This window comes from Pagrus major, chromosome 21, assembly GCF_040436345.1.
Source record: "Pagrus major chromosome 21, Pma_NU_1.0".
Taxonomy (NCBI): Eukaryota; Metazoa; Chordata; class Actinopteri; order Spariformes; family Sparidae; genus Pagrus; species Pagrus major.
In genome coordinates, this window is record NC_133235.1 from 5,876,998 (window position 1) to 5,943,650 (window position 66,653).

A 66,653-nucleotide genomic window follows, 5' to 3' on the forward strand; every position below is an offset into this window, starting at 1 on the left:
GGAGTCTTGATGATGAATTGAGGAGTCTCACGGCATGGGTAATGAATAGTCTGGTGGTATGACAGCGGATACTTCTGTAACTGTTGTCAGATGGCAGCAGGGTGAACAGACTGTGGCTGGGTGGGTGTTGTCCTATAGTATCTTTGGGCTCTGTGCAGACATCTCACTTCACTACACAAAGTAGAGCCTTTTTTGTGCTTTATTAACCAGGGTGGTGATGTGTGATGACCAAGATTGGTTCTCTGTGATGGTAATTCCAAGGAATCTAAAACCATTCACCTGCTCCACCTCAGCTCCACTGATGTAGATGGGGGAATTTCTAAAATCAACAATCAGCTCCTTGGTTTTGCTGATGTTGAGCAGTAGCTTGTTCTATGTGCATCACTCTGCAAGATTGTTACTGACAGTGGCCGGTCCATGACATTTTGCATCACCTGCCACATATCATTAGTGCTGTTGGGGTTGAGGTCCCTTTCTAGTCTCTGCTGATGTCTCCTCTTTGCCTCTTTGATGCCAGCTTTTAGTCTTGCCCAGGCAGTGTTATATGCTTCCTTGTCGCCTGACCGAAAGGCAACTTTTTTGGCGCTGGGTAGAGCCCTCACCTCTCCATTTATCCAGGCCTTCTGGTTGGAGAATGATCTAACTATCTTTATGATCATCACGTCATCAACACATTAGCTGATGTATATTCCTCAAGACTGATGTTGTTATCCTGAGTGGCAGCATCTCTGAAAATTTTCCAGTCTGTACACTTGAAACAGTCCTGTAGGGCTGCTGTAGCTTCATCTGTCCACACAACAGATTTTTCTGATGATTTGACCCTCTTTATAGACTGAGAGTATGTAGGCAGAAGAAGCAGAGAAATATGATGTGACAGGCCAAAGTGGGGACGTGTGAGGGCTGTGAGTGAGCCTCAGTCGTACCACATCCAATTCATTTTCCTGCAACAGGACATTAGCCAGAAGAAGGCTTGGTAGAGGAACAGCTCTTAGTTCAAGTTGGCTCAGCTCAGCTCTGATGCCGCATCTCATCCTGGGGGTGGTCGCAGTGCTTTCGGCGACATTTTGTTGCTGTTTTGGCTGGCTGCTCGGCAGATGCTACTGGCGGTGGTCCTCTCGCGGTAATATGCACTCAGTCCAAATCCCACATAACCTTTTCCGATGTTGATAAGTGCATCTCTAACATGGGTCAATTGTGCTTCAGAAGAAGAGGGCATGGAGGAGAACAAATAGAAAAAAATATATAAAAAATGTAGTAATGTAATCTCAGTATATACACTGATCAGGCATAACATTATGACCACTTACCTAATATTGTGAAGGTTCCCCTTGTGCAGCCAAAACAGCTCTGACCTGTCAAGACATGGACTTAAAGGTCCCATATTATACTGTTTTTCATCAATTTCACACAGCTGTCAGAGGTCCAACAACACTGTATTCGAAATGAATTGCCCCAAACCCATCCGTGGTCCTGAATTTCAGCTGTCTGAAAGTCGCTCAGGTGAGCTCTACTGAGAGCAGGCTGTTTCTGTGCCTGCACCTTTAAATGCTAATGAGCTCCGTCCTGCTACACGCCCCTCTCAGGGAGAGGATGCTGCTTACGGTAGCGGTAGCATGTGCTAATGTTTACGGTGGACGTATCGCTATGGCTCGCCGAGATGCTGTCGTTCAACCATACCAGTTTGACCCAGAATCGGACCCAGAAGGTCCACCATTACATGAGAGACTCCCCACTCCCCAACACAACCACCCGGCTCCCATCCCCCACTGACCTGCAACAGGTAACATCTAAAAACAGCTAGCGAAAGCTGTTTGTCTCCAACACAGTCTCCAAACTCTTGGACACTGTTCGCATAGTCTCTGTCTCCAGTCTGCACATGTTTCCAGACTTTTTACTGTGACAACCAAGCTCCCTCGTAATATTATTAACATTAAACTCGCTTCAAACGGGGACGGCCTTCCATTCCGAAACACCCCCACTCCGAAACACCGCTGTTCCGAATCCGACTTTCAAGTTCCAATTACTTCCCAATAGGGTTAGGGTTAGGGTCAGGGGTTCCCCAATAGCCTTTTCAGAATAGCGGGGTCTTTAGAAAAAATGGGAAACCCCGCCATTACGAAGAATGGAAGTCTATTTTCAGAACAGCGGGGTTTCGGAAAGGCGGGGTGTAACCGCTTCAAACACCATTGCATAGCGGACCGAAGCGGAGCTAACTAGTTAGCCAATTTCAAGCTGACTTCACCATACTCGAAGGCAACTGTAAATACTATCAACACGTGGCGACACTTATCTGTGGCTCGGGTGCAGTTGCTGGGTCCCGTATGGTTGGGACTGATCCTTTTACGAGGGTCAGTACAAAGCCAGCTTTGTACTGACCCTCGTTACTGAACCAGTCCGATGTGAAGTGGTTAGCACACACGAACAGTGTTGGGGTAGTTACTGAAAAAAAGTAATCCATTACACATTAGTAGTTACTTTTTTAAAAAGTAATGCCTTACTTTGTTACTCGCTACTTAAAGTAATTAGTAACACTACTAGTTACATTACTCCATGACATCACCTGAGATGCACCATACCTTAATTGCCAATTAACACTATAAAATTAAACAAGATGCCTAAATCAGCATGAATCTTTATTCTAAAAAGAGGACATGCACACAATCTCTTTTATGCTCTTTAATTCAAGAAACATTTCACAGAAAAATGTGTCAGAACAAGGCTACAGTACTAGCAGTATGCAAAATGTCTCAATAAAATTTATCATTTAAATTTTCATTGGAAACCTGTATCATCATAAATGTCTTTCTATTTAAAGGCCATTAGATATGCATCATCAAACTTAATTCTTACAATAACTCTTTACAATACAACATAACTTAGAAGTGGTTGTTTCAACCATTTAGTGCAATTATGAATTTGTTCAAAATAATATCTGTAAATAAAATAAGTCTCTGGCCCTCATGACAATATTAGATGATGATGAGAATTCAAAGGAAAACAACATTGAATATGAAATGTAATTTGAACTGTATTGAACAGGCCAAACTCACTGTATTTAACAGGCCAAACTCACTGTATTTAACAGGCCAAACTCACTGTATTTAACAGGCCAAACTCACTGTATTTAACAGGCTAAACTCACTGTATTTAACAGGCCAAACTCACTGTATTTAACAGGCTAAACTCACTGTATTTAACAAGCCAAACTCACTGTATTTAACAGGCCAAACTCACTGTATTTAACAGGCCAAACTCACTGTATTTAACAGGCCAAACTCACTGTATTTAACAGGCTAAACTCACTGTATTTAACAGGCCAAACTCACTGTATTTAACAGGCCAAACTCACTGTATTTAACAGGCCAAACTCACTGTATTTAACAGGCTAAACTCACTGTAGCTCACTAACCCTAACCCTCACTCAACAAACTATGGCTTTACAGCTAATTTTACAGCTAATTTTTCCATCTTACTGGACATTCCTATCAAAGAAGTGGTTATACCTCATGAGGAGGAGTCTTTCAAATCTTTTATCAGACAATCTGTTCCTCCTCGGGGTCAGCACAAGACTGCCCAAGCTAAAGAGCCTCTCAACCGGTGCACTAGAGGGTGTGGCTGTGTTGAATTTCATGGACATAGTCTTAATCATGGGGAAACGGTTCAGGATCTCCATCTGTGACCCTGACTTCAAATATTCAATGACCTCAGTGTCGGAGTTGTAGGGGCTAGATCCTCCTCATCAAAATCGAAAAAGTCATTCTCGCTTCTACTGGGGGCCTGGGTATGTGGAGTGTGAAAATCCTGCTCATTGCGGGGGAAAGCGCAGCATTTGGTGGTCAGCAGTGTCCTTAAAGCATCTCTCCTCCCCTCTTCTTTCAGCCACCGCACTTTAAACTTTGGCAGTGTCACAGCAGCAAGTAGAGCACCGTTGCTGTCAAACACCGATGCAAATTGAGTCTTGATGGCCTGCAGATGTAATTTTTTTTTAAAAAGAGAGAGTTTGGCTATGTACAGTGTAATTTTTGCTGTGTAGTATTTAATTTACTCAGTGGGAGTCATCATGTAAATTAATGAGTAACTGTTACATATCTCTGGTGTCACTATAAAAATAAATAAAACATAAAATAAAACAATGGATTTGGATTTCAGATTTACATGATAAAACAAACATACCTGTAATATCACATTAGACAGCCCCACTGTCATCCCAGAGAGCCCGTTTTGCAGTGCCAGTGTCTTTGACATCCAAATCTCCAGCGTTGGTAATAGACTCCCATAGTAGCAGTTATCTTCACCTTGCAGTATGTCCAAAGCCACAGTGAGTGGTTTCATGACTGTGCAGTATTCCTTAAGAAACTGATACTCCCGTTCAGTGAAGGCTTTAATTTCTAGTCGACTGCAGAGGGAGTTCAACTCTGGGATGGGAATGTCAGTGATGCGGGACAAGGCATAATGGAATGAGTTCCATCTCGTTGTTGTCGGCAACTTGAGTTTTCTTTTACATATATCCTCAACAAGCTCAGAGGCCACAGTAGAATGGCTGGTCTTAGTCCAGAGGGCAGAGCACTTCCCAGCTGCACTTCTGTACACTGATCCGGATTCAGGGTTCGCTGGCAGCCATTTGTCAACATCATTAGTAGAAATCAAGTTCAGTGCACACCTCAAGTGAGGGGGTAGGGAATACTGTCCCTCTGGGGTACCACTGGAGAGGACTTCTTCAACATCTGTGAACACCACATCTTCATCTCCACCGCCCTCCTCGTCTGAATCTGACGGTCCAGGCTCAAACATCTTGAACGCTTTAATAAAATTTGACCCATTGTCAGTTACAGTAGCGGTCACCTTGTGTGACAGACCAAACGTTGAGTGAACCTGTTCAATTTCACTGGCTATAACATCATACGTGTGTCGTCCTTTTATTCTTTTGCAGGCAACTACAGCTTTTCACGCTGGAAATTGCTTGGGTTAATCCAGTAGGCTGTCATACCTAAAAAGCTTCATCACGCTGAGAACACCATCCCCACAATAAACCATGGTGGTGGCAGCAGGGGAATAGTTATACGCACTCAGGTTTTCTGTTTTTCTGTTTGTTTCACAATAAAAAAATATTTTGCATCTTCAAGTCAGTTATACTAACTGACTGTTTCCCACTATGACAACTCTTCAAACTCCCTCAGCAGATTCTCTATACAAATTCAGGCTGGCAATGCAGTTTAGCTTCCAGCCTATGGTATATTTTGAATACTTCATCCTCAAAATTAAGACCAGCAATTCAGTTCAGTGTCAGCTTTTCAACAAACCTTGACGAATCCTACATTTTTCGTACACAATTGGTATTATTCAACCTTTGAAACTAGCAATGAAGTTTAGCATCAGCTTTTCAACATCCGGCATTCACACTGCAATTTCTTCAGAAGGTGCGTTCTTTAATTTCCAAATGAAGATCCATTTCCAAACATTAAACACAGAAAACAATCTAACATTTTTCGGACATTTATTGGAGCAATGACACTGTACAGATCTTCTGCTTCAGACCTTCCATGCTGGTTCGACAGGTACCTCAGCTGCTGCAAACACAAATACAACAGTTAATCCATTAATGACAAAAAACGATTATCAAAACATGCAATTACACACTTAATAAATCATACTGAGATGGTAAAACATTAAGGATAGGCTTAATCCTATCCCCCATAGTAACTATAATTTCAGATGGTTCCTACATTGGGGGGACATATGCTTGTGTTCAGAAAAGAATTCTAAAAATCCCACTGCTGAACAATCATATTAGTAATTACACTGAGCTGTCAGCTTGCTGAGAATGGGCTGAAGAGTCTCCTCCATGTCTTTCTGTTGAGCCATGAAGTCTGAGACTGTTGAGTTTTCAACACTCTGAATCCAGTCTGACTTGGCAGAACAAACACGTGTGTAGATGTTCTGTGCAGAAGAGACCAGAAACACATGGTAAAGAAATGCACTTGAGTCAATGTATCTTTCTCTGCATCAATATAAGAGAACTGAAAGCTTGTCTAATAGTCCAGATGATATGCGACAATTTGAGGTTCACTTTTTCATAAAAGCATGAAACTTGGCACAGGTGTACAGTTTGGGGCCCTGAACATTTTCAGATACAAAGTTTAATGCTTCTATGAAAAAGTGCAAGATTTTCTGACATACCACCTGAACTATCTAGTTCTGTTATCACAACGTACTTGAATTCACCATTAACTGTTAATCTGAACAATTTATGATGTTGTATATGATATCGTTGTAATCCCTGACCATCAAAACTTAGGGGTCACCTTTTCATATCTGAACATTTTCAGTAACTGAAGACTGAATTTTCATTTTTGGGTGAACTGTTCCTTTAATAAATCATCTTTAACTTGTGACAAAAAATTATTGAATCCTGATGTAAAGAAATATGTTACCCTTTCCTCCTTTGTGAAATTCCTCTCTGGGTCAGAAAGACATTCTTTAACAAAGGAAACATACGACATCAGGGACTGTTTAGCTTCTGCACAGAGATAAAACACACATACAGGTTAAAAAAACATATCAATTTTTACTTATCAAAGGTTGCCAAAGACAATGTCATAACATCACACCTGCCAGGAGGAGACAATCAGCGCAGTCTGTCTTGGAGTATCTCCTGGCCAGGTCTACAGGTCTCTCCCCTCTGAAGGTCTTGGTGTTTGGGTCAGCTCCCAGTTCAAGCAGAGTCTTCACGGTCTCCAGGTGGCCCCAACAAGCAGCGAGGTGCAGTGATGAATAACCTGTGGAATAAAGAACATTAAACTGAGGCCAGGTATACATGAAAATGTGACTTTGTTTGTTTGTTGCTCTTATTGAAAATACACAGGTTTAGACATATGAGCTAAGAACATGGACAACAAAGCTGAACAAATAAAGTTAAAGAATAGACAGGATTATTATGTACACAAGTATGAGAAAAAATATGTATACATATACATATATACATATACTGTATAAGTCAATTCTTTCTGTAGGTTGTAAACAATGAGTACTCATTGTACCAGTGCAAAGAAAAATAAATACTGAATGGATATATATGACGTTGATGATAATGTACAGTATATACATCTATACATGTCTAACAAAACTATATACAGCCTGCAGGATATATAAAAACAGTGACGGTGCATTTCAAACCTGAACATATCATCTAATTGAAGTAAGTGGATGTTTTGGTGTTGGAGGGTTACCAACCTGTTTGGCTGATTTACCCATTCATCACACTAAAAACCTGGAGGAAGAAACTGTTCTTGTGTCTGTTTGTTTTAGCATACTACCAGAGGAGAAGCCTACCAGAGGAGAAGTTCGAACATGTTGTGTCCAGGGTGTGATGGGTCTGCAATGATATTTACTGCCCGTTTCCTTTCTCTGGAAATGTGTAATTCCTCAATGAAGGAGAGATAGGGCTCAAGTGATTTTTTTAAATGCAGTCCTGATTGTTGTAGTTTGTATCTGTCCTATTTGGTGGTTGAACCAAACCAAACAATGATGCACATATAGCATGTTGAACTTCCTGAGCTGGCACAGGAGTTGATTGCTGGACGATTATTGGATCTGATTCAGCATTTTTCTAATTATTAGAATCAGTGTTGTTCACTAATTCAGCTGCTATATATATACTGTATATATATATATATATATATATGTATATATATATATATATATATATATATATATATATATATATATATATATATATATATATATATATATATACATATACATACATATATATGTATATATATATTAGGGATGCAACAATATTCAATATTTTATCGAACCGTTCAATACGCCCTGTTAAGTTCAATACACAAAGGCAAACAATACAATACAGTACAATACAATACTACAATAATGTTTGCTGTTTAACTTGATTGGATACTGCATATGTTTTTATGGAAGGCAATTAGGATAAGGATAATTTTTATAATAAGGTTTGTGGTTTGACTATATCTGCTTTTAATTATTTGTACATGCAATATTGCCGTTGCTACTGTGATGCATACCGAACTGTGGGAAAACTCTACCGTTGCATCCCTAATATGTATGTATATATATATATATATATATATATATATATATATATATATATATATACATATATATACATATATATACACTGTATGTATATACAGTATATATAAAAAACATTACATTATGTATTATTAATTAATTTACATTACTTTGGAGAAATCTGTTTTCACTTTGAAATTAAAGCTTTTTTGGGGGGAAGTTTTTTGTCAAAAAAGCCAAATTATATTGACCATTATTACATTTATAAAAACAGTAAAAGGGGTTCCAGTAAATTATTCAAATAAAGCAATCCATGTTTGAAAATGAGTAAGAAGACGTTAAAAACCCTTTCTAGTCCTACAACCTTTGTCTATACTTATCTTTAGGCTTTACTATTGAAAAAGAGAACTCAACTATCCACCACCAGCGTCCATGATACCCATCTCAGTAAATCAAAGAACAAAAACAAGAGTAAAACAAACAAAATAACTGCAAACATTGAAACAATCCAAGAGCAAAACTCTGCAAGTCCATCTCCTATCTTCTATTATTTTTAAAGAGCCTTTTAAATTTGATAAGTGTCCCACATGTTTGCATTTCTTTAGTCTTCCATAATTTAACTTTAGTTGTGATGCAGTAATATTTTGAATTAGTCCTTAGTGATTGTTTTTTGAACATACAGTTTCCCCTTAATTCATACTTACTTTTTTACAATTGAAACAACTCTTCGATTCTGTGAGGCTATTGGTGATTTATTACTCTGTACACTATTTGAACAGTTTTAAAGTCAACCATCTCTTTAAATGTGTGTAGACCTATTTAGTTGAATAAATATAGGGTTGGCTGGTTCTCTGTAAGTGTTTTTATTTAGGATGGAGATTGGATCCGTGTTTGTTTAATGAGTTTTCCCACACTTCCACACAGTAATTCCTATATGAGAGTATTAAAGAACAAATAAATGTAGTGGAGTTAAAAGTACAATATTTGCCTTTGGAGGGGAAGTAGGCTACTAAGTCGCAGACACAACAATAACCTCAAAATAGTACTCAAATACAGTACTTCGTTACATTCCATCAGGGCCGGTTCTAGACAGGCATATATGAGGGGGCAGTCAGAAATGTGAAGGGGGCATCATGTGTACACATCATGCTCCAGCACTTTTTTTTCTGTGCTTATAGTAACAGTGTTTCTTCATTGAATTGGGTTGTTAGCTATGTGTCCAACCCCAACCTGGAGAAGTGGATTGCACTTTGTCAGGCCTCTACCTTCAGACCTGTCCAACTTGGGTGTCCCACCTGAAGACTAAGCTCCTGCTGGTATAGCTCTTAAGGTCACTGAGGCACGCAAACCCCCTGACCACAATAAGGTGGCAATCCCTCAGGGGGGGAACTGAAAAATAAAAATAAAATAAATAAATAAAATAAAATATCCTTCATCCAGATTTTATCAACTAACAACATAACATTTAACTTAACTGGATGGCCTATTTCTCAAATAAATCTTAACCTAAAGTTGGACTTCACACACTATAGTCAATATTTACAAAACTGAAAGGTAGTCTTATGAATAATAAAAAAAAATTCTTCTCAAAGTAATTTATAAAACACAACAGATATAGAGCAGAACATTTTTTTAATTTTTTGTTGGCAACTTAACAGCTCAAAAACTCTCCTTTCTCTCCACTCCTCTTTTTTCTCTCCACTCCACTCTACAACAACAGTCTCCTGTTTCCCTTTGCAAAAACTCTCACAAATTCATCCATGTCCAAGTTGTTTGTTATGGACTTCTCATGGGCCAAGATCACCAGATTCCTCTTTCTCTTGTGTAACAGTGTGACGATAGGGGGTTAGAACCCGTGACAATGTGGAGAAGGAACTCTCACATGCTGCTGAAGACACACCAATTACCAGGGCTGTTACATACAATTTATGCAACTCAGGAAAGGCTTCCTTGTACTCATGCAGGTGTTTACACACAGTGGACAGGTCTGTTTCATTTGGCCCTTTCTTGAGCAACAACTGTTTTGCCACAAGGATTTCATTTTTCAGACTTGCATTGTCTGCCACTGTGCCAGCCAGCACAGCCAGAGGGTGCAACTGGGTTGAATCTAGAAATGCACTAGATTTGGGTGCAAGACTAGATATGGCTTTCATCAGGTCAACATTTCTCTGTGAAAATCTAGTTTCCATTTCTGAAATGGCCCTGTCAAGGATGTTGAGCAGAGACCTTTTCAGAGACTGATGGGGATTAAGGATAGGATCATCAGAGTCTGTATGGCCCACAGTTGAGAGCACAACACTTTGACCAAGGTGTTTGCTCATTGTTCTCCTTCTCTTTGGAGGATGTGAATCATCTCCAGCAGCCGCCTGAGATAACTCTGCCCAACACTCATCTTCACGCATGTTTTTTAGGGACTCCAGTGCTGCACCAACAACCTCAGAAGCACTGCACATATCCACAGACTGAGACTGTAGAATTGCATTTGCTGGTTTCAAGACACCAAGCACCCGCACTAGAAACTTTCCAGTCTCAAAGAAGTGATGCCTCTTAATTTGACATTGCAGGCCTGATGCCTCAGTGCACAGGTCAACTGCAGCATCATCGTCCTCTGTCATCTCAGATAGGATACTGAGAATATGGTCTTGATTTTCAACAATGCACCTTGTCACCTCATAGTGGCTTGTCCATCGGATTTCAAGCAGCCTTTTAAGATTAGGTGCATCATATTTCTTGGACACATGGTGGTGCTGAAAAAACTTCTAGAGTGAACTAGAGAGGTCAAAAAATCTTTTTGCACATGGTTCACTCTGCATGGCATGCACAACTACTAGGTGCAGTTGGTGGTTGTAGCAGTGGATATATGGGACATATCTAGCAAGCTTCTTTTGGAGCAGAGCTTGTACACCACCTCTTACCCCACTCATCACAGAAGCCCCATCATAACACTGGCTAAGTATGTTGTCAGCACTGTAGCCAGCATCAGAAAGGTGTGTCAATATCTCAGAGGTGATGTACTCTGCATCAAGTTGATGCAAGTCAAGCAACCCGATAAGATGCTCCTCTGGCATGGAATTGCTGACAAAGCGAATCATCACAGACAAATTTTCCACATTGCACCTGTCTCTGGTCCCATCACTTTTGAGGCAGAACCCCGCAGAATCTGCATTTTCATATTTTTTCCTGATCTCTCCAAGCACCATGTCTGCCAGTGTTTCAATAATTTCATTTTGGATATCCTTAGATGTGTATTTTGCATTCTTTGGGATACCCTTAGCAATGCTTGCTAGCTTCTCATCCTTCTCTAAGGTATACTCCATCAGTTTTAGAAAGAGACCTGAAGCAATGTCGTCGTCAGCTGCATCATGCCTCAAAGTTTCTGCAGTCCCACGGAGCCCCAACTCATTTACACAGAGAAACTTAACAGCACTGCCCACACTCTTGACATAGTAATGGTTTTTTTCAAGTTGTGTTTTACCAACCAACAGGGAGTCAACAGTTCCCCCTGTAGCCTCTCTGCTTTTGTGCTGAGTCCATACAGTTGAAGCATGCACATGGTTGTGGCTGGACACATGCCTCTGTAGCCCCTTGTCTCGATCAAGTGCTGCTTTCCAGTTGTTAAAACCAGTTAAGGTAAAAACAACATCCCTCTCATTAACAGTGCTGCCATATTTCCGACAGGGGAAACAGAAGCAGGCGTCTCGCACCACAGAATACTCTAGCCATGGTCGTGTGCGGTACCAGGCAGGATTGAATGATCTCAATGTTGAACCAAATGCACGCTTTGGGTAACTACCCAGTATTGGCTGAGATGGTGCATTGCCATTTACGTCACTGGGTAGCTGAGCAGGCTGCTTTGGGGCAGCACTTGTTGTGGGGATGGAGGGAGGTGCAGGAGAAGCAGTGCTTGCTGATGATAACGGTGGAGTTATGCTAGCTGCTGTCTCTGATGTACTAGCAGCAGCATCATTGCTACTACTACTAGTACATGCAGGAGCAGCTGCAGCACTACACTTTTTAAAAGCTCTGAAAAAGGGATGCATTACACAGCATTAACTTTCTCTTTGTGAGCTGCTGGAAGCTGGAGCAGAAAATAAGTAAGCTGTCTTTGTAAAAAACACGCTGTGATTGTATGAAACAAAACAGTGCAGAACTACAGCCTGGGGCGGGGCTTTACGTAGGGGTCTGTCAGACACAGGTCATTTGTCTTCAGTTTGTCACATGCGTAGAGCCGGCCTCGCATTCCATAACTGATTACTGACCTAATGGCCATCCTTCCCCGGGTAAAAAAAAACTTAGGTCAATGTTTTCCATGCAGACTTAAAGTTTTGGTTTTGCAATTATTTCGGTGTATTTTCAAACGTAATTACGTGACAGTTTTAGTTCACTGAGCCCACACAGCTGGCTCACCCCGGACTGTCTGCACGTCCACCTGGGCTCCGTGTCTGACCAGTTCTCGGAGGATGTCGCTCCTCTCCAACATGCAGGCAGTTAACAGGGCATTTCTCCCTGCCTCGTCCTTCAGTCCGAACAAATCTTTTTCCTCCTCTGAACCTTCACGTTCAAAATGCGAAATAATGCCTTCCAAGTCCCCACAGAGTACACAATCAAAGATTTCTTTCTGTATTGATGTCATCTTGCGTCCTGTCCGACACTGGAATTTACTGTTGCCACGGTTACAAGACTACGTGACTCACCTGTAGGGAGCAAGGCAGAAGTAATCCATCTATGCACTGTGAAGTCGATCAACCAGAAGGCAAAAGGCTGATGGGCTGACCCCATGACACACTTTGCATGACAGCCACCTCTTTTGCAATATCAAGTAGAAATGCATGAAGGTGAAAATAAGTCAAGTGAAAAGTCATAAGTCAAAATTATGAAATAGTCAGAATGATGTGCTAAACATCTTCATAAGTCATAATTATGAGATAAAAAACTAAATTATACGATTAAAAAATCCTTTATGTCATTTTATGACTTTTCATATCACACACTGTTGACTTTTATTCTCACAATTATGACTTTTAGCTCACATTTATGGCATTGTATCCATAATTTCATCATTGTATGTCATAACTATGACTCTAATTTCATTATTTTTGACTTTTTATCTCATAATTCTGACATACCTTGGAAATATATCTTATATATATTTTATCAAGGCTAATTTTTCATCAAACTTTGACAGAAATGGGCTCCCATATTTATTCACTGTGGCAAAAAAGAGAGCCTATTTATTTTTCATTTCACCTTTTTATTGAACTAACTAAAAAAAAAACTAATAAAAAAAAAACATCACAGTCCAAGCCACATTGTTTCTCAAAGCCAAAATCCAGAATAGAGAGGCTCAGTGAATGTGGTCTGGACCCTGTGGAGGTGAGTCGTGGTGCCAGAGAGGCTGTGAAAAGACAAAGCACCTGAACCATGATCCAGGTTAACACCTCACCTGGAGAAATAAGGACATCAACAACACAGCACATCCGGACAGATACCGGTAGTATATCTCATCACAGCAACAGAGTCAGTCATCAGAAACAACAAGCTGGCAGACACAGAGGCAGAACAGCTACGGGTGAAGGTATCAGCCGCTCTTGCTAATGCAAAAGCACCCCCCTCCAACCTCACCACTGAGGAAAGGAAGGCTCTGGCATCACTCAAACAAGACCGGAACATCACCATCTTACCGGCAGACAAAGGGAGATGCACTGTAGTGCTTAACAGTCACCAATGTGCTTGGTGATACTAACACCTATGAGACTGAGGCGAGATCATACCAGTAGCTACAAAAAGAAGGTTATAGAATATCTGCAAATACTGGAAAAGTACAAAGCTATTAACAGGCCATGATATTGCCGACTGTACCCCAGGGAAGCCATCCCATGTATCTATGGACTCCCCAAGATACACAAGGAAGGAGCACCACTCAGACCCATCATCAGCAGCATCAACTCAGTTACCTATAGCATATCCAAGCGCCTAGCCAGTATCCTAGCTCCTTTGGGAGGTTACACTCAACACTACATCAAAAACTCACAGGATTTCGACAACAAGGTGAGAGAAATAACACTGGACCCAGACAAAACAATGGTTTAATATCACTATTTACATGCATTCCCACTCAAGAAGCGGTAAAGATGGTGAAGAAACGTCTGCTACAGGATAGCACTTGCAGAACAAACTTCACTCCAGACCACATTTGTGTCTTACTTGACGTCTGTCTGATGACCACCTACTTCCAGTACAGTGAAGGTTTCTACAGATAGAAACAGAGCCCCAATAGTGGCCAACCTCTACATGGGAGAAGTTGAGAGCAGAGCCTTGATTACCTTCACAGGAACTGCTCCTAGTCACTGGTTCAGGTATGTGGACGACACCTGGGTCAAAATCAGAGCAAAGGAAGTGGAAGCCTTCACAGAATATATAAATGCTGTGGACAATAACATCAAGTTCACATGGGAAGATATCAGAGGAGACGTCTGCCCTTCTTGGACTGTGCAGTAGACAATGAAGAAGACAGAAGCCTCAACATTGAGGTGAACAGAAAACCTACACACACAGATCAGTACTTACTGTTTAACTCTCATCACCCACTGGAGCACAAGCTGGGGGTCATCAGAACCCTAAACCATCGGGCTGAGACCGTGCCCACTAGATCAGAGGGGAAGCAGAAGGAACAGAAGCACATCAGGGGAGCACTTAAAACCTGTGGCTACCCAAACTGGACCTTTGTCGAAACCTCTAAAAGATCCGGAGCAGACAAAGAGGAGAGGGAAAAAAGGAACAACATCGTCATTGTCGTGGGAAAGTCTGAGAAACTCAGAAGGATGAGGCAGAAACTTGTACATTCTAAGGACAAAACACCCAGGCATAAACAGAGTAATGTAGTTTATGCTGTTCAATGCAGCCAGGACTGCACAGATCTGTACATGGGGAGACAAAACAACCTCTCCATAAACGAATGGAACAACACAGGAGGGCCAACTCCTCAGGCCAAGACTCTGCTGTCCACTGACATCTGAAGGAGAAAAATCATTCCTTTGAGGACAACAATGTAAACATCTTGTCCATAGAAGACAGATGGTTTGAAAGAGGAGTAAAAGAAGCCATCGATGTCAAACTGGAACGACCGTCTTTGAACAGAGGAGGTGGCCTAAGACATTGCTTATCACCCACCTACAATGCAGTACTGAGTTCCCTCCCCAGACAGCTTAACAACCATTCACTCCTGGGCTCACTTAGCCCTAGCAACCCACATGAAGGCCGGTTGGGTCAACGACCCACAAGTGGCCCTAACGACTCTGAAACTCAGAGCTCACACGTGTCCTTAACGACTGTAACGACACAGCATTTAGAATGACCTGGATGACTGAGAACCTTCATCAACATCACATTCTAAAGGACTGAGGGTCTGAGATGGAAGTAGAAGTATAGTGATGGGAATGTATAACCAGCGCTGTTCCATCAAAACCAAATCTGCATTCATGTATGGTCTACTCTGCTAAAAATCTTGTACGCAACAGGTATGTGAACGCTCCTGCCCCACTTCACCTCATGGCCTTTATGATTATCCATGGAGTAGAGAGAGTGATGATCAGTGCTGGGACCTCACCACATGAAGGCCTAACAATAGAGAGGCCTGCCTGAAAAACCAAAGCCTAACATGCGGCCTCCATGCACTGACAAAGCCTGAAAACAAAGGAAAAGTGTGGCAAACCCCAGTGGTCCAGAAAGTCACACCTGAAGGCCTGCACGCCTGATACACACTGCAGACCTACGTAATGCGTTGCTGGAAGCACTAGCTTTCACGCAGCACCCAAACGTTCAAATTTTGCTTTCACCTAGACCACAGTCTTCAACCTTGCTGGATGAACCAAAGACTGCTTCATGTTCACCAAACATGTTTTGCATCCAGAGGAGACGCTGTGCAACCGAGCCTATCCAATCATAGTAAAACATTGTGATTGCTGTTTACCTTTTTCTTTGTGCTCATCACAATCACACAATCACATCAGGACATTACATTTTATGACACTGTGGTGGCATCAGCGCTCCTTTATGCAGTGGTCTGCTGGGGAGGTAGCAGCATGGACAGGGACAGGAAGAGACTAAACAAACTGGTTAGGAGGGCCAGCTCTGTCTTGGACTGTCCGCTGGATTCCATAGAGGTGGTGGGTGAGAGGAGGATGTCAGCCAAGCTGACGTCAATCATAGACAACACCTCTCACCCCCTGCACCAGACTGTGGAAGCCTTGAGCAGCTCTTTCAGCAGCAGACTCTACACCCACTGTGTAAGAAGGAGCGCTACCGTAGATCATTCATCCCCACAGCCATCAGACTGTTTAACTCAAGCACAAATCTTCTCAAGAATATATATATTGGATAAGGGAGGAAGAACACAAGACCGCCCGCAGAGTGGGGATATATTATTATTATCTTTATTATTAAACTATCACTTTAGTTTTCAATATATGATCATTTTATAGTTAATTTTACATATAGCATTATGAAATTAACTGTTGATAGTGTTGATGGCAATGTAATGATAATAATATTATAGCAGTTAATGGTATAATTAAAGCTATTTAAAGTGTCATATTATTATTATTATTACAGCTACTTTCTCTATTATTATTATTATTATTATTATTATTATTATTATTATTATTATTATCATTATTATTATTACAGTGGTAGTATAGCAGTAGGAAGAAGAAAGAACAGGAAGATGTTTTTACAGAATTCAAAGGAAAGTAGGTGTGATGAGAAGAAACAGTTATATCAAGACTACATTTTGGTCATACTCAATAGCACTTTATTTAAAGTTAAGAAACATAATTCAGGAAGATGTGAATTTTGGGACCAAGAGGAGACTAAGGAACATGGTATACTCAATTGTACAGAAGATGATGCTGAGAGAAGGGAATGTATACAGAGCCTTAAAGCTATGAAGTTGAGTTTTGATGTATGAGACATTTTACAAAGACGTTCAGGTGAGAAATGTTATCAAGCCTTGCTACAGTATCTCAGGAGCGCGAACTTAATTGAGTGACTGTAACCTAATTTTATTAATTTATTTTATTGAATTAATTATTGTTGTATTATTATTAATATTTTCTTTTCATTATCAGAATGACTAAATGTAAAGTAGATTCCCGATCCACACTCTACCAGTAGGTGGCGGAAATGCACCAAACTGTTGTTTGCCAGCCGCCATAACACACCAAGAAGAAGAAGAACCCGGATTGCATGGACGTAGCTTGGACGTATGGAGAACTTTTAACGTCGCAAAATTAGGCTTTTTGCACCCCACATCAGACACCAGCGAATCCCTCCAAAGTTTCATCTCTGCTCCAAACGCCAAGATGTTTAACAGACAGACGAGCCTGTGGATGGGTGATGTAAGTTTGAAGTCTCTTTCTTTCAGTGTGGGAACGTTAGCTTAGCTTAGCTCAGCTACGCACGCTGGTTGCTAGCTCGGTTACGTAAAGTTAGCCCGGATAAGTGACCCCTGTCATAAAAGGTTAGGCTGAACTCTGTTGTAAGGTACTTCGTTGGTACAACTTGGCCCAACGCCTTTCATTAACACCAATACTATCCAAACCAGTTACTAGTCCTGCTCGAAAAGGAAACCAACACGTCCCTACAGTGTGGAGATGTTGATTTCATTTTCGGGCAGGACTTGGCACCTGCCCACAGTGCTACTAGTGTTACTGTTCTCAGTTGGCCAGCCAACTAGCCTGACCTGAACCCCATAGAGAATCTAAGGGCTTTTGTCAAGAGGAAGATAAGAGACAGCAGACCCAACAATACAGAAGAGCTGAAGGCCGCTATCATAGCAACCTGGGCTCCATCACACCTCAGCAGAGCCACAGGCTGACCGCCTCCAGCCACAACGCTCTGATGCAGTGTTTCATTCGTGCTAAAGAGTTCCGACCAAGTACTGAGTGCATACATGAACGGACTTTTCAGAAGGTCGACATTTCTGTATTAGAAATCCTTTTTCTAATTGGTGTTAGATGATATTCTAATATTTTGAGGTACTGGATCTTTATGAGCTGTAATAGAGATTAAAACAAAAGAGGCTTGAAATATTTCACTTTATTTGTAATGAATCTAGATTATATAAAGATTTGACTTTTTGAATTAAATTATGGAAAAAAATGAATTTTTTGGTTGTGCAACAAGCATTTTCTAAGAACACTGGAGCTGCTGGTGGAGCACCAGCCAGTGTTGGAAAGGACCCCTGGACCACGCTCGTTTTGGCCTCATATATACATATTTAACAGTTTTGACATTACAAAGTTGCACACAATCTTCTGTGCTGTTATGAAGTTTTGTTTTTGATTCAAATTGAACCTGATGCATTTAAAAACTCTTTTCACGTGTGTTTAGTTGGACCCATACATGGATGAGAACTTCATCAAGCAGGCCTTTAGTGCTATGGGAGAATCACCGTTTGGAGTCAAGATCATCACTCACAGAATAACAGGGTGGGTACAGAGCACCTCATGCCATACAGCAGTCTTTGTGTTAAATCCTTGAAGACAACTGATACAATAGAAGATGTGCTTGTAGGTTTTCCCACATAAAAACTTGTAGTAGAGGTGGACAGCTTTGACAAGTGTTGACTCACCTCCACCATAAACAGCTACAGGAAACCAGGAAAGTGGTTACACCAAGTGTTGTTTGAAGACTAGGCTAATGCTTACCCTTGACCAAAATGAGACAGCAGGTTTGCTGGCTTTTATAATGTGAATGTAATTCCTGTTACAGTGCTCTTACAGAATACGTTCTCTCTCTATGTGTCCCTAACATTTGTCTCCTCTTGTGCAGTGGCTCAGCAGGATACTGCTTTGTGGAGCTGGCAGATGAAGCAAGTGTTGACCGCTGTGTCCAAAGACTCAACGGAAAACTAGTTCCTGGATCAAACCCGGTCAGTTCTATGGTGAAATTGCAAAATACTTGCTCATATATCTTTTATACAATCCTTACTGCAATACATAATTATTGTTTCTCCATGAATATATTATTTATTATTGACAATTTAATACCGCCTTCCTTTTTTTCCCAGTATTAGAGTTATGCTGTGAAGCAGTTTTTAATTGTTGATTTCACTGTGGATAGTGGAGCTCAACTAGTCTTGGTCCTCGTTTGTAACCAAAAGTGTTGAATGTTTATAAGTTAATATAATACACGTTTATCCTTTCTCTCTGTTAACACACCACATTCTTGATACATAAGTTAAATGTGGCAAATCTGCTGGATTTGCTGTTTGTGTTACTTTGGCTGCCACTACACTGCTACATCAGTTTAATCAAGACGATTACAAAGAAGCAATAACAAATAGCAGTTACAGATACTATTAAGGTACTCTATACTCTATATTCTATATTGGCTGTAGTGACAGCAAGTCTACTTGATGTAAAACAAAAAATCCAGCCAGCTTGAACATTTCCATAGTGTGTAAAGTTGTGAGCCCAAACTGCTTGCTAATGAATTTGAAATGCTGCTGGCCATGTGAGCTGGCCAAGCTGCTGGGCTCCCCTGTCCACCAGCCTGTACCTGCTGCTGAAGGCTGCTTGTACATGAGTGTACTTTGTTTGAAGCTGTTGAATAGAGTCTCTGGTAGGAACTAACTGAGGAATGGGCTAAAGGCTGGTCTGGGTGGTGGAGGTATGTAAACCCAAATAACAACCATAATTAACTCCACTCTTTATTTCCAGCAATATCAGTGCTATACTACACGTCTTTGCTTTTTGATGATGGCTGAGCGTGTGTGTTTTCTCTCCCCTGTGCAGCCCCGGAAGTTTAAACTAAACTATGCCACCTATGGCAAACGGCCAGAGGCAGGGTAAGATATGAATCACATTTCCATTTTGCATGTTATGGTTACTATTTTAAGTTAAGAAATACTACACCCTTTTCATTAAGAAAACAAGTCAGATTTTCTTGTAACTTGAAGTCAGAATAAACCTTTTGTCTTTAACCAGAAATGGGATTAAAGTAAATTAAATGAACCCTTACTCAAGTACTTTTCCCCTGAAATGTTTTTTATTATTGAAAATTAAAGATCAGGTGAGATTATTTTACAGTACAGATTTAGTTTGTTTCTAACATCAGTTTGACTTAGTCTTTGTGTATAAATGTGGAATGGTGACGTGTGAATCAGCTCAGATGTGCTCCGAAACTACATGTACATAGGCCTGTCACGATAACAAATTTTGCTGGACGATAAATTGTCCTAGAAATTATTGCGATAAACGATAATATTGTCGCTTTGAGACCATTTTTCAACTAATATAATGATAATGGCATAATAATGCAAGTACACCCTTTCAAAGATCAATAAACCTTTATTTCTAAAGAATATTTAACATTGGAATGTGAAAAAGACATTTTAAATATCCAAAATAAATAAAGATGGAGGCTGTGGCCAAAGCAATTGAGCCATGGCCAGCCACGGTTCCTTACTGCAGCAACAATGTTAGCACCATTGTCTGTAGTGATGCGGAGGCGTGACGGTACGCGTGATGATGATGACGTATGTGTTTTTTTTCCAAGGTGTTTCCCCGTTGCCCTCCTGTTAATCTAAACATGTACCAGCTGTCTGTTTATAATTATATGGATGCTGTTATAATGTGTTGTAATTGAGATCCTGACCCACCAAACATCCTGGAAAGTGACAAAGTTACGTTTTTCTATAATTTACATAATTACATAATCGCCATCAGTAAACTGGACGCTGTCTGACTATTTCACTCTCGGGGTTCACTAAGTTCACTGAGTCTTGTCGGGAGGGCTGACCGTCACCATGACAACAGTAACTGACCGTCGCGCGACAAACACTTGGTGAGTTAAAGTTTTTTGCCGGGGACAGACGCTGTTTTTCGGGCAGAAATGTGACGAAGAGTCGGTCAGACCGACAGGCTGACAGACACTTCTCCACGAATAACTGCAGTATTTTTTTCCTCACATAAGTTGCCAAAGACACGACCAGTTACTACGTTCCTGTTGTTTGGTCCTGTAACGTTGCTTTGTGGGACATTTATTTTTATTTTGTTGAGTGAAGGATCTGTAGAGTTATCAGACACCAACACCATCAGATCAACGCGCCCTCGCTCCGCGCCGCCGGCTCGGTTCGCCTCTGATACTACCTCTGGAGGCGCAGCGAAATTTCACCCCTCACCGCATCTGAAACGTTCACACAAAGGCGGATGCGGAGAATTGGCGCAGTATCCCCGCATGCAAACGGCTGCGTGAATGGGGCTAGTGACTGACAAGAGGGTTCTAGTGAGAGACACGAGGAAAACAAACAAGCATGCAAATGGAAATTATCGAGGCCGGCAAAATTATCGAACTCATTTTAATTTATCGTATGATTAATTGATTTATTGATTATCGTGACAGGCCTACATGTACACAAAAATTATCCACCCGCCATTCACCCAAACAAATCATTTTCACTGATTAAGAGACCTGCACTTGCATGGAAATTTCACTCCACCTCAACTGGTCCCTCTAGGCTGTATTGCCATTTAAATTATGTTGAGCAGTGCAAGCTTTCCTGGTGATGTCTCAAGTGTGTGTTGTATTGATGTATGAGTGTTTTCTTTAATGATTAGAGAGGCTGCTTTCAGTAATTTCCACGGTCGAAGAAATGAACCTGCACCAAATATCATGACACATTTCAGCAGGAAAACAAAAGGTGTAGTTATACAGGACAGAGGAAACAAAATGTAACTTCATAAATATTTTTAGATGGCTCTGGTTGAGCTCAGGAGTGATGTCTCCCGACTGTGGCAAACCCAAAACAAACGGCTGTCTCCCCCTAAAATTGATACTCTACTCATGTCTGTGCAGGACACCTGAGAGAAAGGTGTTTTTAAAAGTCAGTGTTTTCAGCTCTCAGTACTTTTGTAGCTTCTAAGTGAATCTCATTAGTTTCTAGTGTAGGAAGTGAAACTTGTTTGTAACTGAATTAGCAGAGCCACTTTGTTAGCGGAGATTCTTCAAGAGTACTGCGCGGATCGAGACAAACACATCATTGGTTTAAGACACACCTTCAAGCATGTAGCCCAGTTGTGGTGGAAATGCAAATCCCTGTCAAACAGAGTAGAGCCAGGTCGGCAGGCTTCACAATGTGGCTGAAGTCAATACTAATAAGAACTTTTCTGATATCACAGCATGGTAAATGCAAGAAGAAAAAACATTCAGTGCATGCAAATGTAGCTACACCTCAAAGTCTGTTTCCAGGTGATAGGGAGTACTAAGTGTGATGTGTGAGAATGGTTGTATAAAGCCTTTTGTTCTCCAGGGAGTGTGTGAAATCTGCATAAATGTCAAGTGATGTAATCTGCTTACCACAGCTGCTTAGTTATTTGACCAGATGTTGTACTTGTCTTAGGCCAGAGTTCTCAGTGTTTGTGGGTGACTTGGCCTCTGAGGTGGACGACTTCCAACTGCACCAGGTTTTCAAGAAGTACCTCTCCTGCAAGGGAGCCAAAGTGGTCACTGACCAGTATGGATACTCCAGGTATGTGAGCTCTTAGAGGTGGACCGGACAGCCGTTTGGATTCACAAATGTTAACATCAGGAGATTTCTTGAACTACATATTATTTGTTAATTTTCTTGGTGTATAATATACTAGTTTGAATATTATTGTAAGAAATATACAATAATATGAAGTTGTGCCCTTGTTTCTGTGGTGTAATGATTGTTTAGATAGCAGTGCTGTGGACGTTGACCAGCAGTACAACTTCATCTATTTTCGAAAAAGGCTGAAGAAATGTTTTCTTAACGTCGTATGCTAAAACTATTGTTTTCCCCATATAGGCTAAGCAAGAGCAACTCACAATTCAAGTGATGCTACCTCATGTTAAAAGTAAAACAACAAGTTTCAGTTCTACCATAATAATACCCATTATATTCTGTTTCTCATTATAAGTGGCTATTGATTGCCAAGTATGGAGTGTTTGGTGGTGTGGAGAGGACGTCTAACTGCTGTTTGACTTGCAGAGGTTATGGCTTCGTCAAGTTTGGGGAGGAGAGCGAGCAGAAGAAGGCGATTGAGGAGTGCCAGGGTACGATGCTGGGAGGGAAGCCGCTCAGGCTCAGTATTGCTGTGGCAAAAAGGTAAGATGCTGACAAGGAAACATAATGGAAAAAGTAGAAAATGCTAAGTGAGATGTACTTCAGAATTGTACTTGAGAATAGTGTATGTAGTCATTGAAGTCTCAGATACTGTAATACTGCATGGGGGAGAAAGGGTTCCTGCTATCTTCTATAAATAATTCTTTAATTCCATGTGATTCTATCGTGTTTAGTTTTGTATGTTCTTATCCATCTTGCACAGTTTAAATCTATTTACATTCCATTTTGGTACACACTTTAAAACTTTAAAACTTGAAAATAATAATTTGCACATTTTGATGACCTACATTATCTTGTAATTTGATAGATTTTGAATCAACAAACTTGCTGGATTAGATGAGCTTCAAACATTGTTGGCTTACTTGTTTTGCAGCCAGAAGATGAGCAACTACCATGGGAGCCAGGGCCAGAATTACAGCAGCTATAACCAGTCCCAGTCCAACTACTACAGCAGCAATAGCAGCGGGGGTCAGGGGGGTTACTACTCTCAGTGGGGCGGCTATGACCAGTACAGCGGCTACAACAGCAGCTACAACAGCGGCTACAACAGTGGCTACAATAGTGGCTACAACTATAACTATGGGCCCTATGGATACCCCCCACCAGGCCATGTGATGCCACCTCCTCCCATGGGGATGCCACCCATGACCACAGACATGTCAGGAGCTGCGGAGGTAAAAGTTTTTCATACACGAGAAACAAATATATTTTCCATTTAAGACATTATTCACATTGTTTAATGTCTTTCCCCAGCAGAGCCATGAGGAGTCTGCGGGTTTGGAGGAGGACAATGCAGAAGGTAAGACTACTTTGGAGAGTACATTGGAGAGTACTACTGCATGTGTAAAGAAAGTAGCATAAAGCCTTTTGTGGCTCAGGAGGAAGCTGCATGTAATCTGATAAATCAGTGATGTCTCTAAGGGGCTAAATTGTATGGTGGGAAATGTAGGCACCATGTTTTGGAAAGGAAGAGAATGTGTGGAACAAAAAAGGTGTTTTCTGGTTCTACAGTATCACTTTTGATCATTTGTTTTTAAACTGTCCATAATGAAACAAACTGTTATAGCAGTGCAATGCTAGACCAGTGGGCTGCTTTAGAAGGGCTACTTGAGATTTGTCTGGTGCCACAAAAGGGTCCTGGCCATTACTTTTCTACACTGTCCAGTCTTGTCCAGTATTCTTGATGTTATTTTCTTCAGCCCATGGCCTTTGTTTGAATTCACAGATAAATATCCCATTGTGAATGTGTACATATAATTGCTTGGTGTTTTTTTACAGAAGCCATCCCTGAATGTGACGTGGAGCAGTGGAACAAAGATTTTATGCAGCGCAGCGAGGAGCTCTATGACGCCATGATGAACTGTAGCTGGGAACCCCTGAACTCTGTTAACTCCCCCATCCCCTTCCTCTCTTGATAATTCCTACTTTTCTGATCCCTCCCCAAACCTTAAATATTTCATTTTGTATGATTTTGTGCCCCCCACAAATCTGCCATGTTCTAACACCACATTGACACCTTCAGAGCACCGTCTCACTGCTTATGTAACTGAAGGCTGAGAGTACATTATGATGTACTCTTTCTCAAATTCACACAAATATTCACTTAATATTAATGTTTACCATGTTGGTAATATTAAAACAAAATGTAATCAGTGAAGTTGCTGTTCAGTGCAAACCATTGACTCCTCTATGAAGTTTAGGGGTGAAGTGCTGAAGCAGTCTTCTCTGCTGGTGACTGGCACATAGTAGCTATAGGAAAGTTAATGACGTGGCAATATTTAAATATTAAAGATGTCACTGAGTCCACTGTCATTTACATTTGTTGGTCCATATTGAAATGGTGACACCAGCAAAGCCAACGTGGTTCATTGAATATGGCCCTGACTTAAAGAAGAGATTGTCTTTGGAAGACACAAGCGGAAACTATGCCTTAACTGTTACTGGCCATGTACTTCCTGTCAATCTTGGATAGTCATTAGAATAATTTTGTATATACAGGCTATCGGTCTTTGTGCTCTGGTTATTTTTTTTAAAGAATGGATTTTCCTCCATTTTTTCTTTTTTTGATAGATTTAATGAAATTTTCTGATTAGAAGCGAAAGTATGGAAGATGATACTGAGCTGACCCGACCCAGCTGCAATCAACCACAAATGTAATTGATTACTGCTTTCCAGACAGAAGCTTCATGTTTTTCTATGTAATAGATGAATGGTACAACCTCTGAATACCTTTTAAACGCTGTGAAACTGCATGTAATAACTGTGAGGTTGACAGCTGATTTGCTGTATCAGATGACCAGACAACATTTATCCTCTATTGTATGATGGCTAGTCTTTTGTAAATATTTTCTGTCTGGAGACGTTTTATCAATAAATTGAAATTTAGGAGGAATTGCGGTCTTCTGTCTTCTTTCTTCACAGGTAGGTGAAGAGTGAAATGTTTCTCATGTGGGTTTGTTAGATACTGTCAGCATTTTAGTCATTAAATGTTGCTCGGTACTTTTTTATTAAGACATGTTAATTTGTTATGAATACAGCATGAGTCAGACACAAATAACTACACAACCTTTTCTCCATTATTTGCGCTGCAATGTTGGAAACAAAAGGCACAATTTACATGCTTCTTAATGTGTCACAAAGTCAGATTGGTTGGGATGCTAATCATGAACTGCAACACCCCTGGTTCACATCTGGCCTGTGTTACATTCCCTGTCTTTCTACGACCCAATTGTTTTTCTGTCAACTGTCACTATCTTAAGGGACTAAGAAGATTTCTAATATCAGCAGGATAATCTACTGATTAGCAGGTGCCAGTATGTTTACCATGCTCACCATCTCAGGGTTCTAATTAAAATAGTTAACATGCTAACATACTGTATGATAATTAGCACTAAAGTACAGCTGATAGGATTATGACCAAATACCTGCAAGTCTAATGGAATTCCTAAGTACTAAGTATTAATGAAATTTTAATGTGCAAAATAAAAAATATTACTACCCACAGCTGTACTTTGTGTCAGTGCTAATATGTAAGTATGCTAAGAAGCTAAAGTAAAATGGTGAACTTACATAAACACAACCTTCTGTCTATGCACAGCCTCACAGCTGTTAGCATGGCTGTACAGTCTTGTTTACCTCTGTACACTCACACAGTGTAAACGCTGACACAAGAAACAGATGGAGAATATTGTAGCCAGAAGATCAGTGCAATCTACAGACTCTTTTTTTATGCAACAATTGGATGAAAATTGATGAGACATGCTATGAAAACCAGGATACAATTAATTGAGTTTGAAGTTTGCAGTCTTAGAACACTAGTGACAAAGATACATCTGAACAACAGAGAAATTGTGTAACCAAATCATCGACCGATGTCTTTATATTTTCTCTGTTAAAGTCACATACAAATCAAATCATGTCGGTTACTTGTTTTTCTCTGTGCTATAAACAAAATGGGAGCTATAGGTTCAGTTAAGTCTCTGAAACATTTCCAGCCTGAATCTTATGAGCAACCACTGGCCCTTTCCTGGATTCCTGGCTTGTGGAGACTCCCCCGTCAGCCACTGTGACAGTGACGATGTCACAGAAAACTACAGCATATGTTTGCTTTATTGGCACACATTAGAAAAAGGCATGTTTGATGCACAAGATTTCTTGCTGTTAGGACAAACATGGACAGAACAGAATCTTAAGCCAAACAACCACGAGCTATTGATTTAATTCATCTTTGTGTCTTCTGTCTCAGTTAATTGCAGTGATCGTGGTTGAGTTTTGCATCCTCTGCTTCATTACTGCTGGTCTTGGTGTTGAGCAGTCCCTGTCCAGGCCTCCCGGGGCAGCACCAGCTGGGCCCTAGGCGGTACCAGCCCTGGTACAGCCCCCTCCAGCTCAGACACCCCAGAGCGCCCCCTAGCAGCTGTGTGGGGAACTGAGGGAAGTAAGCTAAGAGACAGAGCAGCAGGAAGATCCAGAGTCCAAGCAGGAGGACACAGAACAGGAAAAGGATCCTCAGAGGGGCATCTGATATCCCGCCCAGGCTCAGATAAGGGCCAAACACTGCTGTTTCCTCAGCCAACAGCAAGCAGCAGAGACAGAGGAGGAAGACATCTTCTGAGACTTCATACCCCCTCCACACCATCCCAGCTTTGAGGCACATGGACTTACTCTCTCCTTCTCGCAGCACCAACATAGGCTGCCCATTAGCAACATCTGGGCTGGCGAGTAAAGGCTCGTAGCAGCTTCCCGTGGTGTTCTCCAGAAGGTACAGGAGTTTACAGAAACCAAACCACAGCCCGCCAGCCACCCCGAGCCGGGAGAGGTGACGGACGGAGAGAGACAGGGATCGGCGGATGGAGAAGGAGAGGAGGAAGATGAAGGAGCCAGCAAAGATGCAGGTCCAGCCCCAACCAGAGCGCAAGAACATCCTGGAAGAAGGAGACGAATATGTGAAGTGAAGGAAGTGATTAATTAATTGATTATATCAATTCAGTGTTGTCATGTTGAAATCTAGGTGTAGTAATTAAACAACAGGACGTCACTGACACATTACTGACAAATTAATGTCAGAATATAAAAGTCAAAGCTCTTGAGAAGACCCTCTACTGGCTCCTATCAGAACATATCAAACAACACCAGTAGACCAATGTTTTGTTTACAACTTTGTAGTTTGTTTGATATCATCAGTGGAAGTCTTGAATAATTTCCTGAAAGTATGAAAGTAAAGTCTATTCATTTCTGGTTTATGTCACTAACTGCCAAAACAACATACTATGCAGATTAGTATGGAACTGGGACACAGCTAGAGGGTAAAGCACATCTGCAGTAGAACACACCAGTTTCTCTACACAATAAGTAAAGTATTCAGCTTGGTAAGTAGATATTTCTTTAAGGGACCTAAATCCATGTAAAATAATTATTAGCTTGATTTTAATGCTAGCTAACTAAAACATTGCGTAAAACATTCAAACATAACAAACGTCGTTCAGGGAGCAAGCACTGATTTGCCTTTGATTTGGGGCTTTTGCTGGGGATCTCTGAAAATATGTCTACGAGTGAAGTGTGAACTCGGCATTATAAACACAGGAAGGGTCAGCTGTTTCATTGAGATGGAACCGCATGCATTCAGCAACATCAAGCGGCCGGACTGGTTACCAGCACAAACAACAGAGAGCTTGGATTACAACACTCCACTTGATCTTTACACAGCAAATAGTTTGCTGCTATATTCATGTTCAAAAGCTCATATGTAGACCCTTTAAACGTATTCTTAAATGTATTTAGTAGGAGAAATATGCTGCCTTAGCTTTGAACAACTCAATCAAATCATCTTCCAATTTCCACAAGTTCTTTTCTTTTGCTCAGTGCCATTTGAACAGTAACACAGTCAGGGTGCAAGCATGCATTGTAGGCCTGCTGTGTTAGATGGAGGCAAATGCATTATTGCACATTGGTACAATTATACTACTCGGTCAAAGATATCAAATGAAAGTAAACAGGAAGCAGACTCACCTGTAGAGGAAGTGGGTTCTCTTGGCAAAGACACTGTGCTGGGAGACCCAGAAGCTCAGTGCAGGTCCAAACATCACCACTGCTGACAGCCACAGGTGGAAGTGCTGCCGGAACACAGTGTTACCCAGGAGCCGGGCAGCCAGGTCCGTCAGGACCACTAACAACGTGTTGAGGAACATCTGGCCCTGCAACCAAACCTCCTGCTGGATCTCACCCTGATATTTCTCTATGAAAATGGAGTACTGCTGGCTCTGAATGCAGCAGTAAATTTGTGTAGATTATGCACCTCAGTCTAATGAGCTGTTCAATGTGACATGGCTGTAATCCTGTCTAGAATGCACTTAACACCCTAGCTTAATGCTGTGAATCACCTTAGAATACACCAGTCTGTACAAACCAAACAATATTTTTCAAAGGTTGTTCGGATCCTTTGGTGTTCTGATGGAAGATTAATCCAGATCCAGAAATCTAGAGATCCCGGTTGCGTAGTCCAAAAAGTCCACTGCTGTTAGCTGCTAGCATCCATTCATACTGTAGAGTGTACTCTGTAACATGAATGAAATGACAGCTGGCCCCTCGCAGGCCACAGATATGTGCACGCTGAAATCCAACTGTGAAATCTTCAGTCTTCAGGAACTTATTGTATAAGCCAGTAGCTACAGCGTTTTCCTTTTTTCACACTCAGAACTGAAGGCTTAACCAATGCAACCAGACCACATAACTGTTGCTTGGCTTGTTTTTCTTGCAGCTGCAGCAATGCAGGTTGAGTTTCAGCACTTTCAGAGCTTGTAGAGCAGGTTTCCAATTTGTCTCCTTCCCGTTTTCCTTCTTTGTGCAGTGATTGTCAACTGGCTATCTCTCGATCACTTCTGCAGAAATGAATTCCACTCAGCGATGGCAACTGCTGTGTCACTCCGAGAGACGTCAAAGAGTTGTAGCTTCAGAATATCTCCATTGATCGAACTATCACTACTGTAACTGTAGCCTCTCTGCTCTTCTCTGTCAGTGACACCCTCTCCAACACACACACACACACACACACACACAGACCCATAAAAATACACAGAATGTTCTCCCCTGTCATATGCCTGCTGGGCCTTGAAGGTGTCACATTGCTCCTACTGAGATGACTGAAGGGTACAGAAAGGTTGAACCAGTGACACCAAACCCTTGGCGTTAACATGAACCATAAGGCTTCTGACTAATGTAGCCTTAATTGCCAACAGAGTAAGTTGTGCAGCGTCAACAGAACCAGTGTCACAGAAAAGTCATGAATTAAGTGTCAACAATGACGTGAGGTTAGATGCAACGTATTGTAGTATGTGTGTGGAGGTTTGCGTTCATGTGTATTAATAGCAGTAACCTTTGTACTGTATCTGGGCTGAGACTCAGCTGCTGCAGCAGTCTGTCTCTGTCAATCAATACATGGTAATACGCACATCAAACACACACACACACACACACACACACACACACACACACACACACACACACACACACACACACACACACACACACACACACACACACACACAGCCCATATCTACTGTCCTTTCTCTTCTCTCTCACATATCACCCAGTTTTATTTAGTCAGTTTGTTGAACCGACTGTGACTGAGGCAATCCCAAAGATTAACCATGTGGTCAATTATACAAATGACCTTTCAACCCATATATTCATTTTTCATTATCTAAGCATGTCAAACCTTGACAATACAACACAGTAGGTGTTTGCTTTTCGCCACAATTAAGTTTATGTTGTTGGGAGTTTAACGCAACATCAATTTGGAACACTGATTAATAATATAACCTAATAACTACAACCAAAATTACCACAACAGCTAGTAATGGTCGAAGGATTTCAGAGTCCTTAACACAATAGAGGTTGGCAATATTCACTCTTGTATAATATTAAATAGACAGCATTGGGTTCAAAAGGCCTTTTATTTAAACCCAAACATGAAAACACACAATCTAACTAACATATACTATATACAAGTGTGTGTGTGTCTGGAAGAACCACGCAAATTGGTAGGTTCAAAGTGGACAAAGAGAAATTACAAACAAAATGGCTGATTGAAGAGAACTGCAACATGGCTGACAAGCGGTCGACTCAGGTCCAAGATGGCGGCTCACCACATGCTTCTTTAGCCCCATTCACACTGCTGTTTGCATGCGGGGATCCTCCTCCTCTGTGTGAAAGTTTCAGATGTGGCGAGGGGTGAAATTTCACTGAGCCTCTGATACGCCTCCGGAGGTAGTATCAGAGGTAGTATCAGCGAACCGAACCAGTGTGAATGGATAAGCCGGCGGCGTGGAGCAGGGGCGTGTCAAGAGAGAGTCCTAAAGAGTCTCCCAGTCTCTGTTGTAGCTGCATCGTTGTTTTTTTGTGGTAGTTTCCATTATATTTTGCCAAAATCTGCATCCCCATCATTCTGTTTTCCTCATTGCGGGGGCGGGAGAGCATCAGTGACAGGTTAACTTGACTGACTGCACAGTTTGATTGACAGCTGCTGACTCAGACTGGGGATGACAGCCGTCCCTCCTTTCTTCAGTGGTTTTGACTTTGAAAACTAGAGCCAATTAACATCATCTCAATATGTGCGACGCGGGACAAGCGATTGAAATGCTGTGCAGTCCCGCACAAAGTGGGACATCTGGTCACCCTAGTTGAGGCTGAGGAATGAGAGTGTGTAACGTGGTGCCAGGTTTAGAGAGATGGTTAGTTGCATGCAAAGACCCTGAGTCTGTGTGAAGCATAACTGTGTGGTAGAGCCAATTACTAATAACCTGTATACACAGAGGTCACATTAACACTCAAACAGTGAATAGATCAAAGTACATCCAACACATGTGCTTACATTAACCAATGTTTAACAGTCCTGTGCTTGGCCGTGCTATGCTACACTGTCTGCTATCTGGGCCCACTTCAACATTACTAGTCTTTAAAGAAAAGGTGCAGATGGCTCCTTGATTGCTGAGCCAAGCACGAGAACATTGTACCCCGGCTGGGGTTGCTCGGGGTTACCAGACCAGCGAGGAGAGAGCCACACACATAGCTAAAGACCGCAGCTCCTGCCTTGGGCCCATTTGAGGCATAGCCAAAAGTGCAGTTAGAGTTATTTTTTTCTGAAGTAATTCATCTGTATTATTTCTTTTGTATTTTCATATTTTTGGGAAAATTGTTTTATTTAGTGTCGCTTGTTTGTTTTTCTTCATTTTGGCCTATTTTCACTGTTAATAACTGCACGGGACTCCACTGCTGTAAATAAAATACACTTTGACTGCTGAACCTTGCCTGTGACTCCATTCCCATGTGTCTGGCTACTCGGCCAACCCTTCTTATATCTCTTATTATAACCTTCTTTCCCTTGATGTACTGTATTTCTGGAATGTCTGAGCTGAACAGTCCTGTTAGTCTGTCAGTTTCTGAACCTGCCTGTCATCCCTCCTGAAATACAGGTTGAGCTGGTTTAAAGTGTTAAGTGTCTCCCTTCTTACTTTCCAACTGCATTCAGAAAGGCTGAACAGCAAAAGACAACATATTATCCACTAACCACTACATTTGTTACATCACCTGTAAACTAAATAATTAGTGGGATAAAATGAGTAATTAGCAGCTTAAAGTAATGGTTAGGCATATGATATAGAAATACAGAAAATCAAAAGTAATGGGTGAATGGTTGAGATACTTAGCTAACAGTAAAAGATGTTTGAAACAGATAGCTAAAACTAATGGATAAACTGTTGAAATTGTTAGCTAAAAGTAGGCTAATGGATAAACTGTTGAATTTGTTAGCTAAAAGTAGGCTAAATCAATTGTTGAGATAGCTCAATTTAAAAGACCCATTGTTGAAATAGCCAAGATAGCTAAGTAATAGATTAACTGTTGACACTGTTGGCTAAAAAAAAAAGGTGAAAGGTTGAGTGGTAGATATGAAGAAAGGATGAAAAAGCTAAAAGTAAAGGATATATATATATATATATATATATATATATATATATATATATATATATATATATATATATATATATATATATATATATATATATAGGGGAGAACGGGGTAACATGAGCCACTTTTTACATTTGATGATTTTAATGAAAAATAAAAGTATATTAGCTTCAAATAGTAGTTATATATACCTGAGGTTGTTGTGTACCCATGGAAAGTAAACTTAGTTATCCAGTCATTATGGTATTAGAACAATGACCCATCAAAAAAAAATGTCCAATGGCTCAACTTGCCCCAAGGTAGGGGTAAAATGAGCCTAGGGATGGGGTAAATTGAGCCATGTAGGCATAAGTAGTACTATTTGATATAAAAATGAGACAAAATCAAACAATTCTGATACAACTTTAAACTTTATGAATGCCATAAATTAAACAAAAACTCTCTTACTTTAATGTAAAACCATGTTTGTGTCCCGTTATTCAACGTTAACTAAACATTTTTCAGTAACTGTGATCTTTGTGTTCGCTACAGAAAGACTACATATGCTTTTGGTATATGCATAACATGTTTGTGTGTGACTTAGCTTGAACATTAGTCAGCAATTTGGCATTTATGGCAACAACATGGTAACACTTGTAACAATGATTGAACATCAACATTAACTTGTAACAATGACAGGCAGAAAATCCGTGTGTTTCCTGTGTGTGCATGCATGGATGTCAGTCCATATGTATTTAAGTGTAAGTGTAGTGTCCTGTATGCATTGAACGATTTCTGACCACTTTTGGTGTGGCTCAGGGTTACTGACTCAACTTGCCCCCACCCCAGTGGCTCATTTTACCCCACAACCATTTTGTCAAAACTTGACATTGTTTTGTAGCTTACACTGACATAAATCAACATGTAATAATGTCCAGAACATATCTGTTTTGATTAAGATACAAGACTCATAACTTTAAAGACATGGTGAATTTACTTTGAATGACAAAAATCTCTCTCTTTTTTTTTGCTCTAGTTTGCTTACCACTCTCTCCATGTGCTTGAATCCAACATTGCTTCACTAATGTGAACTACACTTCCTTAATTGGTGGTCACATGATGACTTTTTTTTTTACGGTTACCTAGATACAGGAGGTGGCTCATCTTATCAGTGGCTCGTCTGACCCTGTTCTCCCCTAATAGTTAAATTTGGGGAAGTAGTTAAACTAGCTACAATTAATTGTTAAATAAATTAAAATGAAGTAGCTTTATAGATAGTCACAATAGCTTCTGCTAGTTCAAGTCTTGGTAGTGCATATGCAGACTTGTCCAAACCAACCTAAACACTGACAATTCATAATTTAATGAAAAATCTATGTTATAATATCCATCCATCAATTTGAATCTGATTTGGTTACAAACAAGTTATAACTATAACTTCTTCACAATAAAAGCCACTCGTTATTAAGTCATTTCAAAGCTTTTATTATGAAGCAGCAGTACAGGAAACGTTGTGTTTTCACCAGCAGTAACTAAAGACTCCTGAAACAGCTAAAAGCGAACACAGCTTAACACACTGACATTTACATATGCATTTCTCTCAGGTTTCCTGCACAGACACGAGTTGAGTGTCGGTTTGCAACACACACTTGTCTGAGGGGGGAGACGGGTGCTTGTTATCCACAGTCGTGAGACATCATCGCAGCCCGCTTGGAGACAGGCTGCCATAGTTCAATCTGATGGTAAACTAGTTTTCTGCCACACAGCAATTATGTTATCAACTTCATTTTTACAGATATAAACAAAGATAAAATGAAGTGGTTCTCATATTGTATCCCTCTTTATTACAACAGCATCTCCAAGAGCACAACTAATGTCTTAACTAACATACTGTGGCACTGCATACCACCATTACATTTGTGTTGCTGACATCTACAGGAATTAGAGAGAAGTTCGGTTGGCTATGTTAGATGGAAAATAAACTACTGCTACCAACCAAGTGTAAAATGTCACCAAGTCAGACACATGGCATGGGAAGCATCTGTTTGCTGTTTATAAAAAAGACACATTACAACCTTTCAAAATATGATAGAAAACTCAATAGGAGAGACAGATGCTGAGTAGATTTGGAGCAAAGATAGAAACGAAGCCTTGATAAGCTTTAGGGGTCTAAAAATACTCACTAATATTTTATTAGTGGTGTTATCTTGGGTTACATGTGTAATGTACATCCGAAGTGATTCATCATCTTTAAATTCACTCATTGACTTTAGATCAGTCAAACATAATGTGAAGACAGGTTTATTTATTATATCTGCCCCCCCTCAGTTGAAACACTGAATAAGACAGATATAAGAATGGTTCTTCCTGCTAAATGCTTTCCTGTATTTATGAATTAACACTGCCACTGTGTGGTTCATCTGTGACATTGAGATTTACTCTGACACAGAGGGCAGTCAACAAAAGTTTCATGTGATGTGTAATGGCGTATATGAAGTCATTTATTGCCACCTGGAAAAATTCCTGTGTGTTCACATGGTGATTGTTGTTTTGAAGTATTTACATAAGTTGCCAGTGTGATAATCAGTGCGTACACACACACACACACACACACACACACACACACACACACACACACACACACACACACACACACACACACACACACACACACAGAGCTAACTTTAGCATCAGTATTGCTGTCCAAACACCATGTAACCATGGTGTGCCCTGACAAGTGTGTGCTGCATTTAGCTTTGTATGTTAGTTTGGTCATCAAACACACCTTTAATCACAACAAAGTCCATGTTTAGTTTTGTCTTGTCTCCACATTGATTTAGGAAAATATTTTTGTACAAAAATCTGCTGGCTTTAATGCCCTCACCAGCATAGCCATCAGCTAATCATGACTCATTTATGGTGGCCAGTCAGTCTGCAGGGGTGACTTTTCCTTGCCAATCTAAACACAGACTTGCAAGTTAGTTATCATGGGCACTCTTTGTCTTCACAAGCTTGCCTGCTTCAATCATTGCCACCATATGATAGATTTCATGCATGTTGTGATGCATGTTGCAATGTTTTTAGGTGTTTTTTGGAATGAAATTGCAGGTACTGGTGAAACTAAGGTGTCTAAATAATAATTTAATAATGGTGGTAATGGTGTTTTAGGTGTTTATTCATACAATATTCAAAAGTTTATTAAAAGGAACAACAATAACAAGGTCACATTGATTAACATGTATTCATGGAGTAATAACCATTAACTTGCAGTCAATGAATAGTTAACTAATGTGTCAAGTAAGTAAGTATGAATTAACACCTCAATTAACATAAACACATCATTTACTATTGTTTATGTTATGTTAAGGTGTTAATTCGTACATGTTTTAATAGTTTATTTACAGTAACAACAATAATAAGGTTACATTAATTAACATTAGGTAATGGAGTTATAACCATTTACTAAGAGTAGTTGACTTACGATACAGCACCTAGAAGTAGTTGACTTAGTTTATAAAGATTATTTTAACATCAGTTATTACAATTATAAGCATTTACTAATGCCCAATTAATACATTAATACACATTAAGTTACTGACAACAAATGTCTCTTTTTAACATTTATTAAGAGTTTACATATTAATTAAGGTATTAAATAATATTAGTAAAGGCTTGTTAAAGACATTCGTTAAAATGTTTGTCACCAGATCCACAGTTACAGTCCCAACATTACTTAACTATAATTAACCATTGATGAATGCTCTTTGTGACCCTTATTGTAAAGTTGAAAACAGTCATCCCTGAGTAAGACTTCTTAAATGTATGAGTGGGCTGAATAAGCTTCCCTTATCTGTAATTAACTATTTATTAATGCTCATAGTGACACTAACTGTAAAGTTGAAAACATGTATTCCTTAAATAACACTTCATAGATGCATGATAGTCCTGAATAAGCATTATTTAACCATAATTAATATTTTGTTAATGCTTTCTGAGACTTTATGCTACATGTTAAAAGTAAATACAATTATTTTATTTATCATTTCATTTGAAATAAAAAAACACAGTTACCTCTTGTACATAAGTCATCACGTCGTAGTGCAGTTGAAAATGACTTTTGTGAGGCTTATTTTGTGTCATTTTAGTCATAGACAGCCCTCTCACATTCCTGGATTTCTTGATTATGCAAGGCGCCTTAATATGCATAATTATACTTCAAATCCACGTTGCACACTCGTGCTTGTGTTCGTGTATGAGCAACTGTACTGTGCCGAAGCACACGTCTTCCAACCGTGCCAGGGCCAAGAAAGTGTACCGTGCTTGAGCACAGTATGGAGCACTCAACACTAGTCAAACAAACTGGACTTTGGGGGTCAAACATGCTTGTGCATGGTACGGATTGCATAGTGTGAGTGCGCCCTAAGAAGTCTTCCATTAGTGATGAATGTCTTCAACGCTACAATAAGGGTCACAAGGAGCATTAATAAATGGTTAATTATCTTTAAGGGATGCTTATTTGGCACTCTTACGCATTTAAGAAGTCTGTTGTCTTACTGTATGGATGAAGGTTTTCAACTTGGTTAATGCTTATGATTTTATTAACTAATGTTAAACTACTCTATATAAAATATATATAAATTAATAATATATAGTTAACACGAACACCGTTAATGATTGATTAACGGAGACATGAGTCAGTGAACTGCTAGTTAATGATGGTTACAAATTACTGGATTTAGTAATGCAATTTATTCATCAAATAACATTTCTATTTTATTATCTGTTAATAGAGGCTTTATAAACTATTATATAAAGTTTGAATCAACAACTTAAAAAAGATGGACAACATTAGTAAATGATTACTTGAAACATTAGTTGACTATTAATTGACTTTAAGTAAATGGTTATTACCCAATTAACTAATGTTAAGTAATGTATTGTTACTACTGTTATAACTGTAAATAAAATAAAGTAAAAGTAAATAAATAAATCTTCATAAACTACCAAATGATGTATAAATATTAATACAATTCATCAGTAAATGATTTCTTGACACATTAGTTTACTATTAATTGACTGCAAGTTAATGTTATTACGCCATTAACTAATGTTGATTAATGTGTCCTTGTTAATATTGTTACTATTAATAAACAATTAAATAATGTATGAATACCTTAAATAACATGAACACATTTGTAAATGATTGCTTGACACATTACTTAACTATTAATTGACTATTAGTCAATGGTTATTACTACATTAACTAATGATAATAATGTACCCTTATTGTAAAATGGGTTAGTGATGGAGCCATCATGCAGAACTACACCTATACGTATTGATGCTGGAGTTTTCATGGTTTGATGGACAATCAACTGACATACATGGTGCAATAGTAGCCCGTCCTCATCAGAAAAACGACCATAAAGATCGACTATGAGAGCAGCTTATCACAACCCATATTTACGTTTCTTGTTAGGTGGTGACTTCTAGCAGCTGCAAAGGAGAAGTACAAGAGTGGTCTGGGATGGATGGTTGGTCAAGTCAATGGCAAGTTCTTTAAACTTACTAATGTAGTAGAGTTAGGTCATAGTCACAGTCAGTAACATCAGGTACTTATTTTAACCTAAACCACAATGTTTTGCTAAACCTAACCAAACTGCCAAACTGCGAGTGTACTGCACAGATCCAGTAGTGTCGCTGGTACGCTACACTGTATGTTCAGTGGCTGTCTGGTGTTAACTGGATGCGTTTCTTTTTTTTGCGTTTTTTTAAAACAAACAGCCAACAGTGGAGCTGATGCAGCAGACTGTGAGCCATAGTTTCCCCAGTAAACTCGCTGTAGGAGCTGCAGTGTCTCTGGGCTTGTTAGGTAGGGCAGAGAGCTGGTATGGTGGAGCAGCAGCAGGGCAGCCCGCCTGTCCGCTCTACCGAAGAGATCGGTGTGTTTACCTGCAAAACTATGGCTTATAAACAGCCAAACACAGACATTACCAGAGCTACTGTGTGAGTTAACAGTTTGAATCAAGCATGGAGAACACAACCAACAAAGACAACCAATCAGAGGCAGAGAAGGGCAGGTCTTGTGAAAACACGAATGGGATTGTTTTGATAAAAGCATCACCATGAAATATACATGCTAATATTTTAGGTCCATTGTTTAAATTGCATCTTCGTCAGTGTCCGTCAACCTTTGTTTCTACTTTAGCATTCTTAATCTTATTTGTGATATCAGTTAAATGAAGGAGGATGTAGCACATACTCACCCCTCCCTGTGCTGCTCCTCCCAGTTAAGATCCATGAGGGGCCTGGTATCTGTGTGGCATCCAGGCAGCCAGAGGGGCTGTCAGCTGCAGGATCTCAACTCTAATCCTCCATAAAACACTGACTGAAAACACAAACAGCTGCCTGCCTGATCTGCTCTCCCCTGTCCTGTTGCTGAAAATGTTCCAAAGCAGAAAGCCAAAAAAGACAGACATGCATGAGGCCTCATGTTGTTTCCTTCCAAAAGACAAAAATATGTTGGAATGTTTCCTACTGACCGAATGCAGTTCTAATGACAGAACACAGTGAAGGATTAATTATGCCCTTGAATTGAGACACTCTGTGTAAATGGGTGTCTGTTATGTATATACAGCTATACCCCTTGAAAGAGTTAGGGTTAGTTATTACATTTGGGTTAGGCAGTTTAATCCTAGGATCACTGCCAAAGAAAATCAGTGGTTCATGGGGAAACTTCTGTGGCTATATCTTTAATAATATTCATCAAAATGATGAATGAGATATTCAGTAATATAACAACATTATAAACCAGTCAGTGTTTAAAATATACCAGCCAAATTATGGCTGAGTGAATAAATACTTTTATCAGTTCAAGCTCTTTGTTTAGCCTTGGTGGTTATTTTTTCCCCATGACTGTGTCTTCTCTGAATGGTTCAGTTCAGTTCTGGTTAAAGTGAGCTCTTATCTCCCCGGCTGCTATCAGGCTGAAAATGCCACTGATGGCGTGACTGGTAAACAGATTTACTGTCAGCAGCTGGAGGCGTGGGGTCAGGCATGGTAGCAAACAAAAGGTTTATTAATATCCATCACACATGATTGATACCAACATGATGAAAGAATGATGGTGAGTGCTGCTCGTTATGGATAGAGCACTCACTGTTTAGGAGTAGATTTCACTTTTAATTTACCCCTAACATTTTTGTAAAAGTTGGTTTAATGTATACCCCCAGTATTTATTTTTATGATAGGATATTTGAAGTAGCTTCTCATTGTTCTTTAGTTTCTATTTGCTATTTCCTGGAAGCACAGAAGTGACCACACACAACAGGACTTTTTTCATTTATTTATTGTTAAGTATTAGGACAAAAATTGTGAATCTATGATGTTAAATACAGTATATGTATAAGCATTAGACTTAATGACTTGATTCAGTCCCTAAGGCCAAATATTGAAAATGTTGCTGTTAAATTGTTTGTTGTAAATCAGCTATTCAACAAAAACAGATTACAAAAAGCACATAATTGCAGATGGCATTTCAAAAAATTTGCAGTGTTCAACATTTGAGGTTGTACAAAATACTATACTGTATAGAAGCATATGCTGTTACAATATACTATCACAATAATATGAATATTATTACATTTGGTGAACAGCACATAATCACTTGTTTAGGAATTAAAGGGGTCAAGACTTGAGATTTACAATGACAAAAGTGACTGTTGACCTCTAGTGATTTACTACAGCAAAAAAAATAGCTAATTTAAACACACGTTTCTTTACAATGATTCTAATACACATTTGCGCTTTGCGTCTTTGTTTTAAAGAAAAAACAACACATTGAATATAAGTATAAGTAATGCACAATAGAGACATTGCATTTTTCAGTATATTTAATAATGTCTTTAAGGTTATTTAACCTTAAAGTGGTGATCACTTCAGAGGTACTTTAGCCAAAACTGTGAAGCCAGGCCTTGTCCTAGAATGTTGATTTGAAACAAATGTTCTTGTAATAGAATCTGGCTCAGTATTCATTTCTTTGAAGTCTGTCTATCTGTGTCAGTTGTACTTCACCAGCCCATAGCACTACATGCAGGAAGTCATGAAAGAGCTGTCACTGAATTGTACGTAGTGGTTGCTGACAGGATGCCAACCACATGTAGCTCAACCAGTCTTCAGTATATAAATTAGACCTAAAGCCTGGCTGTGCTAAGTATGTTGTAATGAAACAAGTGTTAATTTGCAGGTATCACCCAACCACTTCTGAAAAATAAATATCTGAAAATGAATTAGCATAAGCAAACAGAGGGAATTAACAGAGAAATAAAGATTATCTAGGGTGCTTACAAACAGACAATGACTAATGCAGGTGAAGGTTGGGGTGGGGAGACTTTTTCATAGTGAATGCAACCATTGAGGCCTTAAAATAGACTGATTAATTAGTCCAAGGAAATGCGATTGATAAAGCGGTTTTACCAAGCGCAACAACTTACACTACTTCCTGACTGAAATTATGATTTTTGTCCAGAATTGCTTTTGTATTAATTAATCCTTTCAGCAAATAGAAATATAAACAACACAGTTTGACTTGACAGGATGGCTCTGCTCTTGGGTACGCTCCATGTAGTTTTAGTGTAGTATGATAGCGTGGAACACACCGTAGTGGAAAAACTACACAACTCCATGACTTGAATCTGTATCAATAGACATGTAGTGTAAATAGATACTCAAACTATTACCTAAGTACAGTACTCAAGTAAATGTACTTCATTACTGTTGGCCCCTGGGAATACACGTCACATGAATTACATAAATAAACTATGTATAATATGAGTAACCCCTCGAGAGGGAAGCTCATTTTGCAGTCTTGTCCTTTTGCGTCAGTTTTGCCAACAGCAGTTGGAGATGAAGAACAGGTTGGGTAGCACAGGCACTGGTGCCTCACGACAAGGTTTCTAGATTAATTTGACAGATTATGGGTTCAAATCTGTCGGTCGGCCAGGGACTTTCTATGTTGAATTTGCATGTTCTGGATTGTGTCTTTTGACTTTGTCTCCTCTGAGGGATTTTCTGGCCAGGTTTAGGAGATTGATTCCAAAGGATTTCTGTCCATAACCTGATCATCAGTCACAAGGCTTCACTCTGGCCACTCTGTTTATATGACCACAGGCGGGTTCAAAACGACCATAGGCGGGTTCAAAACGCAAAACAAATGTCATGGCACATTTAAGCGGCAAAACTAAAAGCTTCAGTTGATAGGGCAGAGGAAATTCTCCAGATGAAACAAAATTAAACTTAAGACTTCTGAAATAAATACTTTCAGACAGCTCTGTCGAAGCTCTATTTTACTGTATGAATCTGGACTGTGCGTGTGACATTTGATGTGTAGGTGAACTCAGAACATTTATCAACATGAAATACTAACCAATCCTGTCTGGAAGTCAGGAGTGTCAAATAATGAAGTTGATCTGCTGATCCTTGTGCACATATGTGCATGTTAAGGGAGAGATACACATATTGTTTCTGCAGGTCGCTGCAAGTAATGTCATTTTTCTAATTAGAGATGTATTTTACCCATCAACCTCCCATCCACTATTAATCAGAATTATGATTTTTATGACCTTTTCTGCAGGGACACACAGTAGCAGTCCACCCCCTCCTCCTCAGTTGAGTATCCCTGAATTTGCTCATATGCAATCCAACAGAGTTGTTGATGGGACAGAGGATTGGGAAATGGTGGAGATAGCGGGTCCAGTGGCCAAGGACCACATACTTGTCCCTCAGCGAAGATGAGTGCCTGCTGTTTACGTAAACACTGATCATCCATAACATTATAACCACGGACAGGTGCAGTGAATAACATTGATTGTCTTGTCACCATGTTACCTGTCAATAGCTGTGATATATTTGGCAGCAAATTAACATTTTGTCCTTAAAGTTGCTGTGTTGGGAGCAGGACAAATGGGTAAGCCTAGGGATCTGAGCAACTTTGGCAAGGGGCAAATTGGGATGGCTAGAGCATTTCTGAAACTATAACTCTTGTTGGGTGTCCCTGGTCTGCAGTTGTTAGTACCTACCAAAAGTGGTCTAAGGAAGGACATTCTCTGAACTGGTGACGCACGTGGGGAGTGAAGGCTAGATCATGTTGTCTGATCCCACAGAAGACCTGCTGGAGCACAAATTGCTGAAAAAGTTAATGGTGTTTCCGGTAGAAATGTGTCAGAACACACAGTGCATTGGCACTTGCTGCATATTGGCTGTGTAGTTGCAGACTGGTGCCCATGCTAACCACTGTCCGCTGCGGAAAGTGGCTACAATGGGCATTACAACTGGACTACGGAGCAATGGAAGAGGGTGGCCTGGTCTGATGAATCACGTTTTCTTTTAGATCATGTGGATGGCTGGGTGCATGTGTGTCGCTTACCTGGAAAAGAGATGGTACCTGAATGCATGGGAAGAAGGCAGTGTGATCCTTTAGGCAATGTTCTGCCGGGAAACCTTGGGTCCTGCCATTCATGTGGATGTTACTTTGACACGTACCACCTACCTAAACATTGTTGCAGACCAAGGACACCCCTTCATGGAAATGGTATTCCCTAATGACAGTGGCCTGGACACCTTGTGAAGTCCATATCTCAACAGGTCAAAGCTGTTTTGGTGGCAAAAGGGGCACCTACACAATATTAGGCAGGTGGTTGCAATGTTATGGCTGATCGGTGTATATCAATGTGCCAGGCCCTGGCGCACCTGGCTCTTAGAAAAGTAAAGACAACCTCTTCGCACTACGTGCCTTACTTTGCACCCAGATTATTTGCCGTTTAACTAGCAAAAGGGAGTTGGACTCTAATGTACTTGTGCCATGCGTGACAGATTGTCTAAATAGTGTCCTTTGTCTCTAAAAACCAACAGGATATAGGACCATTTTGAAGTTGCATTCCTTCAGAGAGATGTTCCCAGTTCATCCTCAATAGGTTTGTGTTTTTACAAAATTACCACCACCTAATGTGTGATATAACTTCAAAATTTATTTTTAACTAGGTAGCATATCATACCTTTCCTGTTAAACTCTGCTCTGCTTTGTTTCTCCCCACAGGCAATAAATAGAATATGGTTTCAGTCCACAACCAGACCTCAGTTGGAGAAAGAATTTAAAAAGTGCAGTAGAATTACAGATAGAGAGGCTATGTTTGGGTGAGTCACACATGAGTTACGCTGGAGACAGTTCCTGGCGTTGCTCCCAAAAAATGACATTATTTGGATGTGAGCAGAGAGGGCGGCCAGATATCATGAGAGCCACAGAGAGCCCTGCCATAAGTGATGAAAGTGATGGCAATTACCACATTGTGTGTGTGTGTTAGTGTGTGTGTGTTTGTGTGTGTTAGTTAGCCAGTCAGGCTAGTGCCCTTGGCCTTGTAAGGCAGGGTTATCTGGGGTTATATATTTGATCCCTGCCTTCCCTGCAGGTCTAGCAGCTGCTTCCTCTTCACCTGGCCTCTGTAAGTCTGCACAACTGGTTGTATTTTGTATTTATTTTGTATTCATGCTGTTTTTTTGATACTGTATTTTCCATTTATTAACTAAAGATACATACATTTAAATCTGATCTAATTTAACAAAATAGTTAAGTTAAAACATGTTAGTTAGTATTATATTAGCTATAGTAGCTATATTTGAAGATTTTAACTAACCAGATTTTAACTAACCAGGCAAGTAATTATCCAAAATACTACATTTATATATGTATGTATATGTATATATATATATATATACATATATATATATAAATGTATTGTAATTCTGATTTTTGTGATAGCCTTGAAATATCCTACTTGCAGTTTTGTCTGCCCACTTCAGGTGGATCACTAACTTATAGTGTCTGTCTACGTCTGAGCTCACCTGTCATCTGAGTTGAACCTACTGGTAAATTCTTTCCCTTCCTAATGCATACATAGATGTTCATATTATAGAAAGGGTGATATAATATGTAGAGGACAAAGATGGATTTCTTCAAAAATCATTGAAACCAATAGTATATAAGCATCATAATACAGATGTTAAGATGAAGTATCCAATGCAGAGTGCAACCTTTATCAATCACTGTTACCTGTATGAACATTAGTGCAGCCATGGGGGATGCAGAGATGTCTGTGTTTGGGGCGGCTGCCCCGTACCTCAGGAAGTCGGACAAAGAGCGCATGGAGGCATCCACACGTATATTCGACATAAAGAGGGAATGCTTTGTCCCGGATCCGGTGGAAGAGTTTGTGAAGGCAACCATCAGCAGTCGAGATGGAGACAAGGTCACTGTAGAAACGTACCATGGGAAGGTCAGTGGTTACATTTTACCAGTTTAAAATTGTGCTTATATTATTGACAACACATATGATGTTCTTATTATTGAAATGGCAACATTATTATAAATCTAAAGCCTAAGATTAAAAAATCAACATGTACAAAAATAAGTGTAAGCAAAATGCTGAAATACAGCAATTGAAATAGTCTGGGGATAACCAGAAGTATAGGGCAGGCTGCGGACACAGTTTTGTAAAAGATGTGTTGTGTTATGTCAGACTCCCAAGTGCACTCATTCTTCAGTGCACTTGAAGTCAACCAGTCCCAGCAATGTATTTAAATCCATTTAGTCACTTTGATTAAGTGGACCACTCCAGTCACCAGGGTCAGTTAAAGCAGCACAGGACACACTTTAGATGTGAGTCTGTGTCTGAGTCTATGTGGGAGTCCTTGTCTAGGAGCAAGTGTTAATCTCAGTGTAAATCTATGTGTGAATTAAAGCATCTATCCTTGAGTGAGTGTAAATACAAGTTCAATTGAGAGCCTGGCTACTATGTGTCTCCAGTCACGACACTGAACAGTTGAGTGATGAAACGAGGCAGTGCTGCCATCTGGCAATAACAGTGTAGGCATACTTCGTAATGTTACACGAGCACTGTTGGTGATAATATGGTAGCACATGCAGGTCACAGAAACATCAAAAGAAAAATGTACTCATAGAAAATATCATTTTCAGGTGAAATGTATGTGACCATTACATATTAATTCAAAAACTGCATTATTTTCCTTAGACTGTAACTGTCAAAGACTCCCTGATTCTGCAACAGAATCCTCCTAAGTTTGACAAGATCGAGGACATGGCCATGTTGACCTTCCTCCATGAACCAGCTGTGCTGTTTAACCTCAAAGAACGTTATGCAGCATGGATGATCTATGTGAGTAACCTACAATCCAATAAACAAGATTTGTTAATAAATTCTACTGTGCACCACTTAAACTACAGTTCATTAAAGTTTGGTTTCACTAAGCCGAACACCTCGTACTGAAACCTATCAAGATGCGATAAAATGGTTAATTATGCCTGTTTGTTTGTTTTCAAATATTGTTCTATTGGCATTAGTTATCTCTTTAACATGGGAAAAAACAACAAAATAATGGATTGAAAGTCACAAGCACAGGAATCTCTATCAGAATGAGAAATTAGTCTGTCCAAAATTTGAACTCATCAATATATCAATTATTTTAATTTCTAAATGGCCAATGGTTGAAGTTAAAAATTAATGATTTATCTGTAAATTTCAGACCTACTCGGGGCTGTTCTGTGTGACTGTCAACCCCTACAAGGGGCTGCCAGTCTACAACCAGGGCGTGGTTGTTGCCTATAGAGGAAAGAAGAGGAGTGAAGCTCCTCCTCATATTTTCTCCATCTCTGACAATGCTTACCAGTACATGCTGGCAGGTAAAAACTAATAACACAGATAATGTTTCGGGTATGTTTTGTAACATGTAATAATGCTTAATCCAAAAATAATAAAACTGTACTATCCACAAATTTGTTTTTGTAGACCGTGAAAACCAGTCTATTCTGATCACGTATGTAACGCCTCATACTTTAAAAGCATGACACGACATGCTCTATAAAATATTATTCATCATTTATCATCTTTACAATTACAGTGGAGAATCTGGTGCAGGAAAGACTGTCAACACAAAGCGAGTCATCCAGTATTTTGCAAGTATTGCAGCTGGAGGCATGAAGAAAGACCAACATGCCAAAGACAAGGTAAGTAATAAGCTCTGTCAAATGTCGAGTTCTGAAGGGATTATGGGTAATCTTAAACTGGCCAAAATAAAATAGATTATCCTTACTTGGCCAGTTATTCCGAGTGTAAAGTGTAACATTCACTGAAGAATGTCTCAACTCTGTAAATGATTTTCATTTCAATGGCTACTGTGTGACATTATTTGTAGGCAAGGAAGTTTGAAAAACTGCAAATATTACTTGATGCCACCAGAGGCTGCTAAAATGTCTTTGTGTAGCTTTAAATATTAATTACACATTGAGCACACACACTGTTCTCTTTGACAGGGCACCCTGGAAGATCAAATCATTCAGGCTAACCCTGCTCTGGAGGCCTTTGGTAATGCCAAGACCATCAGGAATGACAACTCCTCCAGATTTGTGAGTGTCTAATTTGTAAAAAATGTATTTATTTCCCATGCAAACAAAATCAGTAGCAGCAGCAGGTTTCTTCATACTGACAACCTTTATCCTTTCAGGGAAAATTCATCCGAATTCATTTTGATACCAGGGGAAAGTTAGCCTCTGCTGATATTGAAACATGTAAGAATAAATTCCCTTATCATACATGCACTAAAATTGTAAATATAACTTACGTTTTAAAACGTAGTTGATTTTACACATGGGAGTATTTTCACTCTTGCATTTGTCACTTGTAAGACCTTCTGGAGAAGTCTCGTGTGACCTTCCAGCTCAAGGCTGAGAGAGATTACCACATTTTCTACCAGATTCTGTCCAACAAGAAGCCTGAACTCCTGGGTTAGTACATTGCTGTGGTATCATCCCATTTCTCTCACTGGAAACACACACACTCATGCACATGCACACACACACGTGCACACACACACACACATGCACACACACACAAACAAAACAATGTTATTGGCTTTTCATTGCAATTGTGTTGTCCCTTTGTCTGACCCTGTTTGACCCTCTCTCTGTGCCCTCCAGAGATGCTGTTGATCACTAATAATCCCTATGACTACGCCTTCATCTCTCAAGGGGAAACCCAAGTGGCCTCCATTGATGATGCAGACGAACTGATGGCAACAGATGTCAGGCTCTTACGCTTTCCTTTTTTTAAATTTTTTTTTTTTACAATTTTAACATACCTTACCTTTTACTTAATGGACTTGCATTTCTACAGCACTTTTTCCAAAGCATTTTGTAACATTTGTCACATTTGCTCATTCACACACAAATTAATACACTAATGGCAGAGGTTGCCATGCAAGGTGCCAACCTGCTCATCGGGATCAATTTGAGGTTCAATATCCTGCTCAAGGATACTTTGAGTAACTTCCAGTTACTGGATTACCCGCTCTACCTCCTGAGCTACAGCCTAGTGTACTTGCACTCAAAGTTGCACCAAAATTTGAAACTGGCTCAGCTGGGCACAGCAAATTGTGCTGAACTCAACGGCTGAAAGGGGATTACACCAGATTTAGACTGAAAACAGCCCTGTGTAAAAGTCCAGTTGCAGTAACAGATTAATGAGTTAAAGAGTTATCATACTGTATGCTGCAACACTGAAAAACAGTTTATAATACTAATAGAACTTTGGAAAGTCATCACGGCTGCAACTATTTTATCTTTCATTACAGTGATATTGAAAAACAGTTTATATACAGCATTCAGGACACAAAGTGGGTTTGCATGTATTTGATTGAACAATGAAGCACCTTGCTGGACGGTGTCCAGTTGCAGCAAAAGTAAGGAGCAGCCCACCACTGTTTTGCAGGCGCCCTCTGTGTTGGCACCCCCACTATGTCAACAGACTTGCTCCATTTAAATGAATGAGAGGACTGTGTTTTTTCATAGAAAAAATCTGAATGAGGCTACACGCTGTTTTCCACATACAGGAACAAAATAGTAAGCAACACTGACTTCTCATGAAGCTCTGTGTGTTTGTGTTGCATTGAGCATGTAATCTACACTCTGCTCTAAAGTTATGTTTATATGTAGCTGCTGAACTAAACACAAGGAACACATTTGAGTACAAAAGAGCTCTTTCTGCAGTATCTGTTATGCCAGCTTAGGTTTCATTGTTGTATTAAAACAGAAACTGTTTGACAATGTTGCCTAAGCTGGCAAGATTGATCAGCATCAGGGTTACTGCATGTACCTATGCTGGATGTGTGAACAATCATGAAGTTATCAAGTTCTCCTCCACAGAATGCCTTCGATGTGTTAGGTTTTACCCAAGAGGAAAAAAACTCTGTTTACAAGTTGACCGGTGCCATCATGCATCATGGTAACATGAAGTTCAAGCAGAAGCAGCGAGAGGAGCAAGCAGAGGCAGATGGCACTGAAGGTGAGAGAAGCTCTGTATGACAGGTTGGCTCAGAACTGACAAAGAGAACCATGGCATTAGTAGGCAGTTTAACAGTATTCACATTCCCTCTTCAGATGCTGACAAAGTAGCGTACCTGATGGGCCTTAACTCTGCTGACCTCATCAAAGGTCTCTGTCACCCAAGAGTCAAAGTAGGAAATGAGTGGGTCACCAAGGGACAAAATGTTGCCCAGGTAAGAAACAAAAGAAGTCAACTGAAATCTTTCTTATAAACAAACGTTCTATACCTGACATGTGCAAAAAATATTTTTTTCCTTTGTGGCTGTGAGGTTGTATAAAAAAATTACACAAAAAAGTTCATTTTCAATCATTTGTATGTTTTGAATAAAATACTGTATATAATGTCTGTTCCACAGGTGACTTATGCTGTCGGAGCTCTATCCAAGGCTGTTTATGAAAAGATGTTTCTGTGGATGGTTATAAGAATCAACCAGTCACTGGAGACCAGGCAACCCCGTCAGTACTTCATTGGTGTTCTGGATATCGCAGGATTTGAGATCTTTGATGTGAGTAGTCTTATTAAAACACAATAAAACCAGCACCTTCAGTATTAAATGGATGGACATTCAGACTCTTTTTTCTCTTTGCAGTTCAACACCTTTGAGCAGCTTTGCATCAACTTCACCAATGAAAAACTGCAACAGTTTTTCAACCACCACATGTTTGTGCTGGAGCAGGAAGAGTACAAAAAAGAGGGCATTGAATGGACTTTCATTGATTTTGGCATGGACTTGCAGGCCTGTATTGACCTGATTGAGAAGGTGAGATACTGCGCCCTTTACACGTTAAAGAATAAAAATAAATAAAAAGTGTTTCTTTAAATAACTTTTATTTTTGTCACCTCAGCCCATGGGTATCATGTCGATCCTTGAGGAGGAGTGCATGTTCCCCAAAGCCAGTGATACCACCTTTAAAGCTAAGCTCTATGACAACCATCTGGGGAAATCTGCCAACTTCCAAAAGCCCAGAATTGTCAAAGGGAAACCAGAGGCCCATTTTGCCCTGATGCACTACGCTGGAACTGTTGATTACAATATCATCAATTGGCTGGTGAAGAACAAGGATCCTCTGAATGAGACCGTTGTTGCACTCTACCAGAAGTCTAATCTCAAGCTCTTATCTGTCCTTTTTGCAAATTATGCTGGAGCTGACTCAGGTACCCTGCCACGAATATCTTTTTGATTTTACTTTGAAGTTTTTATTTTTTGTCTAGCTCCACGGTTACACATGTTTTTCTAAACAGTTATGCCGGAAGGTGCTGAAGGCAAAAAAGAGAAGAAGAAGAAGGGATCATCGTTTCAGACTGTGTCCGCTCTTCACAGGGTACTGTATATGATTGTGTATTGTTTTTATCCTAAAATATGGTATTTCACTGAATGCTTTAACAGCCAATAATTATGAATCCATGCTTGCCTTGTAGGAGAACCTGAACAAGCTGATGACCAACTTGAGGTCTACTCACCCTCACTTTGTGCGCTGCATCATCCCCAATGAGACCAAGACTCCTGGGGCCATGGAAAATCCTCTGGTGATGCACCAGCTGCGCTGTAACGGTGTGCTGGAAGGCATCAGGATCTGCAGGAAGGGCTTCCCCAACAGGATCCTCTATGGAGATTTTAAACAAAGGTATTATTTAATTTAAGTCAGTTACTATATAACACTGTATAATTCTAGATAGAAGTCAAACTTTGAAAAAAATGATTCTCCGAGATACATGTTTTTGTCTTTCAGATATCGCATTCTGAATCCTGCTGCCATCCCTGAAGGTCAGTTCATTGACAGCAGGAAGGGAGCTGAGAAACTCCTTGGGTCTCTTGATATTGATCACAACCAGTACAAATTTGGACATACCAAGGTATAAGATGAAGTTGTTCTGATAATGGGAAAAGTGAAACATTGTAGTAGGAGATGAAAAAGATAGCAACAAAGTAAAATACCCATTGGTGTTGTAGGTGTTCTTCAAGGCTGGATTGCTGGGTCTCCTTGAGGAGATGAGAGATGAGCGTCTCTCCAAAATCATCACTTCTATTCAAGCCAGATCTCGTGGGCTTTTATCTCGTATTGAGTATCAGAAGATGGTTGAGCGAAGGTATCGTTTGTGTCCACCTGATATTTGTCATTAAAGATTATTGGTTTGTATTTGTATTTAACTGTCGCCTTCTATTTTCATAAATATTTTAGAGATGCATTATTAGTGATCCAATGGAATGTCCGTTCTTTCATGGGGGTCAAGAATTGGCCCTGGATGAAGCTGTTCTTCAAGATCAAACCTCTGTTGAGATCTGCAGAGGCAGAAAAAGAGATGGCCAACATGAAGGAAGAATTCCTCAAGCTGAAAGAGGCTTACGCAAAATCTGAAGCTCGTAGAAAAGAACTAGAGGAGAAAATGGTCACTCTTCTCCAAGAGAAGAATGACCTGCAGCTCCAAGTTCAAGCGGTGAGAATGGCACTACTTTAACATTTTCCTTTGAATGTGTCATCATGGTATTTGCTAATGGGATAAAATGTTTGGCAGGAGCAAGATAATCTCTGTGACGCAGAGGAAAGATGTGAGGGGCTGATCAAAAACAAAATTCAGATGGAGGCAAAAGCCAAAGAGCTGACAGAAAGACTGGAGGACGAGGAGGAGATGAATGCTGAACTAACTGCTAAGAAGAGGAAGCTGGAGGATGAGTGCTCTGAGTTAAAGAAAGACATTGATGACTTAGAGTTAACTCTGGCTAAAGTGGAGAAAGAGAAGCATGCCACAGAGAACAAGGTAACAAAACACAAAACTTGACTGTGCAATCACTCCATGTGTCCCAATGACCATTTGTCCTTGATAAAAAAAACCTCTGCTGGCCATAGGTTAAGAACCTGACTGAGGAGTTGGCAGCTTTGGAAGAAATCATTGCCAAGTTGACCAAGGAAAAGAAGGCCTTACAGGAAGCTCATCAGCAAACACTGGATGATCTGCAGAGTGAAGAAGACAAAGTCAACTCTCTGACCAAGGCCAAGGCGAAGCTGGAGCAGCAAGTGGATGATGTAAAAATCCATATCAAAATTGTACTACTTAGATGAAATTGTTAGTGTGAATAATTAAACATTTTACAAATGACATAATTATATGTATTTGCATTAAGCTTGAAGGATCTCTTGAGCAAGAGAAGAAGGTTCGAATGGACCTTGAGAGAGCTAAGAGAAAGCTGGAGGGAGACTTAAAGTTGACCCAGGAGACTGTAATGGATTTAGAAAATGATAAGCAACAGCTGGAGGAGCGCCTGAAAAAGTACAAATTTATCATGATATTGTTCTTTTAGTATGATCATTAAATAATATGTACACAGTTTCAATCAGCCAACACTGATTAAACAAAATGTTGCAGGAAAGACTTTGAGATCAGCCAGCTGACTGGCAAAATTGAAGATGACCAGGCTATAATTGCTCAACTGCAGAAGAAGCTGAAAGAGCTGCAGGTAAAAATGTGCACTGGTGGGTCTTATTTATTTGCTAACATTTCCCAAAGTATTGCTACATTTAAAGTTGTTGTTTCAAAAACTAGGCTCGTGTAGAGGAGCTGGAGGAAGAGCTGGAAGCAGAGCGAGCTGCCCGAGCCAAGGTGGAGAAACAGAGAGCAGACTTAGCCAGAGAGCTGGAGGAGATCAGTGAAAGGCTGGAGGAGGCTGGTGGAGCAACATCTGCTCAGATTGAGATGAACAAGAAGAGGGAGGCTGAGTTCCTGAAACTCCGCAGAGACCTTGAAGAGGCCACTCTGCAGCATGAAGCCACCGCTGCAACACTCAGGAAGAAACAAGCTGACAGTGTTGCTGACCTGGGAGAGCAGATTGACAACCTGCAAAGAGTTAAACAGAAACTGGAGAAGGAGAAGAGTGAGCTCAGACTGGAGCTGGATGATGTTGTCTCCAATATGGAACAAGTAGTTAAGTCTAAGGTATGTACTTATTAAGATGCCCATGGCAAATTTCCAGGCTGGCGAGAACCTGATTATTTGGATAATGACAGCTTAATACCTAGAACCTGCCCATGAACACCTCCAACTTGAATTTATTGTTCTTATTAGACAAGCTGAATGAGCCAAGCTAAATTTAACATCAAATCTTCTGTCCCTCTAAAATGGAATACATTATATTATATTGCACTATTATTGCAAAGTAGTCAATAAATGTTGAGAGAGGGGGGCATACTGTGTTACTCATATTGCCCATCGTATTAGAACAAAAGTAAATAATGCCTGTGAACTATGGAATGTTTCTTATGAAGACTAACTTGGAGAAGACCTGCAGAACTTTGGAGGATCAAATGAATGAATACAGGACGAAGTGTGATGAATATCAGAGATCCCTTCATGACTTCACCACCCAGAAATCCAAGCTTCAAGCTGAGAATGGTCAGTGTTATACTCCTTTTGATTCAAATAATACACTTATTTAATGTAGAGTAATGCAATTCTACAACGTGACCCAACTTTGCCCCTTTAGATGAGCTTTCAAGACGGATGGAAGAGAAAGACTCACTTGTTTCTCAGCTGACCAGAGGAAAGACTTCCTACAGTCAACAACTGGAAGATCTTAAAAGACAACTGGAGGAGGAAATTAAGGTATGAAGATGGCAAAATGTATACATTTATCTTAACATCTAAAGAATAGCTGCATGTTCAAGAGAAATACCCACATTATCAATATCAATCCAGGCCAAGAATGCATTAGCCCATGCAGTGCAGTCTGCTCGTCATGACTGTGACCTGCTCAGGGAGCAGTATGAGGAGGAGCAGGAGGCAAAGACTGATCTGCAGCGCAGCATGTCCAAGGCCAACTCTGAGGTGGCTCAGTGGAGAACTAAGTATGAAACTGATGCCATCCAGAGAACCGAAGAACTGGAGGAGGCAAAGTGAGTCCAATATACAAAACTTGAATCTTAAAATATGAGGTAAGATAAAGACTTCAAAAAACAATTAACAAAAGAAAATAAATGTCATTGTTGTTTGTGCAAGCTGCACAAATCTCCTACAGCTTTTCAAATAAACATGGTTTTAACACTAACCTCTTGAAATACTTGTACATGCAGAAAGTAGCAGCCTAGAATGGCCATATGGGTAAACTGCCAAGGGATCTACAACAAATCTATTGGGGCAATGCTGGCAGGTCATAAAAAGGTACCAGGTCAAAACACAGGTAGCAGATATCAGGCACAAAACCACAAAGACAAGAACAGGAACAGGTATAGGTGGCTCAAATGCAAATGCACAATATGACAAACTGGCCAGGGGAATGGGCTGGTCTGCTGCTTACATAAACTGAAGGAATGATGAGATGAGCCAGATGTGTCATCAGGTGGGGATATTGGGAATAAGAACAAATAAGCAGGTGGATGTGGGAGTCAGGTGACCAGAATTGGCAGAAAAGTCAGAGGGCACTTGGTGGACAGGTCGTGAAAGGCAGGTCTGAAAGCTCCTCAGAAATGCATGGGCCTGAGGGAAGTGATAAGTGGTTGGAGGCTGGAACAAAGGGTCAGATTGAGTAAAAAAAAATACAACAAAAAGGCAGCTGTTGTGACAGGGAGAAGAACTACCAAAGGGACACCACCAGCTTCCTGACATATGTTGTCTTTCCTTTTCATTTTATTTAGCTCATTGTCAGTGCACATTCAATCAAATAAATACTGTGAATACAGCCCATCTAAGCTAAATAAGCATCCATAATAGTCCCCAGGATAATAAGCCATCGCACTAGGCTTTTTGCATGTCATTAGAAGACAGTATAACTGCAGTGAAAGTCAGACTTTCACTATTCTTCTAGCGTATCTGGAAGAATATAGGAGCTGCCAATTGGACCTGAATGTACATAAATCCTTCAGAAGTTATCCACAATTTCTGTTCGAGGGAGCTAGGCATTTGAAATGATTCATGGAAAAATCATGTTTATTTTGAAAGGGCTCAGGCAGCATAACCCGACACGCATTGTCTTATATGAATTCAAACGCCTTTGTCACATGTTGCTCCCGACCACCTTAATTCCCTGGCATAAAATGCCCCAAAAATAAAAGCATCAGTGTATAAGACTTGTTTTTCATTTATTTTCAGAAAGAAGCTGGCTCAGCGTCTGCAGGATGCTGAGGAGGCTGTTGAAGCTGTGAATGCCAAATGTTCCTCTCTGGAAAAGACCAAACACAGGCTGCAGAATGAGATTGAAGATCTCATGGTGGATGTGGAGAGGTCTAATGCTGCTGCTGCTGCTCTGGACAAGAAGCAAAGAAACTTTGACAAAGTAAACCTGTATTTTCTTATCATCAAAACCCATAAACAGTATAGAATAGTTAATCAAACAGTATATTCATATGCAACCTAGGGTTTCAAAGGGTTCTTAAAATGCAAGTATAATTTCCTCAAATAATGCACATTTTTGCAACTGTAAAGAGCTCTATGTTGGGATTTAAACTTTGTACCACTTGAATCTCAATGTCTAGGTCCTGTCTGAGTGGAAACAGAAATATGAGGAGTGTCAGTGTGAGTTGGAGAGTTCTCAGAAGGAAGCGAGGTCTTTGAGCACTGAGCTCTTCAAATTGAAAAACTCCTATGAAGAATCTCTAGACCAACTGGAGACGTTGAAGCGAGAGAACAAGAATCTTCAGGGTAAAATATCAGTGATTACTGTATGTCTTAGCAGGCAAAACACACATATTGCAAGTGCCAAAAAGGTGAATTAAATACAACTACTTTCATACACAGAGGAGATTTCTGACCTCACTGAGCAACTTGGTGAGGGAGGAAAAACTATTCATGAGTTGGAGAAGGTCCGTAAGCAGCTGGAGCAGGAGAAGAGTGAGATTCAGTCTGCCCTTGAAGAAGCAGAGGTAAAACTAAAACCTCAAATCCTCTTATATTGCTTCTATGTATAGATCCAAATGTAAGCTGTAATTTGGAGAAAAGTTTGAAATATATATAGTTTGACAAAATCCCTGATGTCTATCTTAGGCATCTCTTGAGCATGAGGAGGGCAAGATTCTGAGAGCCCAGCTTGAGTTCACCCAGATTAAAGCAGAAATGGAGCGCAAACTAGCTGAGAAAGATGAAGAGATGGAACAGAACAAGAGGAACCTGCAGAGGATGATTGACACTCTTCAGAGCTCTCTTGAGGCGGAGTGTCGCAGCAGGAATGAGGCCCTGCGTCTGAAGAAGAAGATGGAGGGAGACCTCAATGAGATGGAGGTCCAGCTCAGCCAGGCCAACAGGCAGGCAGCTGAGGCCCAGAAGCAACTTAAGGCTATTCATGCACATCTGAAGGTAAAAAAGGGGGACTTACTTTCATTATTTTTTGCTAGCATCATTATTACTACGGTATCTTTGTAACTGGTGGTATTGAAAATTATGCAGGATGCTCAGCTCCAGCTTGATGACTCTCTGCGAGCCAATGATGATTTGAAGGAAAACATTGCCATTGTTGAAAGGCGCAACAACCTGCTTCAGGCTGAACTGGAGGAGCTCAGGACAGCTCTGGAGCAAACTGAGAGAAGTCGCAAACTTGCTGAGCAAGAGCTGCTGGATGTTAGTGAGAGGGTGCAGCTACTGCACTCACAGGTATGAAAGATGAAAGATCTAACATTTGTTTTTATTCTTTTTTAAAATGTTGCTCTATAGGACATTGTATAATGTTATTGCCTTGATTGTACAATAAAAGAACACCAGCCTGATAAATCACAAGAAAAAGCTGGAGGCAGATGCATCCCAGCTTCAGACTGAAGTGGAGGAAGCAGTGCAGGAATGCAGAAATGCTGAGGAAAAGGCCAAGAAGGCCATTACTGATGCTGCCATGATGGCAGAGGAGCTGAAGAAAGAGCAGGACACCAGCGCTCACCTGGAGCGTATGAAGAAGAACATGGAGCAAACCATCAAAGACCTGCAGCACCGTCTGGATGAAGCTGAACAGATCGCCATGAAGGGAGGCAAGAAGCAGCTGCAGAAGCTCGAGGCCAGGGTTAGTATTTCTTTTACATTTGTGATTTGTATACTTTTAGACAGCAGTGATGTTGAAATTTTTTGGAAAGTTAGCTATAAAACATTGTCCTTGACCAGGTCAGGGAGCTGGAAAATGAGCTGGAAATGGAGCAGAAGAAAAGCAGTGAAGCTGTGAAGGGCGTCCGTAAATATGAGAGACGTATCAAGGAACTTACCTATCAGGTTTGTGGAATGTAGCTATAGCCTTATTATTTTGCATGTGTGGTTTAAGTTCTTAAGGAAATTAAGTAACCTTTCTGTTATTTTGACAGACTGAGGAGGACCACAAGAATATGGCAAGACTCCAAGATCTGGTAGATAAGCTGCAGCTGAAAGTTAAAGCTTACAAGAGATCTTCTGAGGAAGCTGTAAGTGTGGAAAGGTCGTAATTTGGTTTCTTGCCTTGTCACTGTGTAACTATGTTTATTTTATTTAACCTAAACAGGAGGAACACGCTAATGTTCATCTTGGCAAGTTCCGCAAGTTGCAGCATGAGCTGGATGAGGCTGAAGAGCGAGCTGACATCGCTGAGTCTCAGGTCAACAAGTTGCGTGTCAAGAGCCGTGAGGCCGGCCCGAAGGTCTGAAGCATGCACTCTATAGCATCTGACGTTAACACATGCTGCCCTCTGTTGGCTGCTTTGAACTTGTATGCTGCTCTGCTCTTCAAATATTAGCACAAATATGAGTCAATAGAGGTGTTTTAGTTGAAATTAGTCTGCTAATGAATACTTTGCTTTGTGGCACTAGAGCAATACTAATTTAAAAACGTAAATGCTTTTTCTCTTTTTCTTTCTTTTCAACTTCCCCGGCTACAACAGAAAGGGTTTGATGAGGAGTGACGCTTTGGAGCCTGCAGAAATCCTTTTGCCTGCTGTATGCCATAGATCCCCTCAACTATCACTATTCACAACCTGTAGTGCTTAATAAAATCTGATTTTGCTGTTGCACAACATTGCATTCTTTCATTTCTTTTTTTAATTATATAAGTAGGTTCATGGGACCAGGAAATACTGTGTTTAATATAACGGTAGTATACTATATTACTCATATTTTAAATCATAATTATGTATATAAACATGTAGGAATGTAACAATACCAAAAACTCATGATACGATATGTATCACAATATTGAAAAAAGAAAGAAAGAGATGACTTGAAAAATGTCCTTTAATAAAAAAAATTGATGTATACAGCATTTATTATTTGTATACAAGTCGTTTTACTTTTTACTTGAGGTACTTCTGCAATAATTTTTGTCAATGTAAACATTTGACCAATTTAAATCGGCCTGTAAAATATTTAACAACACAAAAAGTGGTAAGTAGGATGTAAGGATTCAGATAAGAAGCCCCGACAGTATAAATATCTGACAGATAAATAATGAAAACCACTTTTTTCCTTTGTGTGTGACTTTTAATGTATTCCATGTATTAATGTAGTCTGAGAGGGACAGGTCTGCTCGAATGATTTATAAACTGAGCTGGTTTTTCTGTGAGAACTGTTGTAAAATGGAGGTTGATCCATGAACAGAAATCAGGTGTCATAATTAACAATTAGAAGACTGTGTACAGACTGATCAATGTGTCTGATCACATTCAACAGACTTGTAAACCTGTAAGACTGAAGGCCGCTGGAATACTGTCTCCCCCCCCCCCAGCAGTATGATTGCACCCTCTGCTGTTCAAATAGAACAATACAATGACATGGAGAGAGAGAGTAGAATGGGTAGGTATCATCACAGTCCCACAACGGTATCTGAGCATTTTTTTTTATCATGATATCGCGAAATTTGGTATATAGTTACATCCCTAATATTTACTGTACATGGAATTGAAACTTAGTTTACCTCTACTAATTCCAGCATTCATTTTTGTATACTAAATAGAATACTTTCAATGTCAGCACCTTACTTTTCCATTAGGATAAGTGGAGTGAGTTTGATTAAAATGTTTTGAGATAAATAATGATGAAAGCCAGGAGCCAGCAAGCCAGCAAGACCAGAGTTAGGCCTAAGCAGTAAAACTCTGGGGACCATAAAAGTGTGGTGGCAGAGGGCCTAAAATTGCAAAGTTGAGGTAAGGTGATTACTAAAATGAGAGAGATAAAACAAATCTCTTGTTCTGAAAATAGAGTTAAAAACAGCCCAAAAGCCTGGGCCTCAAGGTCATCAATAAACCAGTGCTCATACTCAGGCCTACCATAACACCATGCATAATCCCTTGCAGCTGCTCAGTAAATCCCTGGTCAAGTCTGCCTGTTCCCACGAAGGGCTGGGCAGGATTTCAAAGAATCAAACATTCATATACCAAAATAAGTCAACAAACAAAGAACAAGAGCAGATTACATTGGGATGTCTGTCCTACATTTTCATATAATATGGCATGTTGAACTGAGTTGAATTTTTACATGTTACTCATTTGTATATTGGGTTGTCCAAGGCTTATCAGCATTACAAATCAAAGAGGAGTTGTTTAGCAGTTTAAACTGGGCATGTTGAGTCATATTTTTAAGGAGTGTGCAGTGCTATTGAGAAATCTATGTTCTAATCTGATGTTCTTTGATAACCTGAACTAAGAGAGTGCTATCCTTACCTGGCTGTCTAGAGCTTTGTGTTGGAGCTGGTGTCAGGTCTTGGTCATTGTTGCTACTACTAGCAACTAAATAATGATTTGGGGCGGAGGAGGGAGGAGCGGGAGGCCTCAGACTCCCTTTGTGTGAAATACAGGGAGCCCTGTGTCTTCTCTTATTACATGTCATGTCCTGAACTCCCTGAGTGGAGAAGCAGGTATCTATTAGCTAATGAAAGCTCATTCACACCTCTGGTTAAAGAGGTGTACCACATACAGCACAGTATGTGCTGAGGATTATCAGCATGACTGACAGGATATCTGAGCCCATGCTCAAATGAATAAGAGGACTGACCAAAGATGGAACAATTCACTGCCACTATAATTAGACCACCTTTATCATAGTATATGATGGTTATGGTCTTATCCCAGAAGTTAAAAGCAGTCACCTTCACACTGTTATATAGTTTTAATAGAACCAATGCTTGCTACTCTCACTAACTGGTCTAACAACAACGGTCATTTAGTTTATAGCCAGTTAATCAAAGGTTTTACACATGCAGTTCTGACCCAGGTCTCTCCAGGACAGTCTCTCTCTGCTACAGACAAAGTCATTTGCCTTTGCAGCAGCAGCAGCAAAAGTGGTTGTATGGAAAAAGTCAAAAAGGTTACTTACCATGAAGAGCACTGATCACCACAAATAAAAGAAAAGGGCACCACATACAGAAATTCAAACCTCATCAACAGAAAACCCAGGGCGGTTGATGTAATCTATCATGGTCATATTTGATGTAAAAGATGGAGTGACCTTTTAGCACAAAGGCGAGGAAAAAAGTTAAAGGGTCATTCCGTAGTAAATCATTATTCAAACAGTTAATTGCATAAATGAACAAAAGGACCATAAAAACTTAAAACATTCAGTTGTAGCTACTAATTTGAAAAACATAATGTAAAACTAACATACTGTATCAATAACATAGTGACTAAAACAACAACAACAATAGTAATAATAACATTATTGTTATTATTATTATTATTATTATTATTATCAATAATAATAATAAAATAATAATAATTATTAACTTTATTCCTATAACACTCTTATAATTGCTTTAAAGTTGACTGAAGAGCAAAGCAGAAGCAAAAGATAACAATAAATGAGCCAAAGTGACAGGTTAAATCAGAAAAATATGATATTGATATTATGAGTAGGTCTTTATCATGGTGTCCTCCAGTACAATGGAGACATGTAGCAAATTGCTCCCTCTAAATGTCTTGCCCAGTTTGTATTTCATTAAATGTTTATTTCTTGTGACATAAACAAAGAATTTAAATCATGTCCCCTTTAATGAACAGACCTGTAAGGTCGGTGTTATCTTCACTTGGTCTTTAGCGGGGGCATGGAATCTCTCACTTCCATTTGGCACCCTGACGCCAGCTGTCAGTAACAAGGCCGGGGAAGTTATCAGAATGGAAATAATCTCAGCACTTGTCAGCAGCTGTTGACCCTCCTTTTATCTCTTGACCTTTGAAGGGGTTGTGATTACTGGTGCTATTGACTGGCTTGGCATCATAGTTGCTTTTCATATATATAATACATGCTATATAAGTTAGCATAGTTTCAAAAAGTATTAAGTGTTGTAAAATAGTGGGTGAGGTCAATAACATCTAACTAAATAAATGAGTTTTGGGGTATAAATCAGTAAGGTCGATGAGCAGTAGATAGTAGGTGTTTAATTCCTTTTGGAGAAACAGATTTTGAACACATCTGTTGATGGGGTACATTTCAAAGATATTAGAAATATGAGTGGAACTTAAGCATCTCAGTAAACTCAGACTCCAAACAGGAGTGGCATTTTAGAAACATTAAAATTTTATGGGCTGTGGAAGATACCTGTCACTCTCAGTATATTTATGTGAGACAGAGCCTGGTGTAAGGCCATTCATCTGCTCCAACTGATCCTAGATCCAGGCAAAGGCAGGATCCTGAAAGCCTCTATGGCTGCTCTCAGGAATCAGTGCTGGGTTCTCAGCAGGAATTTCACACAGTTATCTTTGTCCTCAAAGGCGCAATGCCATGTCTACAGGACTGTAACTGAGGGGACAGCTTTTGCTGGCTGCAGTCTGGTAATGGGAGAAGGCTGGTGCACGTCACGATGGCATAACCCTCTATTGTGTGTCATCATTACTGCCTTTTAGTGAATCTCAAGCATGTCACCTGGCAGACCTCTGTCTGTGCCTCTTGTGTGCCTCACACTTGTCGCCTGGTTAATCGCACAGACTAATGTTCTTTATTTAGATCAACCCGCTCAGAATCTGACGGCTGTTTATGTTACTGCAAAGTCCATTCTATGATAACTAAACACAATATGTTATCAATGAATCACTGCAACTCCACTTAAGCCCTCTGGGTAATTGAGACTCATACATGACATGCTTCTCTAAAATATCTCCCCAGATATTTTCTAGATCTTCCCCTGTGTTTAGAAAACAATACCAGTGGTTGGCATCTACACAATCCTCATTAATATAAATCATTTAAAGAATGCAAATGATCCTTTTGATTTTTTTTGTTTTGTTTGCTGCTGTTTAAAAATGCATTGATAATGTCTTCTTATTCCTTTCGCAATCTCCAACACATTTATTGTTTAACATTTACGCAAAAATATACTAACTTAGACTGTTGGAAGGTAATGTGATTATATATGAAATAATTTGCAATTATTCAAGAAAAAACAGATACTGTATATAATGCATATGTGCTTCTATTTTTTGCTTGCTTTGATTTCAATTTAATCATTATTTCTAAGTTTTGCAGAAAGGACCAATAATGAAAATACAAGAGTCTCTAGGCTTGCTAGGTGGAGCAAACAGTCCAGCCGTCTGCTGCTGCTGCTGCTCCGCATCCCCAACCCCAACGTGTCTCCATCACCAGAGACACTGCAGCTGCAGTTTTTATGTATAGGTAGGTCATGGTCGGCACTTTTGTTTTGCTATAGAAGGAAAGCAAAAGTACCTCAAGTAGTAAGTAAAAACAAATTGTATATGAATAATAAATGCTGTACACATCACATTTATTGTTAAAGGACATTGTTCAAGTAATCTTTTTCTTTGTTTTTTCTTAATATTGTGATAAATATCGTATCGTGGACTATTTATCTTGATGATATCATAACATGACTTTTTGGTATCGTTACATCACATATACCATGCCTCATCACCACATGCGGATTAATGCACAGGCTTCCCTAGGCTGCAGCCTAGGGGCCCCACATGTGGAGGGGTCCTTGAATTGGTCAGATTATTTTTTAGAAATTTAAATACACTTTAATGGAAAAATTCATTGACCTCTATTGGTCCGTGGGGTAATAAAAAAACAAAACAGCACTGATTGGGCAGACATGGGTCACCTCATCCAATCAAGCTCATCGATTCGATTTGACCTACCTACATCACCGGCCGTTACCTGTCAACCAAAATTTTGAAGCGGCAAAATGTCTGACAAAAAACCCAGTGGGGCACAGAAGCGAAAAGTGCAGCGGGAGAAAGAAAAAAGGAGAACAGAGACAGAGAACTATTAGCAAAGATTCCCAAATTAACAGGATATTTTAAGGCTGCTGGTTGTCAGGGTCAAGAAGATGCGGAGGTGGAGGACGATGACCGTGACCACCACGGCTCGTCATCTTCTCAAGCTAGTGAGGAGGGTGAGACAGCGGGCACACCCACTACAGAGCCAGCAGACACATCGGCTTTGACCTCCAGTGTCCCGGGAGTTAGCCACAATATGCTAGCCTCTGCTAATCCCTCTGTGAGTGCATCACCTGTTGCTGGGGGCCCACATAAAAAATAGCCTAGGGGCCCATGACTACCTTAATCCTCCTATGCTCATCACCCCCTTGGATGTTTTCCTCTTTTACTGCTTTTGTAAATGGAATCTTGGTCAATAAAAAAAACCCCTTTAATGTCAGTGAAAACAGATTTCTACAAAGTAATGTCAATTAATTAAAAATATATAATGTAAAATAAATGATTGCAAAAATATGCACCCCCTTTAAAGTGACTGACTTAATTCAACAGAGGTGGAAGACAAAAGAACACTCCAAGCAACTCTGTGAAAAGGTTATTGAAAAGTATAAGTCAGGGGATGGATACAAAAACATTTCCAAGTCACTGAACATCCCCTGGAGCTCAGTTAAATCCATCATTAAGAAATGGAAAGAATATGGAACATGTGTAAATCTGCCTAGAGCAGGCTGTCCTCACAAACTGAGTGACTGTGCAAGAAGATGACTAGTGAGGGAGGCCACCAAGACACCTATGACTACTCTGAAGGAGTTAAAAGCTTCAGCAGCTGAGATGGGAGAGACTCTGCCTGCATACAACAACTGTTAAAAGCTTTACGGGAGAGTGGCAAAGAGAAAGCCACTGTTGAAGAAAGCTCATTAAATCTCGACTAGAGTTCACCCAAAAGCATGTGGGAGACTCCAAGGTCAACTGAAAGAAGGTTCTTTGGTCGGATGAGACTAAAACCAAAGCTTTTTGGCCATCAGACTAGAAGCTTTGTTTGGTGGACACCAAACACTGCACATCACCACAAACACACCATCCCCACCGTGAAGCATGGTGGTTGCAGCATCATGTTGTGGGGATGCTCCTCGGCAGCAGGCCCTGAAAGGTTTGTTAAGGTAGAGGGTAAAATGAATGCAGCAAAATATATGAAAATGCTGGAGGACAACCTGATTCAATCTACAAGAGAACTACGACTTTGGAGAAGATTTATTTTCAAGCAAGACAACGACCCGAAGTATACAGCCAAAGCTACACAGAGATGGTTTAAAAACATCAAAGTGAATGTTCTGGAGTGGCCGAGTCAAAGCCCAGACCTCAATCCAATAGAGAATTTCTGGCTGGACTTGAAAAGGGCTGTTCACGCCAGATCCCTGTGCAACCTGACAGAGTTTGAGCAGTTTTGCAAAGAAGAATGGAGTAAAATTGCAGTTATCCACACAGACTCGGTGCTGTGATTGCAGCCAAAGGTGCTAAATCTACTAAATACTGACTTGAAGGGGGTGAATACTTATGCAATTACTAATTTTATATTACATTATATATTTTAACAAATTGACATTACTTTGAGAAATCTGTTTTCACTTTTACATAAAAGAGTTTTTTTTGTAAATTCTTGTCGAAGGAACTGCCTGCAGAGCTCAGAGACAGGATTGCGTCGAGGCACAGATCTTGGGAAGGCTACAAAAAGTTTCTGCCTGCATTGAAAGTCCCCAAGAGCACAGTGGGCTGCAGAAGGACAATCATCACTGAAACACCGATCTGGGCTTTATGGCAGAGTGGCTTGATGGAAGCCTCTCCTCAGTGAAAAGTTTGCAAAAAAGCACCTAAAGGACACTCAGACTGTGAGAAACAAGATTCTCTGGTCTGATGAAACTAAGATTGAACAGTTTGGCCTCAATTCTAAGCATAATGTTTGGAGGAAACCAGGCACTGCTCATCACCTTCCTAATACCATCCCAACGGTGAAGCATGGTGGTGGCAGCATCATGCTTTGGGGTGTTTTTCAGCGGCAAGGAATGGGTGACTGGTGAGGGTTGGGGGAAAGCGGAACGGAGCAAAGTACAGAGATATCCATAATGAAAACCTGGTCCAGAGAGAACTTGGAGAAACATGAAAATGGCTGTCCACCGACGCTCCCCATCCAACCTGACAGAGCTTAAGAGGATCTGCAGAGAAGAAATGCAGAAATCCCCAAATCTAGGCATGCAAAGCTTGTCGCGTTATACCCAAGACAACCCGATTCTGTAATCGCTGCCAAAAGTGCTAATTGAATTTACAAGATTCTCTAGAATTCTGTTTCTGCTTTGTCACTATGGTGTATTGAGTGTAGATTGATGATTACATTTACATTTATATTTAGGGCATTTAGCAGACGCTTTTATCCAAAGCGGCTTACAGTAATTCATACATACATTCATACACTGATGGCTGTGGCTGCCATGCAAGGTCAGGAGTACATCAGGAGTAATTTTCTGAAAAAAGTGAAGGGGTTCTGAATGAACTGTATATACTGTATATATATATCAGTGACGTGCGGTGAGGTTCATGGCTGGTGAGGCACTGACTCCATCAGAATCAGATTTACAAATATATGAACCCAACAGAGTAGATTATTCACCATTTGACAGCAAGGGCTGGCTCAATTCGTGGCAGCGGCAGCTAGTAGTGGCACTTCCTGCCTTTCACTCCAGTTGCTGGTGTCTGAGGCAGTCACTGCCCTGCCACGGCAACTGCTGCTGTTATGGGCATTTGTTTTTATTTTAATTTTATAAAACAGTCGTCAGTCTTGCATTAGACTCGCTGGCAGTAGCATTTCCATTACGTGATTTCTGCATTAATTTGGTTTTCTTAATTCGGACACACACACACACACACACACACACACACACACACACACACACACACACACACACATATACACACGCACAGCGGCCCGTAACGTTAGTCTGAAGCAAACCTTTCAGCTCCGGTGTTGGTCTTCCTTTATTTATTACCTCCTGTTTCGATTGAAAGTCCAGTTTAGAAAATTGTTTGAGCTTGGATATAAAATCCTCCATTGTAAACCCAGGCGGGGCAAGAGGGGGAAAATATCCCTGCACTTGACTCGCTCGTAACCATGGACTCTAAGATGGTTGCTAGCTTGCTGTCACTTACTCTGCAGCTGCGGAGTAGCATTTAGAAGTTCTGGGCTCACGAGTGCCCCCTACCTTGAGGCAAGAGAACTGCCTGCCTCACCTAGTGCCTCTTCACTGCCGTTGTAAGATCACTGAGCACACGAAACAGGTTATACACATATATTATATACATCAGCTAAACTATGGGAAGTCAGGGGGGGGCATATATTAAAAGTGTTTGAAACATTTGATTGGCGACATACAGAGAGATATTGACACGCTCTCATTGGATGGCAGAGCACAGTTTGTGAGGGATTGCGCAATCC

General features: G+C 40.2%; 4 protein-coding genes across 6 annotated transcripts; 2 read left to right on the forward strand and 2 right to left on the reverse strand.

The window, feature by feature from the left end:
• Nucleotides 1-5,787: 5,787 nt before the first annotated feature.
• On the reverse strand, nt 5,788-12,529 carry ankrd45 (ankyrin repeat domain 45). Its single transcript, XM_073490871.1, has 4 exons — nt 12,457-12,529; nt 6,609-6,776; nt 6,432-6,517; nt 5,788-5,937 (listed from the first exon to the last, which is right to left on the reverse strand). Exons 1-4 carry the CDS (start codon nt 12,527-12,529, stop codon nt 5,788-5,790), a joined length of 477 nt encoding a protein of 158 aa, XP_073346972.1.
• Nucleotides 12,530-17,261: 4,732 nt separating this feature from the next.
• Nucleotides 17,262-25,589, forward strand: trnau1apb (tRNA selenocysteine 1 associated protein 1b). Of its 3 annotated transcripts, none has more exons than XM_073490972.1 (9): nt 17,262-17,444; nt 18,439-18,536; nt 18,880-18,979; nt 19,845-19,897; nt 22,451-22,579; nt 23,063-23,179; nt 23,571-23,871; nt 23,954-23,996; nt 24,476-25,589. In XM_073490972.1, the coding sequence occupies exons 1-9, from the start codon at nt 17,409-17,411 to the stop codon at nt 24,610-24,612; spliced, it is 1,014 nt and encodes a 337-aa protein (XP_073347073.1). In that variant the 5' UTR covers nt 17,262-17,408; the 3' UTR covers nt 24,613-25,589. The 3 variants fall into 3 exon arrangements, with proteins under 3 accessions (XP_073347073.1, XP_073347072.1, XP_073347074.1); XM_073490971.1 differs by having other exon boundaries at nt 17,272-17,444; nt 23,951-23,996; XM_073490973.1 differs by lacking the exons at nt 17,262-17,444; nt 18,439-18,536 and having other exon boundaries at nt 18,893-18,979; nt 19,653-19,897; nt 23,951-23,996.
• A 122-nt stretch (nt 25,590-25,711) lies between these two features.
• On the reverse strand, nt 25,712-29,595 carry fitm1l (fat storage inducing transmembrane protein 1, like). The gene is made up of 2 exons (XM_073492049.1): nt 28,706-29,595; nt 25,712-27,621 (listed from the first exon to the last, which is right to left on the reverse strand). The coding sequence occupies exons 1-2, from the start codon at nt 28,882-28,884 to the stop codon at nt 26,943-26,945; spliced, it is 858 nt and encodes a 285-aa protein (XP_073348150.1). The 5' UTR covers nt 28,885-29,595; the 3' UTR covers nt 25,712-26,942.
• Nucleotides 29,596-44,763: 15,168 nt separating this feature from the next.
• On the forward strand, nt 44,764-57,971 carry LOC141016616 (myosin-7-like). The gene is made up of 37 exons (XM_073491089.1): nt 44,764-44,964; nt 45,721-45,864; nt 46,232-46,388; nt 46,495-46,522; nt 46,607-46,712; nt 47,019-47,111; nt 47,210-47,273; nt 47,391-47,489; nt 47,682-47,785; nt 48,906-49,044; nt 49,140-49,258; nt 49,442-49,591; nt 49,676-49,846; nt 49,932-50,241; nt 50,341-50,408; nt 50,506-50,711; nt 50,817-50,940; nt 51,038-51,174; nt 51,267-51,522; nt 51,601-51,843; nt 51,933-52,109; nt 52,208-52,353; nt 52,450-52,540; nt 52,627-53,016; nt 53,346-53,472; nt 53,564-53,682; nt 53,776-53,972; nt 55,165-55,348; nt 55,548-55,713; nt 55,810-55,934; nt 56,056-56,364; nt 56,455-56,658; nt 56,759-57,055; nt 57,154-57,258; nt 57,348-57,443; nt 57,521-57,655; nt 57,896-57,971. The coding sequence occupies exons 1-37, from the start codon at nt 44,764-44,766 to the stop codon at nt 57,914-57,916; spliced, it is 5,808 nt and encodes a 1,935-aa protein (XP_073347190.1). The 3' UTR covers nt 57,917-57,971.
• The last annotated feature ends 8,682 nt before the right edge of the window (nt 57,972-66,653 follow it).

Bases quoted from the DNA above. Each gene is read 5' to 3' on its own strand.
- ankrd45 (XM_073490871.1), bottom strand. From the start codon at position 12,529: ATGTTGGAGAGGAGCGACATCCTCCGAGAACTGGTCAGACACGGAGCC. The intron at 6,518-6,608 runs GTGTGATGTTAT...ATCTCTGTGCAG, and splicing joins TGATTGTCTCCTCCTGGCAG to AAGCTAAACAGTCCCTGATG. The intron at 5,938-6,431 runs GTAACATATTTC...TCTTCTGCACAG, and splicing joins ATTTCACAAAGGAGGAAAGG to AACATCTACACACGTGTTTG.
- trnau1apb (XM_073490971.1), top strand. From the start codon at position 17,409: ATGTTTAACAGACAGACGAGCCTGTGGATGGGTGAT. The intron at 18,537-18,879 runs GTGGGTACAGAG...CCTCTTGTGCAG, and splicing joins ATCACTCACAGAATAACAGG to TGGCTCAGCAGGATACTGCT. The intron at 23,872-23,950 runs GTAAAAGTTTTT...GTCTTTCCCCAG, and splicing joins ACATGTCAGGAGCTGCGGAG to CAGAGCCATGAGGAGTCTGC.
- fitm1l (XM_073492049.1), bottom strand. From the start codon at position 28,884: ATGTTCCTCAACACGTTGTTAGTGGTCCTGACGGACCTGGCTGCCCGG. The intron at 27,622-28,705 runs GTGAGTCTGCTT...TCCTTCTTCCAG, and splicing joins AGAACCCACTTCCTCTACAG to GATGTTCTTGCGCTCTGGTT.
- LOC141016616 (XM_073491089.1), top strand. From the start codon at position 44,764: ATGGGGGATGCAGAGATGTCTGTGTTTGGGGCGGCTGCCCCGTACCTC. The intron at 49,045-49,139 runs GTGAGAGAAGCT...TTCCCTCTTCAG, and splicing joins AGAGGCAGATGGCACTGAAG to ATGCTGACAAAGTAGCGTAC. The intron at 51,523-51,600 runs GTGAGAATGGCA...AATGTTTGGCAG, and splicing joins TGCAGCTCCAAGTTCAAGCG to GAGCAAGATAATCTCTGTGA.